Here is a 72,089-nt window from a genome sequence, read left to right on the forward strand (position 1 = left end):
GAGCCAACACATACACAGTACAAGTATGAAAGCAGTATCAAACTCAAACTACCTATATATAAGATAACTGTGCTATCTCAGGTCTAAAGATTATATGCATTGATATGATTTATGACAAAACATTGACAAGAGTAAACTCCATGTGCTTGTCATAAGTGTCACTGGTTCGGCCTACTTATCATTTATAAGTGCCTATCATATTTGTTATATGGCATGAGACTCACCATTCCATCTTATTTATATCTCATATAAATAACTTGGGAACAAGCATGAATACAATCTTTCTGGATAAGTCATGTCCTTATTACGAAGCATCCTCGATTGTGAACCTATTTATGATACTTCGTGCTAGAAATATTGTAACTCATATTCTTAACAACTTAAGAATAATATTTCTAACAAAATATCAATGGACCTTTTCTATTACACATAAATATATTATGTAAACAGAAAAGTGGAAATGCCTTTTATTAATAAAAATATGTACAAGATACATACTAAATGATATGCTCTAGGGCATACTACGTACCATATCCAATAGGGTACGATTTCTCCTTTCAGATACACTATTCAGCTGTGGCGTTCCTGGAGGAGTCAGCTGAGAAACAATGCCATGCTCTCTCAAGTATTCATCAAATTCAGTACTCAAATATTCACCTCCACGTTCTGATCGAAGAGCTTTAATATTCTTTCCTGTTTGATTTTCTACTTCAGATTTAAATTCTTTGAACTTTTCAAAAGATTCATGTTTGTATTTCATCAAATACAAATACCCAAACCTTGATTTATCATCAGTAAAGGTAATAAAATAATGAAAACCCCCTCTAGCCATTTCTTTAAATGGACCACATACATCACTATGTATTAGCTCCAAAATATTTTCAGCTCTTAGCCCTTGTCCAACAAAGGGTGATCTAGTCATTTTACCCTGAAGGCAAGATTCACAAGTTGGAGTAGGCTCAGAGCCCAATGAGGATAGAATCCCCATTTTCTCCAATTTTGCAATCCTATCTTCTGCAATATGACATAATCTTAAGTGCCAAATATATTTTGAACTTGAGTTGGTTTTCACCATGGCATTGCATTCTTTTAGATCACTTGCATTCAATTTGTGTTTGTCATTATTATCCAAATAATAAAGACCATCATTCATATAACCCGAACCAACATATTTATTTTCAAAATAAATATTGCAAACATCATCAGTGAACTGAAATTCATAGCCATTTCTAGTCAAACTAGATATAGAAATGATGTTCTTAAAAGCATCAGGTACATATAAAATATTATCCAAACACAAAACATGTCCAAACATGTAAAAAGATTTAGATCCTATGGCTAAAGCTTCAACAGTTGAGCCATTGCCAATCCGGACTCTAATATCTTGAGAACGCAAGTCGCCATCGCTTTGCTAGTTCCCGCATATCATTAGAAATGTGAGAACCGCACGATATCTAAAACCCAAGTCGTAGATGAACCATGAGTATCATCGAATCTAAATAACAAGATATGGACATACCTTCCGAAGGTGTATCCTTTTTGTCCTTCAGAGAAGCAAGATACTCGGGCGGTTCCTTTTCCAAAGGCCCATCCTTTTGTGGTGGAAACACTTTCCTTTGCCTCCATCAGCTTTAGTCTTCCTTTTCTGTTTAGCTATTTTCTTAGAAGGACCAGGAATCTGAGGTTTCTTTTTCTTATTACCCTTCTTCTTGTTGGACTTTCCAGCAGAAGAAGATGCAACCAAAGCTACCTCTTTCTCTTTATTGCCTGGCATATTCTTTTGGGCAATAACCAGTATATTGAGTAAACCAGCTAAGGTGCATTCCTGTTTAGTCATATGGAAATTTGTCACAAAATTCCCAAAAGACTGAGGAAGAGACTGAAGGATCAAATCCGTCTGTAGTTGGAAATCCATGTTGAAGTCAAGATGTTCCAACTGCTCAATCAGCCGAATCATCTTGTGGACATGATCCCCAACATTCTGTCCCTCAGACATCCTCATACGGAATAGCTGTCTAGATATCTCATACCTAGCATTCCTGCTGTGCTCACCATACAACTCTTGTAGGTGAAGGAGGATCTCACTCGCACTCTGCATGTTCTCATGTTGCTTCTGTAACTCATCACTCATGGAAGCAAGCATGTAACACTTAGCTCTCATATCATGCTCCTTCCACTTGTCCAAAGTATCATGTTCCTCTTGTGTGGCCTCTGGAGGTAAGGGACCAGGAACATTTGAATTTAGAACATATCCTATATGTTCAAGGTTCAGGAAAAGCTTCAAATTTCTTAGCCAATCGCATGATTTGGTCCTGTCAACCTATTGTGATCAAGTATGCTCGCAAGGATATTGGATGGTGGTGGTTGTTTTGTGCTCATTTTTATCAGAAAATTAACTGCAGAAAATAACCAGATTAATTAGTAAATGTATCATGTAATTAACCAAAGTGATTATGGTCTTTTAATCAAATTGGTCCTCCCACTAACTTAGCGAATCCTACACTTCCAAAGTAGGAAACGGAAATCCTAGTTGGATGGATTTCTAGTGGGTGATTGAATTCTTATAATTCTATTGATCATCCTCAGGTACATCCATTATTGGAATTACAATAAACTATAAGTGAGCAACTCCTTGCCCATCACATCTCATGTGAGGTTCAATCCTTTACCTAGCCCCTAATGCTCAAAATCTCAGGTACATCCATTATTGACTTATCTTGCATTAGTTAAGTTGATCCCATTGAGCCAGTAATTATGTAAATAATTTTAATGTCCTCAGGTACATCCAATATTGGCCATCAAACCATTTACATATTTACAACATCTCATGCTTAACAATTATTCTTAAGAAAATCTCTTAAATTAATTGCATCTCATGCAACTATTTAAAATTTTTTAAAATAATTGCCCCAATGGAGGGTCTATGTTATAATTACTTTAATTATAGCATATCCAACTTAATCATTTGTTTGGAAGATTTTATGGTCATTCTAATTACTATTAAGGTCTCACTTTGCACATTATCCATTTAGCATGCATATATCATATAATTGCATACATTTTCATACATCTTATGCATTCATGGATAAGCAGTAAATATGGTATGATCATGGACTTTCTAAGGGATTCAATTCTGAGCCACCAAGAATTGAATCAGGGCATTCCTAGGTGCATTTCATTCATTCATTTTACAAGAGTTGCTGAAGGAGTACATAATCAACAGTTGATCTTGAATTCCTCCCACTGGTCCCACCAATGCTCTTGACCTCCTTGAACTTCTTGCAATCCAATATTACATAGTAATCCTTGGCATACCAAGGCGAATTTACAAGAACTTAAATAAATGAAATTACAACCCAAAAATTATTAAAATAAATTAATTAATTTACAATCCCAAAGAAACATAAAAGAAATAAATTCAATCACATTGGTCTTTTATAGTCCATGATCATCCATCATGCATATCACTATTTAACAATTAAATAAAACATACATACTTAAATTAAATTGAATATCTCATATTCAACTTAAAAATCCAGATTTGAATATGATTCAAATAAATTTAAAAATTCAGATTTGAATCTCATTCAAACAAATTTAAAAATTCAGATTTGAATCACATTCAAACAACTTCAAAAATTCAGATTTGAATCACATTCAAACATTTTTAAAAAAAATCAGATTTGAATCACATTCAAACATTTTTTAAAAAATCAGATTTGAATTTTATTCAATCAATTTTAAAAAATCAGATTTAAATATGATTCAAACAACTTTAAAAATTCATATTTGAATCACATTCAAACAACTTTTAAAATTCAGATTTGAATCACATTCAAACAATTTTTAAAATTTTTGATTTGAATCATAATTTAATTGTGTGATTAAAAATCCTAATTAAACATTTTAATTAGTCATATGATGAACCTTTCATCATGCAACAATTGCAGAATTTAATAACAACCATGCGTACCATGATCTTCCAAAGTCATGTGCACCATGTTGGAGTTCATCAAGCATGCCGCCACACCTCTTGATCCAACCAGAAATGGATCAATCATCTCATGATCAAATCACACAATTAAATCATATAATAAACAATCTAAATGGCAAATATAGTGGCTCTGATACCAATTGAAGGAACGGAAGCGTGAAAAACACAAGTTTATACCATTGAATTCAAAAATTTTCACCTAGGGTCACATGCATCATGCAAGATTTATTTTTATCTATTTGATTTCAATGATAAACAACATATTAAAACTCTTTTAATATGTTTTTGGATCTGTATTTGCCATTTAAGATTTTAAAATTAATCAGATTAATTTTAGAACCCTAGATTAAATCAAGAACGATTACACTAACCTCTTGATGCACTGCAGCGTGTCTACGCCTTTGAGATTCGTCTTCAGGGCACCAGATGTTGTCCCTCTAGCTTGTCCACACCAAGAACACCTATGACAGCCCTTGAACAGCTTCTAAAGCCTTTTCTATTAATTAGAAATTTAAGTTCTGCCTTTTAAGAGATTAGAGATGTAAACAGGACACTAGAAATAATTTCTAGTGTTCTTAATTCAAGAGATTGATGGCTAATCTCTTTGAATTGATGAGAGATGAAGAAGAATAGAGGGAGGGCTGCAAAATGGCATGACCAAGGAGTGTGGCTGCTGGTTGTATTTTATTTTCTCATAACAACACTTAAATAGCTAGGTTAACACATTAAACCCTTGCCACATGTCACCCTTTGATTAGCTCTAGGTTTAAGTGACCCAATCACATTGTGCCAAGTGTCAAACCTATATGTAATCTTAATTTTAATCATCTTACATGATTAAAAAAAACATTTGGCAAGCTTATGTGTTATGCCATGTATCACTATCTCATGGTGCCACGTGTCACACTGCAAAATGACCAAAATGCCCCTGTGTCTTAATTTTGAGTTCTCAACCCAAAATAATTATTTTTCTTCTTCTAATTAATTTATATCAAATATAAATTAATTAATTAATCTCTATTAATTAATTTCTCATTAATTAAATTCATATTTAAACACTTTAAATATAAATTTAACTTATATTATACATCCAATAATCTAGATTTGGTTTCAAGTCATGCTAGGGACTTTGCAAACTAATTGCAAATCAAACATATTTAATTAATCAATTAAACTCTTTAATTAATTAATTAAATCATATTTAATTAGGTGATAACTTGTGTATGTGTGTGACTTACTAGGCTCATCACTAATTGACAATGAGACATGATATCAACTGTTAATATCATCAGAACTCTTTCTTACCATAAATGATTTCTCTAAATCATTTTATGAACCTCATGGACCATGGTTAACACCTAGCATAGCATGCCATGGCCACCCAATTAGTAATAAGGTTTACCTTAAATGAACCTATAATCATATATTACCATGCACTAGAATCTCTCTGTTACAAAATCCTAACTCAAGCTGGAGTCATGGTTTATGTCAAACTCTATTTGCTATGAATATTATGTTCTCTTTTAATTCCAGTTCTTGATTAAAAAGATTTTCTCATCAGAAACTCTTTTCTGAATAAATCTATCTGTCCTGACCAGGAACTTAAAACATCAAGAACAATTAAATAAATATAGGATTTTATCTCTATTTACTTAGAGGAACAGATTCCATCTTGATCAACACCTACCTCCATATATAACTAGTAGGAGCCAACACATGCCCATATACCCATACACAGTACAAGTATGAAAGCAGTATCAAACTCAAACTACCTATATATAAGATAACTGTGCTATCTCAGGTCTAAAGATTATATGCACTTGTCGCAATGGATTTTGCGGTCGCCTGGACGATCACTCACCGAAGTGGGAAAGAGTGAGGAGTCGCCACCTTAGTTTTGAGGGAAACTAAAGAAAACCATTTGAGAAGTTAAATTAAAAATGAAACCACTTCAAAACAGAGATTCTAAGTTCGGGGTCCATAAACGGGTGGGGAAGGTGTTAGGCACCCCACCTCGTCCCTTAATAAGGGTAAGTAGATTTAATTCTGCGTCCTTTATAAATTAGTTAGGAAGGCTTAGACGGCAATGTTAATCCTTTTGGTAGAAGGAATATTTGATTTTTCACTAAATTTGGATCACCCAGATACATAAGTAAATGAGACAACCTTAGTGAATGGGTGTGAGAATCGGATAAGAACTCTCCTCCGATCTCTTTTAAGTTGTTTATTAAAATTTTGAGGGGAGACCGGATAAGAACCCTCCTCCGATCTCTTTTAAGTTATTTATTAAAATTTTGAGGGGAGACCGGATAAGAACCCTCCTCCGATCTCCTTTAGAGTTATTTATTAATGTTGAGTTGAGACCGGATAAGAACTCTCCTCCGATCCCTATTTAATGTTTATTAAAATTTTGAAGGGAGACCGGATAAGAACTCTCCTCCGATCTCCTTTAGAGTTATTTATTAATGTTTTGAGTTGAGACCGGATAAGAACTCTCTTCCGATCTCTTTCAGATTATCAGGAGTCTGGAAGGGATTTCTCCGATCTCCCGGATTTTTAATTTCAACTATATGACATAAGAACCTAAAGCTAAGGATTCTGGCGTTCTAAGATGCTGGGGATAAGGCTTCTCGACACCTTTTGACTGGATAGGGAAAACTAGACTTGATTTACCGACCTTCCCTGCGTTCATTTTACCAATATCTATTAATGACCGATCTACTGCTTCGCTTTACTTTGGTCTTATTCCACTTTATGACATCTTTGTCGAATTGTCTTTACGTCGCCCAATAGTTTGGCTATCTTCCGATGTGTTATTCATGTTTTCTCTTTTAAAAGAGACCCTAAGTTCTGATTACCTACGTTTACTCCAACCATTTACATATTACTAGGAGTTAGAAAACTTGCTTTGAAATGACGGAGATCAATAAAATGAACTGATCACTAAAAGATGATTTGAGAGTGACTTTCTTTGGGGATTGCTTGTGCAGAAGTGATCTTGAAGAAAATAGTAGACGTAAGAAGAACAAGGAAAATGCGGAAAATAAACGTAGATACTTAATAAAACAAAGAGCATGAACTCTTACAATACCAATTTTCTTGGGTTCTCTTGTACAAAATAACCTTGAAGAAAGTTGCGGATGCATGAAGAACAAAGAAAGTGTGGAAAATAACGTAAACAGCAATATGGACTCTTACCTGTGAGGAACCGGATCTACTAAAATAGGTATGGGGTGGCAAACAGGATAAGACGATGGACCGATTAGCTTTGAGGGCGGTGTTCTTCGTGGAACTGAGAGTACTTACCTAAAATTCAATCAGATCAAAAGAAACGAGTGATATTGAGCTTGGACAGTGAAAACAGAGATAATAAAAGGCAGAAAGTGAGAGTATGACCAGATAATGAACAAACTGGAAATGTAGAATTCCAGTATTCAGAATCTCTTCAAGAAAACACTTCAGAAAACTAGTTTCAAAAGTCTTTTTGCTCGATACTTCTAAATAGCAGAGTAACAAACCTAATGAACTTTCAGAGTTCCTCTGCTATAATAACAACCTCTTGTCTATTTTTCCGTCCCTCCTTTGAACAATTTTTATGCAGGTATTTATAGGAATCGGGTTCTCTTCGTGAAGGGTCAGGATTGATTTTGAGGAAGATGGAGGGTCAAGATTTCGAAGGACATGATCGGAGGTTCAGGAATTAAAGAGAATCAAAATGAATGGTTGAGATCACTCTTCATAATATTTGTCCTTTTCTTCTTTCCATCCGACGGTCCCAAATTTCCTTGTCCGGAACGATCCGAGGGCTAAGAGCGAAAGACGCTGGTATTGTCGTCTTCTCTCTTGATCTAAGGGTTCCGGGTTTGTCCTTACAAGTAGGATCAACGGTGGAGATTGGAATGTACAAGACTGTCATGACATACCCTGGCACCTGTCAGTATTGCGGGCGATTCTTAGGCGTGCGGTGGAGATCTCGTCTGCAACGCCTTAACTACCTCTACCCGATTCGACGACGGTTATTGGAATTTGTCTTATTCTTTTTGCCTACCGATCCCTCCTCTTTCTGATCTCTTTCACATGTTCTTTCCGACCTTTCATGCTGGTCTCCCACCTTCCGATCTATTATTCCGATCTCTCCTCATCCCTTAAGAATTGGAAGAACCGGTTCTTCATTCTGAGGAGTAAAGATCCTAGCTGCTTTGAGGACTTTCCTCGTAGCTGGTGGTACCAGGGGCCCCTGCTTCCGAAGCACATTACCCTGAGTCAAGAGGAAAGCTTAATAGTGATGGATCTGAAGAGTCAGGCCGCCACTCTAAAATATTCCTGTCCAAATGCGGTGACTGCCGAACTGCACCATTGGACCATGCAGCTGATCACCGGCCAAGATCGCGAACTTGCGCTCTTTGACCTCGGCATTGGTATTTTCTATATCTCAGTTCTCAGGACCTTAGCGATCTCACTAACCTCTTTTCTATGCAGGTATGGCGGGCGGTGAGGGTTCTAAGAAGTGGAAGAAGGACAAAGAGATCTCCCGGAAGATAAAGGAGATGAAGCGTTCAGAACGACTTCAAACGCCCGGTCACGAACCTGGGGAGGTACAGAGAGACCCGCCTCAACCTTTGGATTTGCCGACCGCTGAAGCTGTCCGATCACCTCCTAGATCGGAAGAGCAGCCTCCACCTCACCCAATTGTTCCAAGTACAGAAAGGGGTCCTTCTCAATCTTCTGAGAGGACCTCTTCTCGTGGCGCTCAAATACTGATCGACTCCTTGAAGAATAACCGGACTGTTAGGGAGAACCCCGATTTTGCCAAAGTCCTGGGGTCTACCATCTTCTTTCAGGAGGATCGGACAGCTATCCGGAATGGTCTCGATGATATCTTGACTCGATCCATGAGCTTGAATGTGGAGTGTCCGTGAACCGCACCATGGTTCGGGAAAAGATTCGGCTGCAGGTAAGGAGATCGGGAAGAAAAATCGTGAATTGGCTTCCTCCGATCCCAACTCTCATCCGCCGGATTATATATCTCAAGTTGAGGGACGGGCGAAGTACCATGAAGACAAGCTGGCGAAAAGTCTCGTGACTGGCCGAAAGGGAACGCTCTCGAGAAGTCCGTGCACTTCGTGCCAACGGGCTGCCAGTCGCCCAACTCATCGAAGAGCTTAAGGAGAAAGACGAGGAGCTTAAGGCGAAGGATGTGGAGCTTAAGGAGAAAGACGAAGAGATGGTGACAGGGATAGCCGGAGCTTATGTGAATGCTCACAAGGACCTCTTGGCCGAACTCCAAAAGCGCTACCCTGAAGAGGACTTCTCCTGGATGGACGACCTGGCTCCCGAGGGCGACGGCGAAGATAGTGAGGAGGAAGCCGAACCAGAGGGAGAGAGAGTGAGTGAGCCAAATGTAGATCAGGCTGGGGGTGATCCCCCAGCCGAATAACTTGTACAAATTATGATATGAAACGAAATGCCTCTTTGTTCAATGAATGGTTGTGATCGGAAAATTTTAAACCATTGTTTGTCTGAGTATTTGATTGTATGAGCACAACAAATCGAAAACTAAATGCGATTATTATTCTAAGTATAAGAGATCGGAAAGTACTTTAAGCATGAGATCGGTAGGGAAGAAATGCTGAACGGAACTTGATTGAAAATTTAACTCGAACACTTAAGATCTGAATCCTCATTAAATCGAACCAAAACTTCAGCTCTTAAACTTTTGGAAAGGAGGTCGGTAATAAAACAGGTAGGAAAAGATCTATTGCCAGTTCATTTTATCAACAGAGATCAGGAATATACTCGACAGGTCCGGAAATTCGACAGCGGGTTTGAGAGTTCGGTAAATGTTTTGAGAGATCGGCGGAGCTTTGACGAATGTAAGGACTTAGCGTTGATTCAATTCCTTTTAAGGAGAGATCGGAATAATGACTACCTATCAAAGAAGGATCGGAAATGTAATTAACTGTCCAGAGGAGACTTAGTACCAGAGATCGGCTTCAAAGTTTTATTGATTTTGGGGATCGGCCAAAATATGGTGTCGACAGCACTGATATGATTTATGACAAAACATTGACAAGAGTAAACTCCATGTGCTTGTCATAAGTGTCACTAGTTCGGCCTACTTATCATTTATAAGTGCCTATCATATTTGTTATATGGCATGAGACTCACCATTCCATCTTATTTATATCTCATATAAATAACTTGGGAACAAGCATGAATACAATCTTTCTGGATAAGTCATGTCCTTATTATGAAGCATCCTCGATTGTGAATCTATTTATGATACTTCGTGCTAGAAATATTGTAACTCATATTCTTAACAACTTAAGAATAATATTTCTAACAAAATATAAATGGACCTTTTCTATTACACATAAATATATTATATAAACGGAAAAGTGGAAATGCCTTTTATTAATAAAAATATGTACAAGATACATACTAAATGATATGCTCTAGGGCATACTACTAACAACCTAAGTGACCATTTGACCCCATAACACTCATTTAGTCATATCTACCACTAAAAAACTCCAATTAGGATGAGCCATACTAATCTAGAACCCTAAGAAACAGGGATCCAACTTTGTTTTAGACATGGTCCTCAACTTATGAACATAAGAACCCTAAAATGGAGGTCAAAGCTACTGACCTGAACCTGGACCCTGAAGACACAGGGTACCTGAGTCCAGGCAAGTGATTTGGCTATAACTAATTCTACAAAATTTGAAAAATTGTAATTAAAATTTCTGAGTGACCATAAGACATAGGGTAATAACTTTTATAAAGAACATTAGGCCTAAAAATAACTGTAACAGGTCCAATTAATTAGACCAAGACAGACTCCAGAATCTGCCTAATTCTGGATCCAGAAAGAGATAGTGAACCAGTTATAGTTATTTGACCATAACTTAAGTTGTAAAATTTCAAATGACATGATTCAAAAAGGAAAATAAAGACAAGACATAAAGGAACAACTTCCATGAAGAAAGTATAGCCAAACAGTGGCCACATCTTGGCCAAGTGGTTAGATGAATTGAGAACACTAAATCTGGACCTTGAGAAAGGTCCATAAAATAACTGAGTATATGAGATGAAATGAATTAGAATAAATTGTTAAACATAAAAATAACATGAATTAATGAAATTATAAATACATAATAATATTATTCTGCCCAAAGTACACCTAGACTCATTTATATAGCTTGGATAAATTAGTATACCAATTAGGGACTACATATTGCAGTACTGCCCATAGGGATAATCATTGACAGACAACATATGTCTAAGATGATTGTTCTACTGGCTTTGTGTCTGCCCGATGGCCATAGTGCCAATTTTCATTATCATTGGCTTATGCCTGCCCGCTAGCCTTGTGCCTGATATGGCCGTTGTATACTGGGTAGACATACGGATGTCTAACTAGTATACTCTCGTGTATCCAGTCTTTATAGTCTATTATAGGTTACTTGGGCACAGTTATGAGAAATAAAATTTTAAATTCAAATCAGTACATGAGAGAACCATTAAAATAAATTATATAAGACCGAATATAATATACATGAATAAAAAGATCTCGATTAACTTAATTGCTTCCAAAGTTTTATAAACATGTAAAAGATTGTAAATTTATATAATTGTATATTTCTTTATAATATTATATGGAGGATAATTATTTCAATTATTTCGATATTTTTATTTCAATTTATGCACCACTAAGCAATATGCTTAGCAATTTAGTTTTTCCATTGCGTAGGTACTGGAGAGCAGCAGCAGCAGTAGTGCCAAGACCGGACTTGGACCAGATATGCTATAGTATGGGTTGTCACCTCATCAGTTATTTTGACAGGGCTCATGTACATATCAGATTTTGCATTTTGGTATTGTATGTAATTAAATGATGTAAATAATTTTGGATTGTATATAAATTGTAAATTATTGTATATATAAACTTTATATGAATGAAATGTAATTTATTTTCTTGAAATTGATATGATCATGAGAAATAATATGATGAATGAATAGATGAAAGGAATATAATTTGAATTTAACAGGTAAATAATGGAATCTACCATGTACTAATATAACAGAGGAGACTTTGTCTGGGTCTCCATAAAAATAAAATAGGATAAAAAAAAATTTTACAAGTGAGATAATAAAATTAAATGGATATTAAACTAATATTGTACACGATAAGACAGGATAGGGTGCTCCGACACTAAAATTAGCGTGCCTTACTCTACTACACTATAGATAGGAGAGGGGTGTTACATGTAGGTGCTTCGATAGCATTTTCCTTCTAGAAATAGGTACTCTCAAGGACTCATCAGCATCCTCTCCTGGCTTTTCTATCCTCCTATGGCTTCAAGAGTTTAAGAAGGTTCGGGATCTGTCTGTCTCCTTTATATTGATGGCCATAATCTCTATTTCTTTCAAAGATCTTTGGATTCCTAACTCAAGTTATTGGATGCTTGGAAAGATAACCTGTTTGGGGCTTATTTTGGATGAGGTGAGGGAAAGGTAAGTAATAGAAGGGTAATGAAGGGGAAGGGTAAGGAGAGTTACAATAAAAAAAAAAAATCTCATATTTGAGAACAAGTGAATTAATAGAAAGGTAAGAAAAGATAATGTATATTCTTTATGTTTGGAAAGAGGTGAATGAAGAGTAAATTTAAGAGATATAGAAATATAAATATTTATAACTATAAATTTAAGAGGTATAAGAATAAAAATATTTATAACTATCCTCTCTCCCTTCTTACCTTTCTTTACATCCCAATTTGGAGTGTAAAAAAAATTGAGATTTAAGAAGTAAGGGAGGGTAAGCCTTACCCTCTATTAACTCATCTATTTCCAAACAGGGGTAAAATAATTACTTACCCTTTCTTACTTTTATTTACTCCTCCCTCAGCCTCATCCAAACAGATCCTTAGTATGTGCAAGCTCCCTCAACAACTAGTTTAGCACTGCTTGTCTTACTAACCGGATCCAATTAAGAGTTGGGGTCATGCTCCATTTTTAGCCTAGGGCTTCTTTTGTTATAGGCTTTGCCCTTTCTGTTTGGTTGGGTTTGGGGCGTTAGCTAGGATCCTCTGTAATGTTCTTAGGCATTTGGTTCTATAGGTCTTGTAATCCTGTGATTGTTTGAATGAAATTCAATTTGCTTTTTAAAAAAATATATATATATATATATATATATATATATATATATATATATATATATATATATAAGTGATTATCTTTTTCACCCCACGACAAAATCTATTAAATTTTAGGCTCTATTTGTTTCAAAGAAAAAGATAGACTCTATTTATTAGCTAGGATCCTTTGTATTGTTCTTGGGCATTTGGTTATATGGGTGTTGTAATCCTATGATTATTTGAATGAAATTCATTAAGCCTTTTGAGAGAAAAAAAATTCTATAAGTGATTTCATTTTTCATCCCATAACAAAAATTTATTAAATTTTAGACTCTATTTATTTCAAGGAAAATAATCTATATATGAAAAATATTATCTAAAAAAAATACATTATTTTCTGTTTGATATAACATTAAAAATAATTAAATTCCAAAGTGAAAATAAAAAAAATTAAAAACACTAATTGATCACTAATCCTAGTGATCAAAAGCCTAAGTGTGACAAAAAAAAAAAAAGAATAATTGTCAAGTAAGCATTGGAAAAAAAATTTCTCAATCTTAAAATTAAAAGGAAGTAATTTTTTCAAATTTAAAGAGCATTTTCTCATGATCAGGGAAATGATTTTCCTATAATATTTTATTTTTTTCTTTAAACAACAAAAAAATATGAAAAATATTTTAAAAAAAATGTTTTCATAAAACAAAAGAAGTCTTAGTCATAAAATATTATGTAAATTATGTCAAATCCATATATAGTTTTGATTAATATAAATAATGAAAAAAAAAAAACAATATACACGTAATCTAATTTGAAATATTCATTTTACCTGAAAATGGTCAAGGATGATTATAAAACCATTGGCTGTTGCAGAAAATGTGGTTGATTAATGATTATTAAGTTATTAAGCATGGATTAATTAAGATGTTATATATTATACACTTAATGAAATTTCAAATGAAAATTATTACTATTATTTTAGATTACATGTATCGTTGGCTTGGCTTCACCCTCGTCCCATTTCCACCCCAAAGTTAAGGTGATGAAGTGATCATTCATTAATTTCGAATTAAAGTGCTAATCAAGATCTTCAAGTTTTGAACCAAATCTATGCAACTAGCCAAACTAGCTGACCTTTGCTTAATTCCAAACGGTCTAATCCCACAGTTCCCGGGCTTTTTCACCAATCACAGTACGCCACCTTCGTATTCTCTTCGTGGCTGCATTTCGGTGCAATAGAAGCAAGGCCCACAAATGCCAGCTCAGCCTTCCCCTATCGTGTAATTATACAACGCATCGCAGCCAATTATATGCAGACAAGTGGCCTCTAGAGGTTTGCTTATGACGGAGTGTGGTGGTGTGGTGTGGCCATGCGTCTCAGTTTCAAAATTTCCTCCATTTTTTTTTGTTTTTTCTTTTGGATGCTTACGTGGCAGATATAGACGTTGACTATTTTGTCAGACCTACCGATGTGATTGAAATGACTCATGGAAAAAAAATCGACACGTGTTAGTCTACAATTGGATTAGTTACAAAAAAAGGAAAGGCTAATTTTGTCATTACACTTGGTTGATGGGGAAGGGCATGCTCTATTCGGTTATTACAATAATTAAATGAGAGTGCAAATACCATTTTGCCCCTAGGCGGGTTTTTCAAGATATTGTCAAACTGATTGCTCTCACTCACAAGGCCTCTTTATTTTTCTTCCTTTTTTAATTATGCAGTCAAGAGGTACTATTTTAATTTGTTGAAACGTATTTTTCAATTGGATTATCAATTTATCATGGTCAAGGCACATTTTGATTTTTTTGGACTGATTTTAGTTTAGATTTTTAGATGGATAATTTGCCAAAAAAAAAAATTCATAAGACATCTTATAAATTACGAGAAATTATTAGATATACTCGGTACATATATATCATCTCTCATAATCACGTGAGACTCATTATATTATACAAAATGCTCATTTTTCTGTGATAGATGGAGTACTATATATTAGTGCTCTTGATATATCTAATAATTAATCATAAATTATTATAATCACAATTTAAATTTTATATATAAAATTAAGTGCCAATGAATTATTAAATATAAAGATGTTCATGTCCAATCTAACTTGATTTAATAGTTAAAGTATATTATTCGTTTAATAGATTTAAATTTAAAATTTCAATTCTCTAATGTTTTTATTTAAAAAAAAATAAAGACAGTCCTGTTTTATGACTGTATAATAACTTTATTTTGGTTATGGTTATTCAAACTACATTACCTTGAAAATCCTTCTTGTGTGGGGGAGACAAATTAGCTTCCAATGCACAATTGTCCAATGCTTTGAACTTTCTTTCACCTGACCAACTTAAATGCCTCTCCATTGCAAAGCACTTTCTCCTCTTGCACATCACCCCCATAAGAAACTGAGAAATCTTAATTAACTATGGAGGCCCCAAAAAAATGTATATGGTAAAAGAAGTGAATTTAATTATTTGAATCTGTTAAAAGTTTTGGTTAATGCTTAAATCATTCTAAATTTCTAACACAATGTTTCTGAAAATCCTTGAAGTGTCCTTAGCTCCTAAGGCATTATTTGTTTCTTTATTTATATTTTAATTTGTCACCTAAAAAATAAATCAATTTGATTTTGCTGTGGTATCACAATTGTGTCACTTTTGATGCTAAAAATGGCATAAAAAAATCTACGCAATGTTGGTTTTATTATTTAAGAAGATGACTAATTAATAAATATACCGTAGCATTAAAAAAAAAAAACCTTTAGAGATAAATTTTTAATTATTTTTGGTTACTGAGATGGGATATATATATATATATATATATATATATATATATATATATATATTTATTTATTTATTTATTTATTGAGTAGTATTTACTCTGGAGCACTCAATAATTTTCTCTAAAAAGAGAAGGTAAATAAGGAGGTCATAAAAGTCATTTGGACAAAAACAGAAACTTTAGCAAAAATTGTGAGAGCTTGAAACGGCTGCTTCTGTGATCTTCTCTGCATTCGCAAAACACAGCTGTTCTCATTTATCACCAATTGGGATAGAGATATCTTTTAGTTTTGGAAAACCCTTTTCTTTTTTTCTCCTAAGCATCTCAAATATATATAATTGGTTTGTCTTATCTTAATGATAATTATTTTTTTACATATAATAAATTGGGTGTTTATGAGATTTACATGCATGAAAGATGAAATTTAGATGAGTTGAGAAACTATAATTGCTACCCACTAAAAGTTAATTATAAATTGATAGACAGAAGCTAAAACAACCTACCAAAGTTGCCTTACGTGCCACTTTTATTGCTTGCCATGGACACCAGTATTTAGGGCCTTATGCTCCTCCGTAGTGCCTTTTCTCTTAATATCTCTCTAACTTTCAGGTTTACAACTTCTTCTTCTTCTTCTTTTTTCTTTTCTTTTTTTTTTTAATTTTTATTTTTAGTTTCATGGCTTTCCTTCCTTTTTTTCTCTCAATCTTTACTTTTCTTCTCAACTTTCCATAGCTTTATATTCGGCTTTTTCTGTTATCTCTTGGCAGTTCACTTCCCATTTGGAAGTTCTCATGACTTCTGTTTTCTTTATAAGGTTCCTTGAACATGGAGAATTAGAGGTATTTGGTTAATATCCATTTGATATATAGAGCTCATATAAGGGGTTGTCTTCGTCTTGAGATTTGAGCTTTTCAGCTTGGATTTGGGATTCTGTTGCCGTGAAATAAAAGTTTTCTACATTAGTAAACAATATGGTTTTAGCTTCTCAAGCAATGGAAAACATTTCTGAACTTGTTAAGGAACATGATCAGATGGATTTGCCCCCTGGATTCCGCTTCCACCCAACTGATGAAGAGCTTATTTTTCACTACCTGTACAAGAAGGTTCTTGATATCAACTTCTCGTCTAGAGCTATTGGAGATGTAGATTTGAACAAGTCTGAACCCTGGGAATTGCCATGTAAGTTCTTTAGAAGCATAATTTCTGCCAGTTCTTCTGTATTGTGTAAAGAGATGATAATGAATTGAATTACATTTAGTTGTGATGATTTGTTTATTTATTTATTTGATTTTGTTTGCATAAAGGGAAAGCGAAATTGGGAGAGAAAGAATGGTACTTTTTCTGTGTGAGGGACAGAAAGTACCCAACTGGTCTCAGGACGAATAGGGCAACTGAAGCTGGTTACTGGAAAGCCACAGGGAAAGATAAGGAGATCTACAGGGGAAAATCCCTGATTGGAATGAAAAAGACCCTTGTTTTCTATAAGGGTAGAGCCCCTAAAGGAGAGAAGAGCAACTGGGTCATGCATGAATACAGACTGGAGGGTAAATTCTCCGTCCACAATCTCCCTAAGACGGCTAAGGTGCACATATCTTCTCTTTTTCCTCTGTTTTTCACTTTTTTTTTTTCCTCTTTGTTAACTGTGTTTTCTCTCGTTTTTGTTCATGTGAAGATACTGAATTTTTTTCCTCTTGTTTTGTAGAATGAATGGGTGATTTGCAGGGTGTTTCAAAAGAGTTCAGCTGGGAAGAAAATCCATATTTCAGGACTAGTGAGATTAGGCTCTTTTGGCAATGAATTGGGTCCTGCGGGTCTACCACCACTGATGGATTCTTCACCTTACAGTGGCAAGACAAAACCTTTAGCAGAATCTTCCTACGTGCCCTGCTTCTCCAATCCCATTGATGTTCAAAGAAATCAACAAGAATCCATTGATAGTTTCAACAACGATCTTTTTGCAGTTTCTTCCAACCCTGCAGATGTTTTTCCACAGATTCCACTTGCAAATTCATTCTACTCTACTCATGCTGTCCCATTCTCAGCAAATTTACAGTACCCAGGTTCTGTTTTAATGCAAGACCACTCAATTTTAAGGGCTTTGTTTGAGAACCAAGGATCAAACTGGAAGCAGAGTTTCAAAACAGAGAGGGAGATGGCCAGTGCCTCACAAGAAACAGGCCTAACCACGGATAAGAACACTGAAATCTCTTCTGTCATTTCAAATATTGAAATAGGAAGGAGGGCATTTGATGATCATCAAGAGGCTCCTTCTACATTAGCTGGGTCAGTAGACCTTGCCTGTCTATGGAATTATTGAAACTGAGTGGGCAGGCATTAGAAAGCGATTGTCGAGTGGAAGAAAAAGAAGAAGAAGAATAGTTGGAATTACTAGTATTATATTGAAAAGAAGTGGTTGCTCTGTGTATAGATTTGTTGAAAGAAAGTGAAGCAAAATCATGATATTATATGTAGTATTTGTAAGAAATTACAATATGAACTCCTTTTTTTAACTGTTTTAATTTGAATCTAAATTTGTGTTAGGGTTGTTGTATTATTGTCAAATTGCTGATATAAATGCAGAACCCAGAAGTTTGTCACATATGAGATTCAGTTGGTGGCTAACTGATCTTATTTTTTGTACTTTTGTCTTAAAACTATTACAATTAGGCTAATTATGGATTAATTAATGCATACATCATTTAGATTATCAATTTTTGTTTCATTTTGGATTTTCAAATATCATATTGTGGGGACGCAATTGAACATGCAGTTATGAATTTCTTCTTGTGGGGACTTCAATTCTTTCACTTATCCGCAATTCTCTCTCTTACAATTTATGTGTATATATAATTATATAATGCGTATATTTATTTATTTGTTAAATAGCTTATACAAAAATTGAAAAAAATTATTAAAAAATAATTTTTAACAAATTCAATTTATAAAAAAAAAACATTAATCAACTTTTTTAATAATAATAATAATAATAATAATAATAATAATAATATTATTATTATTATTATTATTATTATTGATGTTGTTGTTGAATGCATGCATACACTTATTTAGAGTACCGAAATTATGTAGTTTTGTAATGATGTAACATTATTTTCTTGATAGTTTTCTTAGAAATAGTGAAATATTGACTCTTTCAGTATCCAACTGTGTGATGTTGCTATATTTTGCAACAATTCATAGTAATTTCTAATAATTAATGTATTAGGATAATTTGATATTAATTTATATAATCAATAAATTTTAATTCACTAATATTAAAGTAATTTTTAAAAATATAATATTTCATATTTAAATATCAATTAAAATCAGTTAAACCAAAAAAAAACTAATTAAAAATCCCTCCATCCCTCCATATTCCATACATTTAATTTACCCCAGAAATGATGGTTTTGGACAAGAAATTAATTGTGGTTAATGAGATGAGTTAAGTACAACATCCACTCATTTTTCATGGTTATTAATGAAATAATTAGATAATTTTATTCTTATAAAAATATACTAGTAAATGATTAAATTATTCTTTACCTCACCTATAAAATTTTTTAAATTTTTTTATATTTAATAGATATAAAGATAAAATTTTAAAAAAATTATTTCTCCTTAATTTTTTAAATGTAATAAATAATTTATATTTAATTTTCTAAATATAATTAATAATTAAAAAAAAATGAATGAGACAAATGAAAATAGTCTATATAATTTATTTTTATAAAAATATACTAATAATTAATTAAATTATCTTTTTATTTTACTTATGAGATTTTATAAATATTTTTTTATACTCAACTCAATTCAATTCAACTAAATTTTTATAACAAAAATTTATTTAGAGTCAATTATATAGATTATCTTTCTCCACTATAAATAATTTTGAGTTAAATTCTCAGATATGTGTAATACTTTTAGAATAAAGATAAAATAATTAATAATAAAAAAATATTATTAATTACAACATGATCTAAAATAATTTTTTAAATGAAATGAATAATTTAACAAAAAAAAGAATCTAAATGAAGCAGAAAAAAATAGTGCATAGATTTATACTATTGATAACGTGTGCTTACATGCCTTTGTGTTAATAATGAAGGTGAAAATTGAAATATCTACCATGAAATATACGTTCTTTGTTTATACATAATTTGAAAATAAAAAGAAGAAAAATAGAATGACAGAAGAAAGAGAATAATGATTCAAAGTAGTATACAGTCTTGGTTGGATACTATTATCTCATCATCCCAATATGAAAAATGCTCTTTTCTTTATATAATTTCTGTCTTTCTTTCTTTCATTTTGTCCATTCATTCATTTCTCGATGCACGCATTCCGTTCTCGAACTGCAACCATGCAAGAATATCTGTTGATTTCATTTTTTTTTTTAATTTTTTAATTTATTAAAATTTCAATTTTTGGCACATGATAAAATCTGCCAACCATTCATCAACAGTTTGAGTCCTGCACGACTTTATTCATAAATAAATATATATATATATATATATTTTTTTTTTTTTCCATTAGTTTTTGTTGTGTCAACAAGTTCTTATATAAATTTGTTGTGCATCAATAGCTTCTAATGCAGGTGATAATAAGTATTTGTGAGGGTATTTATGTCCAAAAAAAAAATCCACATACGAGCCTACGTAGCAGGGTCCCACTTGACTAACCTTAACGACGTTGTTTTTGTGGTTGGGTATCAGCTGATGAGGTCAGGTTCGTTCCGGAGAGAGTTAGGCCTATTTTAACGGTCGACACGTAATCAATTGGCCCCACAGTCGATTCCCGCGCTAATGAGGCACGCGGTTCAGGTTTTGCTGGCATCACATCTCTAGTCTCTAATAATCAACCCAAAAATAATTCTTGACTTTTGGCCAGCTACAGAATGACACGTAGATACTATCAGTTGTGGGCCTGAATTCCAGCTGGAACACGCTCACGTGGAATCGCCAGGAACGGTCTTAAACAGTTATTTCGAAGCCTTTCAAAACTCCAAAAAGATTCTTTGGTTTTGTCGTTTAACAAAAAGGCTATGGATTGGAGGGGAAAAAAAAACCATATTATTTTTCAATTTTGAGAAGAAAATATTCGGTGTGTCGCATGCATATCAATCTTTGACATGACTTCTATGTCCTTTGATCGTTGATTATGCGCGAGTTTCATTCAAATTTTATTTCTTTAATTTGCTTTTATTTTAAACAGTGACGCTGTTATATATTAAATTAATTAAAAATATTATGAAACTTTATTATGAGAAATTTTTATATAATTATTTTTTTAATTAATTAACTTTGTAATAATAAAATGAAAATAAGATATGTAAATGTAATAAATTTCAAAGTCAAGGAATAATTGAAAAAAATTAACTGTAAAAGTTATGAAAAATTCTCTTTTTTTTTTTTAAATATGGAAATGAATTTTGATTGATAAGGATATTAAATATAGCAATTTGGAGACTGTAGAATTTCTTTTGGGGGCAATGACAACATTAGCTACCTTAAGATAAGGTATGGTGGTAAGAGTTAGTGAAGCTTATCTTTACTAGTCAATAACGTACTAATTATATAAAAGTCTATTGTTTTGCTTCAATTCTTTGATGGACAATTAGTAAATTAGTGAGAATTAATTTAGACTTCCTCATCTTTTATTTTTTAAAAAGCATGAAATAATTTGGATTGATTTTATCTTTGCCAATTGCAACCCTTCCAAGACTGAATTTGGATGATCATTTATCCTTGCAAAGTTGGTGCAAAATCTAAAAAATCATGTCATCATCCAACACAATAAAAAGGGAAGGCAATTAATTTGGAATTCCTAAGACATATTGCACGTATTAATTAGTACGTTATTGACTAGTAAAGATATCCTTTCCTTTTTCTTTATCCTCTATTTTCTGTCAAAAATAATTAAAAAAAATTAATTTAGTCATCTTCTATGAATACTTTGACTAAACCTAACCAAAGCATGCATTTTCTTTCTCCTTAATCTCTTTATCTTTTCTTCCCACTAAGAAAATTCAACAAAACAAAGAGGATGGCATGCATTGTCACAATCACACTGTCTATAAAATAAAAAAAAAATTACAAATCATTATTTTAGTATCCCTACAAGATTTGATCAAATCCCATTAATTTTGCGAAATAATGTTAATGATAAAAAATATTTGATAAAATTCTTAATTCCATGAATATTAGAATTAATGTTAATGATGAATGATTAGATAAAAATATGTCAATTTCAAGGCTGTGATAATCAAGGGGATGTAAATTTGTAATGCAATCACACGTGTAATGATACTTATAGTTCCTTTTCATTTCCTTGCTAGTTGCTAGGATAAATTGGGCAAGCATTGCTATCCTTTTACAGTAGAATTGAAGAATCCCCTTCAGACCATCCCTAGAGCCTTCGTTTTCCCTTTTTTTTTTTTTTTTTTAATGATCCTTTTTACTTTTTTTGAGTGGTGATAAAGGTTTGAATCATTAATAGGAGAATTCGTGACTTTCACCTTTTGATTGATGTAAACATTTCCCCAACTAGCACATTGTTTTTGGTTTTCGCCAAATCTAATATATATATATAGGTTGAGAAAATTTTCTCTTTAAATTTATAAATGTTTTTTATTTTTTTATCTTTTTAAATAATAAAATCATGTAAAGTCTTATGTTATTCTTCTATATCTTATTTCAGATGGTGTATTAATTTTAAATTTTATCCGTATTTATGAAATTTATGAAATAATATTAATTAATTAATGATAAGTAAAAATATACAAATTTTTATATTCAAATGAAAATTTTAAATTTAAATTATGTTTATGCCAACTTGGTTTAATAATTAAATATATATTATTTACTTATTAGAATTTTCACTTTTTTTAATTGTTTACTCAAAAATAAAAAGAAAAATATTTAAACAATGAAGTTTAATTACAATGAATGTACTTAATTTTATTTCTGACAAAATTTTGAATTCAGTATTAATAATTTGGCTTTTTTTTTTTTGGTAGATTTAATAATTTGGCTTTCAACATAAGAGCAAATGGAAATGAACGGTATGTAGCAAGAGAAGGTTCTACATCGAACGTGTCAGTTATTGGTTGCAAAAGTCAGCTTTTGAGTGGGAAATATACTAATATATCCCCACCAGAGGGGGCAGTTCCTACCCTTTTATTTTCACTAAAAAGGATTGATTGATGCATAAGAAAAAAAATATCTATATTGATGTTTCATCAAGATCCGATTTGGTTAATTTACACACGACATGTCTATCATTCCCTTCAATATTCAGAGTCAAAATACTTACAGCTGCCTTTTTGTCCTCTCATTGATGTGATGACATATACATTTAACTTAACAACTCTAAATATTATACCTAGTAAATTTCTTTTTTTGATAAAAGCAAAATTCTCTGTTGATATGTAGGTTTGTGGACGAAGCCGCTGAATAGAAAGGAAGGCATTATTGAGAAATATTCGATATGGACACCAATTCTTGAGCTTTCAACAATACCACATAAAGGTTCTAAACACGCCCTGTGGAAAATTGTTTCTGGTGCAAATCCGACTCTTCGATAAAGGTGTTGCCTTGGATCATATTTGTAGTTTACAGGGAGCTCAAGTCTTGAAAACGTGGATATCACCTTTTTCTACTGTGCCCACTTGTGACGCACCTGTGGTGTATAAGTTGCTTGAGGTGATGGTTGATTTAGTATTTATTTTTTAAGATTATTGTATTTTAAATTTTAAGGAGTGGCCAAATTTTAATTAATAATTGAGATTTATATAGAATTTTTAGTTTATTTAATTAAATTTAAGTGTTATATAAATAGCATATTAATTAATATTGTAAATATAATTATATAAAAAGTTTCTTTCTATTCTTTATTTTTTTATTCTTTATTCTTTTTTTGATTTTTTTTTACTCAAATTAAATTAATTATGTTTGAATTAGATTTTAATATTCACTCCCTTAATTTAAATATAGATTTAAAATAATTTATTTATTATTTATTTTTTTTTATTGGAGCACTTCTCTTCATCTGGTATTTCTCTCCAATTGATAATTTTGATGCACTTATCACCAACAAAAATATATGCAAAGAAAAAACTCCATGCACAACTATATTAACAACATTAATTGATGTGTTGTTTATATAGTACTTAGATTTAACTAAATAAAATAAAAATTTCCTCTAAATCTCAACCATTAATTAAGATTTGATTACTATTTAAAATTTAAAATACAACAATCTTAAAAATAAAAACTAAATCAATCATATTTGAATTAAATTCTAATATTCTTTCTTTTAGTTCAAACATGGATTCAAAATAATTTATTTTTTAGTTTTATTTATTTTTTTTGTAATTGTAGCACTTCTCTCCGTCTGGCAATTTTGGGTGTTGGAGCACTTTTCTCTAATTAAAAATTTGTGTATTAGAGCATTTTTCTTCATCTAACAATTTTGGTGCACTTCTCATCAATTTCATATCGTTGATCATTTTGGAATAAGTTTAAAGCTTCACTTGCTGAATCTGTAACCTCTGTGGCTCAGAGACTGGAGAAACATAGGGTTCGATCAGCTTCAGGGGCCTTCAAGCTCAATGTTGATGCTGCGTTGCATAAGAATGGCTGTGTTAGGTTTGGGGTAGTCATGCGGAATGACAAGGGTTATGTAATGCTAGTTGCATCTAAGGGTTTCAGAGCATCTTGGATACCTGAAATCCAGGCCATATATTCTATCTGGGCTCCAAATCTCTCAAGATGCGGAGTTTCATTGTTTCACAGTGGAATTTGATAATTTTAATACGACGAGTTCTTTACAATGAGGAATTATTTTCTTTCCCCTGCATGAGTTATGTGTCTCTGATATTTTGCATGTGTTAGAGTCTCCACATATCTCTTTCCATTATGCCCCTCGTGCTGCTAATAGCTTAGCGCATCAGTTGGCACAAGAAGGAGTAGTTGCTCAGCATGAATGTGAGGATTTGCCAACAAATTTTGCTGCTATAGCTACTTCTGATGTTCTTGACTCTATGTAGTTTTAGTGCAATGAAATTCTATGCATTCATCTCAAAAAAAATTTAAAAAAAAAACGTAAGAATTGATATCAATCATGATATTTGGAAGCGGTAGAAAGATTTGGGACATGAAATTGGGTTTCACAGAGCATCAGCATGGGCCGCGGCCTAGGCCCGTTTTGTTGATTCCTTGATGTGTTGGATTAAGTGCTTGAATTTTTTTTTTTTTTGGGGTGCTTCCGACAGTTATTCGAGGTGGTCCTATAAATAGTATCGAATCGTCGATGTTTGCTCAGTTGTCCAACTTATTCTTTCACCAAATCATCTCCTCCATTTCAGCTCAAACATGAACATTGTATAATATTATTCAGGCAAAATTGTTACAAGTCTCATGTGATTTTAAGTATTTACATTTGAAGAACAATTTTTTTTTTCATCAAAATAGTACTATGAGGCCCATTAATTAATTTATTTTTTAACATGTGAGCCACACAACTTGATTTTTCTCTCTATTTTTAAAATTTATTTAATATTTTTTTTATTTATTTTCCATTAAAAAATATTATTTTAAATCAATTAAAAATTATTTTAAAATTAAAATTAATATATATATTTTTTAATTATAAATAAATAAATTAAAAAAATAAAATAAAATGCAATCTTAAATAGAGTCTTCATTTATTTTTTTGAATTGAAGTAAAAACCGGACAAAAATCATGTGATCGTTGTACCAAAGGACACTGCCATGGGGGACCATATGCAGAAGCAGCTGCTAGAATTGTCATCATCATGGTCGCCACGAATGATAGGTATCTGAGTGAGCTTTAATCCAAGTCAACAACGCGTCAAGCAACTAAATAGTTCCTGTTGGACTCCTTTATATCCACACATTCTCATAGTAATACCCTACCATTTCTCATTACCTTTCAAATCATTTATTGTACAACATATGTCACCAAACAAACCCGTTGTTGGTCCGTTTCTTCATCATCATCATCATATATATTCCATGAAGGGTAAAATAAATCAAATTGCCAAATCGGGGAAAAAAAAACTAATAATTTTGTACTAAATAAGTTCACGTGTTGAACATAAACACCATCAGTTACTGACATTTATCACAGAATAAACTCTTTAAGATATTTGGCGATTAATTTGTATGTATTTAGATAAATTTTAGTAATAATTAATGTATTTAATTTAATAATATTAAAATTATAAAATTTTAAATTTAAATCAGAATAAATTAAAAAAATATATTAATTTGCTTTAAGTATTCTAAGGTTATGAATTTTAATTTTGGTTAAAAATTAAAAAAAATAACTATCGATATTAATTATAATCATTTTATGCGTAAAAATTTATTGCTAACGGTGAATGATGATAGATTTTTCCTGTTGTCGCAGATAGCAGATGCTTCTCTCTGTTGGGAAGTCGTTTTTCTATCCTCTGATGTGGTCTTGCAGGTTTAGACTAGACTAATCTATTTCTTCAAATCTCACATCTCTCACTAACTATCATCTATAAATGAGTAATCGTTAAGATCCCACATTAGTTTAAGATAGGGGTAATGTATCCCTTATATGGTATTGGACACTCTTCTCTCCTTGAACTAGCTTTTGAGGTGAGTTAGGTCCGGCCCATTTTCTTAAAATAGTAACAAAGCAGACGATCATTTCTCTGTGACTATTTCTGATAATGCCCGCTGTTCGTTAAAATGGCTGGTTGCATTAAGGGCCAAAGATAAACTGAATTTTATCAATGGCAAATGTAAAAAGCCTAAAGATGATTCTGTTGAATTTGAGAAATGGTTAAAGATTGATAGTATGGTTACAACTTGGATTCTTAACTCTATTTCAAAAGAAATAGTTGAAGCATTTCTCTATGTAACTTCTGTTAAAAATCTCTTGAATGAGTTAGCTTTTGGGGTAAGTTAGGCTCGACCTATTTTTTTAAAATATTATCAAAGTTTCCCCAACTAATGTTTGAGCCTCTTATAAGTATTTCACGCTTCAGGTGTTTTGTTCTGGGCGTGAAAGGAGTATGTTAAGATCCTACATTAGTTTGAAATAGGGATAATGTGCCCTTTATATAGTCTTGAGCACTCCTCCCCTCTTGAACTAATTTTTGCGGCTGAATTAAGTTCAACTCATTTTCTTATAAGTAATTCACAGTTGATATCTAAACATTCATTTGGACTGATATATGAGTTTTATTAACGTATCCAATTAACCAGTTCAACTCCTTATATATATTGTAAAGCTCGGTGAAAAATTTTAATTTTTTTAATTGAAATTAATTAAATTAAATAACTGAATTGAAAAATCAAATATAATCGATCGAATTCAATTTAATTATTCAATATTGACTGAATTATTCTCTGCCTCAGCCTATATTGGTCTTCACAGGACAGGACAACTGCACAGCGGGGGCAACGAGACGCTTGCCCCACTTGCCTCCTTAAAATCCTCCTAGTATTATGCATGTAATTCTAAATTTTTCCCACTTTACATCTTAAAATTGCACCATTATAATTTATAATAATTAAATTGATAAAAATCAAACTTTCTTTTAATTTATTTTAATTTAAGGTTCATAAAAAAAAAATAAAAATTACTTTACAATTTTTTCTTCCCAATATTTTTTTCTCGCACTCTTTACTTTTACATTTTCAACTCTCCTCACCTTTTTAACTATTTCATTTTTGTTTCCCATTGAAAGCCCTAAAAATAAAATTCTTCTTCAATACTCAACGTCTTGCTCATATTGCTATATCATTCAATATTACTTCAAATCTGTTGAATATTATTTTTTTTGAATATTATTGAGACTTCATGTAAATGGAGAAATCTTCTTGATAAGAAAGAACTTAGTAAAACAAGACGGAATTCACATTATGGATCACTATTGAAAATTAATATGCGGATGATATGTTTATTGTAAATTATTAAATTATGTGAAAATTAATATATGATCAAATCTGTCTCTCTAGTTTTAGTGATAGAGTGCTTATTTTCTCTTTTCGAGCTTTTTTCTTTTTTTTTTTTTTTTTCATCTCCAGTTTAAGCTAGTGGCTTCCCCTACCCAAAGGGCAAGAAAAGGTCCTCCCCAACCGAAGGGCATTCTCTTACCTCTACCCTTTAGTTGTTTGTATTTATTGTATTTTGGTTTGTGTTGTTGGCATTCAGAAGTGATGGTGTGATCCATAGTTTGGGCACTGAGCTATAAAAGATTGAGACACCCAAATCTCAGCCATGTCTTTCCCAACTTGTCCGGCCTTGATTCCTAGCCTCCTATGTACAACTGCTTGCCGCATTTCCTCGGCCTTCACCTCTCGAGTTGAAGGATCTATTTAGGAAGCTCTCAAGTTATGAACGGGGGTGTTGTTCTTATCTTCTTTTTATAGTCTCCCATAGTTATGTGGTGCTTTGAGTTTCTGTTGTTACTCTTAGTAACTGAGTTTTCTGTTGGTGGTGATATTGTGCTTCAATCCCTTTGTCATAGTTGTTGGAAATACAAGTTCGGATTGTGTACCCATTACTTAGCTTAGAGCTCAAGTAATTTTCTGTGTTGGACTCTTATTTTTGAGCTTGGTTTGCAGCAATGCAACAAATACTAATGAGTTATGAGCTTTATTCTTATATTCTTTAATGAAATATCCTTTTGTAAAAAAAGAGAAAAAAATAATATAAGATCAAATCAAATTGTAGTGAAATAAATGTTGAGGCAGTGGGTGTAGAGTAGGCTTTCAAGCGTAATGAATTACTATATTTAAGGTATTAATTGCCCTACTAGATTGCTGCAAAGTTATGGCAATATACCTGCAGGATACAATAAAGCCTGAAATCTGCAAACAGCAACTCCTAAAGATTTCCCTTAAGAATTCTTTATACGAACCGAATTTAGAGACACTAGAAGAAAAGAAGAAGAAGTAAAAGTAGTATATATCTGGATTGAAAAACTCATCCATATTTATAAAGAATGAAAAGTCATGGCACATTTTCTAGATAAACACATCTGTTTATCTCTAATAGATACAACTACTTGTGTAATAGATAAACATGTCTTTTTATTAAAAGATACATATACAAATAGTTATGACTATTTGTATAGACATATCTATTTATTAATAGTCACTTATATAAATAGTTATGACTTTTTATATAGAATAGACATATCTGTTTATTAAAAGACACTTATACAAACAGTTATGACTGTGTGTATAGAATTGTCATGTCTGTTTATTAACAGACATATCTACTTGTTAATAAACACATCTGTTCGTAATTTATTTATAAAAATTATAATATGATAATTATTTTATTTCACACATATACGTGTCAAGTGCCATAATAGAATAATATATATATATATATATATATATATATATAATTCTATACATATTTTACTTTTGTCATTCCTTCACTTTCTTATATTTTAACAAAATAGGAATTCTTTCTCTCTATACTGTCTAACATACAAGCTATTTATAATAATCCCCCACGTAGCTTGTAGTGTTAGATCCCATTATTTCATGCATAATGAAAAGTATCTTTCGATTTAAACTTTTCCTTAGTGTAAATATTTCAAAGTTCTAAAGAAATCATGGTGGCCTTAGCTTAAACCTAGATTTTTATTAAATAGAACCGGAAATACTACACACATGAATCAATTAGTTCGACTTAAAAAGTTCACCAAAATTTTAGCACGAATATGGCCTTGTGCTACCTCCTGTTTTCATGAACATTTACAAAAATTATTCTCATTTTTGTTAAAGCGGCACCACTTCCTATATTCATATAGGTGAAGTTTCCTTTGTAATAATTTTAAACTTCATTAAAAATATAAATACTCATCCTCATTCCATTAACTTAGTCCACTAAGTACTTAATTACAACATTTACAAATGACATGTTGTTACCCTTTAAACTTTATTTGGTAATGATACTATAAAGTAGGGTTCCCATCATTAGTAAATTTAATAGAATATTTTTAATCCGAATCCAGCAAACGTATTTTTTATCATATCTCTCGAGAGCCTTTTTGTAAATGGATCTGCTAGATTATTATAAGACTTGACATAAGTAACAGTAATAATTCCATCAGAAATTAATTGTCTCACATACTCATGTCTTAAGCTAATATGTCTAGACTTTCCATTATAAATTTTATTATAAGCTCTAGACATTGTTGCTTAACTATCACAATGTAAGAAAACAGCAGGCATTGGTTGTGGCCACAACTTGATATCTAGTAAAAAATTTCTCAGCTATTCTGCCTCCTTACCAGCTGCTGTTAGAGCTAAAAATTCTGATTCCATTGTAGAATGGGTTATACAAGTTTGTTTCTTTGATGCTCAAGAAATTGCACATCCTCCTAAGGTAAAAACCCAATCGGAAGTTGATTGATTATCATTAATACTAGTTATTGAGCTAGCATCTGTATAACCTTCTAACACAATTAGAAATTTATTATAAAATAAACCAAAGTTTATAGTTCTTTTTAAATAACCAAGAACTCTTGAAATTGCTTTCCAATGTTCAATACTAGGCTTACTAGTGTATCTTGATAATTTACATACTGCAAAAGCAATATCAGGTCTAGTGCAATGCATAGCATACATTAAGGCACCAATTGCACTGGCATACTCAATTTGAGCAACTGCCCTGTCAGAATTTGTAGTTAATTTGGAAGAAACATTATATGGAGTTTTTGCTTCTTTGACTTTTAAATGATTAAATTTATTTAATATTTTCTCAATATAATGAGATTGGTAAAGAGCAAAACTCCCACTATGTTTTTTTACTTTGATACCTAAGATTGTATCTACCTCTTTTAAATCTTTCATTTTAAATTTTGAGGTTAGATACTTCTTTGTATCATTCACACCTTCCATATTTGTTCCAATTATAAGCATGTCATCAACATAAAGATAAATTATCAAACCAAAATGATCTGTAAACTTGGAATAAATACATTTATCAGCACTATTATGTTTAAAGCCATATTCCAAAATTGTAGAATCAAATTTCTCATGCCATTATTTCGGTGCTTGTTTTAAACCATATAAAGATTTAATTAATTTACAAACTTTTCTGGTAGAACAAATCCTTCTGGTTGCTCCATATATACTTATTCTTCTAAGTCACCATTTAGAAAGGCTATCTTAACATCCATTTGATGTACATATAAATTATATATTGATGCTAAAGATAAAAGTACTCTAATATATGTTATTCTAGCCACTGGTGCATATGTATCAAAGTAGTCAATTTCCTCTTTTTGTTTAAAACCCTTTACAACCAATCTAGCTTTAAAAGTTTGAATTGATTCATCTGTGTTATATTTTCTTCTGAAAACCCATTTACATCCTATTGGTTTGGAACCAGGTGGCAAATCAACTAGAACCCATGTATTATTAAATAATAATGAACATTTCATCATTGATTGCCTCTTTCCAAAAAGTCACATCCCTTGTAGACATTGCCTCTTAAAACGTTTTAGGATCATCTTCTACATTTAACAAAATTGGTATTTTGTTAAGTACAACTGACCTATTGCCTTTTACTAGAAAAACAATAGCCTGAGAAGATATAAAATCTGAATGTAAATTCTTTTCTTTTCTAATACGTTGACTTCTTCTAATTTTATTAGAAGAATCTAACTTTCTTATGTTGCTAGAAGTCGATTCAAAATTAATATCAATACTAGAACCATTGCTTTGACTTGAACTATTCATGGGCTCATGTATAGGGTCATTATCAAATTTATTTTCAATAAATTCAACATCCCTAGATTCTACAATTACATTTGAGTCTAAATTTAAAATTCTATAAGCTTTGGAATTTTCGGCATAACCAACAAAAACTCATTTCAAAGCTCTAAGACCTAATTTAGTCCATTTAGGATCTGGAACTCTATAATATGCTAAACAGCCCCATACTCTTAGATAGTTTAAGTTAGGTTTTTTATTTTTCCATAATTCATATGGAGAAATCTTAAATTTTCTAGAGGGAATTCTATTATGTAAGTGACAAGCAGTAAGTAAAGCTTCTCCCCATAAGTTTATTGGCAAATTAGATTTCACAAGCATAGAATTAAGCATATCCACTAACGTTCTATTCTTTCTTTCTGCCAATCCATTTTGTTGTGGTGTATAAGGTGCACTAATTTGATATATAATTCCGTTTTCTTCACAAAATGAAGAAAATTCGATGGAAAAATACTCACCACCTCTGTCACTTCTCAAAATTTTGATTTTTTTTTCTTTTTGATTATCAACTTCAGATTTGTAAATCTAAAATATTTGGAATGCTTGATCTTTATTTTTCATTAAATAAACATAAGTATATTTGGAGAAATCATCTATGAAAGTTATAAAATACCTATTTCCTCCTTTAGTCAATATTTCATTTAATTCACAACTATCAGAATGCACAAGTTCTAATAACTTAGAAGATCTTTCAACTTTTAGAAAAGATTTCTTAATCATTTTTGCTTGTATACAGATTTTACAAGATTTTTTATTGTCATCTATATATGAAATTAAACTATATTTAGCCATAAATTTTAAAGATCTAAAACTAATATGTGCTAAACGATTATGCCATACAGATAAAGATGACTCAACAGTATAAACAGAAATATTCATATTATTATTAATACTGAGTTTAAACATTCCATCACATGAGTAACCTTTTCTCACAAATAGTCCATTTATGGACACAATTATTTTATCAGACTCCATAATAGCCTTATAACCTTTCTTACACAATAGACTAGTAGACACAAGATTTTTCCTTATTTCTGGCACATACAACACATTTACTAATAATAGTTTCTTTCCAGAAGTGAAGTTTAATTCAACACTTCCTTTTCCCACCACTTTAGTGAAATCATGATTACCCATTAGAACTTTCTGCCCATTTACAACTTCTTCATAATTTTTAAATTGAGTCTTGTCATTGCAAACATGAACAGTAGCCCCAGAATCATACCACCAATCATTGGATTTGGTTGTTGTAGCCATATTGAGTTCTGTTACCATTCCAATATGCAAATCTGATATCATTGCAATCAATTCAGTAGTTTGTTCAACTATATTTGCTTTATTGGAATTCTGAGCACTATTATTCGTGTCTTCTTTCTTATGTTTCTTTAGAAACCTGCATTCACATTTGTAATGCCCTTTCTTGCCACAATTGTAACAAGTTCTTCCTTTCTTTGATTTGTTGTTGATGCCATAACTAGCACTGTTGCCTGCTGCTTCAGAAAACTTTCTCTTACTTCTAGAATTTTTCTTTTGAAAATTCTGACTTCCTTGCACAAAATTAACTTTTGTAGTAGATTCAGAAACAAATTTCTTATCACGATTTCTTGTCTCTTCTTCAATGCGCAAGTGTTTCTGAATCTGTTCAAGAGAAAAATCTTCTGTTGTATGCAATAATTTCTTCCTATAATCATTCCAACTAGGAGGAAGTTTTGTTATTATTCCTCCTACTTGCAATGATTCAGAAACTATCACTTTTAAATCTTTAAGTTTTGAAACAAGGACGTGTAACTCATGGACTTGATCCATAACAGATATATTATCAACCATTTGGAATTCTCATGATGAGAAATTTATCCATACCTTATTTTTCTGAGTTGTATTTGAACTCCAATGATTTCCAGATTTTCATTGGAGACTTGACAGAAGTAAATAGATCATATAGCCTATCTGACAAGTTGTTAAGAATATGACCTCTGCATAGCAATTCATCTTCTTCACGTTTGTCTCGATCTGCTTTCACTTGTTCAGAATCTTCTGGAGTTGGTGGTGAAATGGCAGGTAGACTTGGATCAAGTATATAAGAAATCTTCAATGTGGTTGCCTCCACTAGGTTGATGCAAGGTTATGACAATATACCTCCAGGATACAACAAAGCCTGAAATCTGTAGACAGCAACTCCTGAAGATTTTCCTTAAGAACTCTTTATACGAACCGAATTTAGAGAGACTAGAAGAAAAGAATAAGAAGTATAAGTAGTATATATCTGGATTGAAAAACTCATTCATATTTATAAAGAATGAAAAGTCATGGCATATTTTCTAGATAGACACATCTGTTTATCTCTAATAGATACAACTGTTTGTGTAATAGATATATCTGTTTATTAAAAGACATCTATACAAATAGTTGTGACTGTTTGTATAGACATATCTGTTTATTAATAGACACCTGTATAAATAGTTGTGACTGTTTGTATACAATAAATGTCTTTTTATTAAAAGATACCTATACAAATAGTTATGACTGTTTGTATAGACATATCTATTTATCAATAGACACCTATATAAATAGTTATGACTTTTTATATAGAATAGACATGTCTGTTTATTAACAGACACTTATACAAACAGTTATGACTATTTGTATATAATTGACATGTCTGTTTATTAACAAATACATCTACTTGTTAATAAACACATATGTTCGTAATTTATTTATAAAAATTATAATATGATAATTATTTTATTTCACACATATACGTGTTAAATGTCATAATAGAATAATATATATTAAATTATATATATATATATAATTTTTTATATATTTTACTTTTGATATTTTTTTACTTTTTTATATTTTAACAATATAAAAATTCTCTCTATATATTATATAACATAGAAGCAATTTATAACAATAAAAACATTTATTTCGAAATAAAGAAAATGTGTGGGGCTAGGACACTCTATAGAGCGATTAGTGGCTTTGGGGAAATGGACAAAGGTACCCTCCAACAATGGGAATCGGAAACTCGTGATTGTGAGGCCTCCCATTCCTACACCACTAATAATTGCCGCTATAGTTCGTGATTATCCGACCCCATGAGACTGGGACCACTCCGCTTGTACTACTCCGATAATAAATAATAAATACAAATATAAAATAAATAATTGCAATGATAAGCTGTCCCAGTACTGTGCTCCCAGCAGCTGGGACCATTTTCTCTGGGTCCTGCTCTCTTCATCTTCCAACTAATTCTACAGTACAAACAAAACTCAACAATTGAGCCTCCATTATTCTTAACGTTCTTGGATTTTGTGAACGCTTTGTTTCCATAAGATTATATGATGAGTGGTTTTATTTAATTTTTGGTGGTACGATCAGAATAACAATACCGTAAAATCGATACAATAATCATTAACTATAATGGGTATTATATAGATTTTAAAAAATTATTATATGAGGAATTGATAAAATGTAATATTTTTACTTTTACGTTTTTATTTATTACGTGGAAAATATTTTTTTAAAATATATTTTTTTAATTTTTTAATATTTAAGATACTTAAAAAATTAGTTAAAGAAAATACTTTCATTATAGAAAAAATTAAGTAATTTTAAAAAAATATTTTTTTTTTAAATTTTAATAATCTTATTAAAATGTAAAAATATTTATATATGAATAATATAAATATATATTATTAATTTAATATTATAACTAAATAATAAACTTATAAAATAATTTCTATTATAAGTTATTTTTCATAAAATTAAATGGAGCCTTAATTTACATTTATTTTATCACTGATTAACTAAATTTTTGTTAATTCTCATGACATTTTAATTAGTTTTGTATGAGCAAGGAGTTTCATGGATTTCATTGAGTTTTGATGAGAATAGTCACAATTTGAAGAAAAGTGCAGAATTTCAGAACAGAGTTTACACTGGGGGTAGTGTGCAGGGTGAAGTCTACGCTGGGGGGCAGTGTAGAAATCGAAAAGTTGCAGAATCAGTTACAAAAAGTGGAGCATAATTTCCAAAAGGGCCTTTTAAAGGTTTCTGGAGACCTGCTACGCATACATGCTCGTTTTGCATCTGTAGAGAGGACTTTTAACCCAATTTCCATCACTCTTATCATCTTTTGGAAGATCAAATGGAGAAACCTTGAAGATTTATGGAACTTGAAGAGGATTCATCATTTTCTGCATATATAACATAGTTTTTTTTATTTCTCTGGTTATTTTGATTTAGGTCAAATAATTTTCATTATTAGGATGACTTTTAATATGGATTATGAATCAAATAACTTTTGAGATTAATTTTTCTACCAGATTGAACTAAACTCTTTACTAGGGTTCTTGATGTAGCTTAGGTATTGACTTGATTTAATTTAATTGATTTGATTTTCTTTATCATTGCAAAGGTTTTTTTTTTTTTGTGATTAATGCCTTTAAATATCTTTAATGATATTTGATTGATTAGAATCATTAATCCACCCTAGAAAGAAAAGATCAGTGATTGGGTGAATAACTAGACCTCATAGGAATAGAATTGGATTGGGAATAAAATTTTTAACATGTGGGAATTCTGATTGAATGATTATACTTCTTAAATAATTTGATTAGGGTTTATTAAAACTTTTGAGAAATAGGTAATAATTCCTAATTGATATTTTCAACTTAACCTTTGAAAGGAAATTGATTAATAAAAAATAATTCATTCCTTATAATTGGTAATTAAATCTGGATTATCCAACAATATGAATTAAATTGAATCAGCCCAAGTGAAGTCAAGATACCCTGATTGATTAGATTCATTGGCTTTTGATTTAAGAGTAATAGAAGATTAACTTTAGATTTTCTTTATTTTATTTTCAATTAAATTAAATTCCATTGATTTTGATTGTCTAGATATTAGTAAGATTAATGCATATTTTTATACTTAAACTCAATCCCTATGAGACAATATTAGTTTGTCTTATTACTATATTATTTATATGATTCCATTTACTTGCAGAATATGAATATATATATTATAAAAAGACTCAGATTAAAATTTTATGGATGTCATATTCAATGAAAGAAAGTGTTGTGCTACTATGTATGAACTGGTGAGTTGATGATAATTAAATGAGAGGAGAAATTAATAATGTAAGTCGTCATGTGAATTGCTACATAAAATATTACAAAGAAATTATATTTAATTTCCATCCATGCATGCATAAGAAAATTTAGAAATGAAAATGAGTAGGTGTGTGATTAACTGACATGTGAAGTGGAATGAGAGGTCCATCGATCATCGTAGGCATAATGTCTGAATTCGAAACTCACTTGTGTAGATTGCTGCTTCAGCTTCACCATACCAACTGATGGGCTCTAGCTAACACAAGTAAGTGCAATAGCCGTTCAAGTAATAAAGTGATGAGAAAGAGTATCGTAAGAGAATTAAAATCTTTATTTGCAATTAAGCTAATATTATCCTAATATTATTTGAAAAATTAATAATTTTAAATAAAAACTAACAATAAAAGTAAAATAAATAATTAAATTAATTAAAGAAACTTTATATGATGAAAGTGTCAAGGTCAGATTTCACCTTCATCTATGTATGACAACTAATCTAATGTAAGTTTTATATAATGAGATGGTAGATTTCACTAAGACCAATTTTTCTTTTCAGATAGAATATTCATCTAAACCAATGGTCCCTATTCGGGTATCAAGAATTTAGATGCATGGAGAACAGGAATCCCTTACAATTAATTGATCCTATTCGGTTAGAAATTAAATAGATCATACACTATTTATATAGGGTCCTTCCTCAAGTAGCCTAGTCTTAATGTGATATACAATACTCTTTTTAAAAATCAATTATGCATTCAAAAGAGAAATTAATTCTAGCTTCTCTGTTTAAACATCACTAGAACAATCAAGCAATCAAATATGCGCATAGTATTGAGATCAATTATTGCATAACCTTATTAAAATAAAATTAATGCATTGAATTAAAAAGAAATCATAACACAGGTTCAAGATCCATCAATCCCTAACAAAAGGGTCTACCTCATCCTAGAGATGGTAGAACATGAGAAAAGAAGAAAATACATAATGAAAACTTAAAGAACAATAATAAAGATCAAACTCTGGTTGTAGGTGCATAATCTAGCTTCAATCTATAGAAATCTTATCCATTTTGCTCCCAATTGTGTGGCTAGAGTGGCTAGAGACCTCTTCTTAGACTCTCCCTTCAAAGTCTTTCCCCCATTGATTTTCCTCTTCTTTCCTCCTTAAATAAGGTAGTCTCTGCCTTTGTCTGTGATCGAACTCTTGGACAGATTTTGATCTATGAAAATATACTTCCAAATCCAATAGATTTGCTATTTCTTTCCAACCCAAATAGGAGTCTTTCTCACCAAAAATAATCCTACAAGGTAAAAGTTTTAAAATAATTAAAAGACAAACACTAAAAAATAAAAATTAAACAAATAACAAAAACTAACTAAAAATAAATAAAATTAATTAAAAATAAATGAAATAAACAAGTAAAAACACATAAATTTATCTATTAAAATAAGACTTCTCACCAATCATCCTGTTCTTTCACTTTCTTTCTCAACCAAAAGGGACTTACACTTTAGTATACTAGCAATTCGTACATATCAATTGGCTCCATTCATCATTATTAGTTCCTTCTTTATTTCAAAAATATTTTTTGCAAAAAAATATAGTCGTTAACATTTAAATCCTTATAACCTAAAAGGCTTGATTCCATGATGAAAGTGTCCCTCCAGTTCATAGAAGGTCAGGGGGCTTCTCTTTCTTATTGTTTATTGATAAAAATTCATATACTGCTTATAAAAAAAAGTTGCCCATCTTTAAAAAAGAGGGGAATTTTATCAGTGGATAAATAAATTAAAGAGGATGTAGCATGCCTTGACATCGTGTTTATATGTAACATGCCTTGATATCGTGTTCATACATTTTATTGAATTTTTTTTTTCTATTTATCAAATCTGGAAATAAATCCAATATAATTTCAATTATCTTCGTTTTGTTCTAGTAGCTAGTAATAGAGATTAGAGACAAACAAGGACCCAATTAATTTGAATCCAGATGGCCCGAAAAAAGGAAAAAAAATTGTGGCGTCCCTCCACTCGAAACGACATCGAAAGCCCACACCGGCCACAGCCACAGTGTGCTGACATAATTAATAAGATGAAATATCACCATCAAGCCGTAAGAATATAACATTGCATGCTTGCCAGAAATATTAAGTATACATAAAAATCAGGCGCGTTGTCTCTCTCAAGCCAATGTTTGCATCGCCGGCAAATCTCACTGAAAAGTTATTATTTTGTAAAAGATGTCAAGAAACTAGAAATAATTAGGGTTGATAGCTTAATAAGTGTTTGTTGAAAATTAGCCTGCATTTATATAAATGAGAGGTGTAATTTTTTTTTTTTATTTATTAGAATATTTTTTACATCAATTTTATAATTTATAAAAAATTAATTCTTTCAAAATTCATAATCATCTTTTTTTAAAAATGTCTCAGTAAAAATTCGAACTTGAATTTTCTCCTTACAAACACTATCACTGCACGAGGTGTATCATTTTTCTATACACGAGAATTACTACTCGATAATAATTCGAGTGTTTTAATTGGTCATGCCTTAATAAATTAATTGGTGAATAAAGAAGATTGTCAATTTGCAATATTTACATGTACCAACGCACCATATTGAAGTTCTAATTTAATTTAAGTCAGGGTACCATACGACTTTCTCAATCTTGTCCTTATCTACGTGATGTGTGCCCAATTATAGCTATATTCCTGCTGTATAGAAAAAAATAAAAGCAGTGCCAATGAAGATATAGACATATTATAATATTTTAATTTTATTTTTATAAATTTTTATTTGAATTAGCTTTATTCTCTAAATGTACATAAATGATTATTAAATTTAATGTGCTAAGTTCAAGCATTATTTTGATGTCTTTTAAAATCTAAATGTGATTTAATGCTATTCAGATTAAGAAACCGTAAACCCTAGTTGATTTCTATATAAATATATAGATTATGTCCTTTGTTTTTTATTCTACTTGAATTGAGTTTTTCCACCGATCAAAAGCAATTGGACCTAAAAAGTAATATCCATAATCATTTCACGGTCATTTGTACGTTGGTAGCAGATGACTTCATTTATTGTAGATTCAGATATTAAACAATCATAAAGGCCAAACACACTACAGCTATATATGGAGAATAACAAAAGAATTTATAAATTATTTAATTATTATAATTTTAATTTTGTATATATAAATTTAGTGATTTAATCCTTTTAACATATATATACACACACCGACATTGAGAGTATAGTTGGGATTTGAGATTTTCTTGGAAGCTCTTTTTTTTATTATTTTTTATTTTTCAGCATACAATTATTAAATATACTGTTATCAGAGTTTACACGATTAATTAATCAGTGTTATAAAAAAGTTTCATTGAAAAAATTTGTGGATCTATTACAAAAAATAAAATACTCAAATACAGGGTGAATTTTGTTGTTTTATTCTAATTTAGGTGTTTTTGGTGCTAATTTAGAAGCGAGAGTTGCGTATGGATGCAAAATTTTAAGGAAAGGAGCAAATGAGTGCAAAATTGGTGAAAAATACACATAGGTAACTTATCATGAATTCTTATATTTGTCCTTGCTAGTAGATTTAAATCTATGATTTTTTTTTTTTTCCTTTAATCAAGTTGCGTGAGTCTGCAGCAAAAAAACCGAGGCAGGCTTATTTGCCTATGGGCGGATCCTTTAAAATTCTACATTGATTGTAGAGTTTATACGAGTGTGAATTATATTAAAACAAAGACACCGTTAAAATTAATATAGTTTTAATGGTTTCTCCTTTAATTAAGTTGTGTGAGTCTATAACAAAAAAACTGAGGCAGGCTCATTTGCCAGTGGACCAATCCTTCGGAATCTCACATCGATTGTAGAAAATGCGTGGGTATGGATTATATGGAAACAAAGATTCCATTAAAATTGAAATAATTTTAATAGTGATCCATTCCCATCACTAACTCTGTTTACAATTGTTTTATCTTTGAAAAAAAGAAGTTGCTATGTGTTTTTATTTATGAGTTACTAATTTAGTTTTTTAGAGAAGTATTGTGAATTGATCAAAATTTAAAACTTATCCGAAGGGAGGTCGTAAAAAGATAATAGAGTCAAAAGAATAGAGTGCACAACTCACTTTATTGCTCAATCTATATTCTTTATCAACATTATTAGATCTCCTAAAATCTTTATTTTTTTTTATAAATGATTAATTTCATTTTGATATAAATATAATATATTGATTGTATTTCACTTTTATATTCTATTTTTAATTAATAAAATATCTTTCCGATTCTATAAAAGAAAAATTAAAAATGATGTCACATTTAAATATTTAATTATTTAAGTTCTATATCTATTAAAAAACAAATTAAAATTTTATACAATTAATTTATACAAAACGCTCATAAGATAAAAAATTTACAACTACATAGGAATCGAGAAGCCGGTTGTCTCTGAGTGTAGGGTCCAGCATAATTATATTTGGATTCTTTCAATTAAGTTTACTTAAAAATTTTTCAAAATATTTTCCATGAATGGAAAGTTTTAATATTTATTTAAAATAAATCAAATTAATTTTTAATATTATTTTAAATAATATATACTCTTCAATTAATATATTTAAAAAGTGTTTTTATCACCGTAAACTTTAACACGCTATAGTTTCAAAAGTGCCATTTCGACTCAATATAAATGAGCAAGCTATCACTTCTATAGCCAATATACCGTAGCTAGCCATTACAAAAACTCGAAAAAAAAAAAGCTACCCACTTGCCACCACCTGGTATTCTTGAAAAAAATATTGCTTTCATGGGTTATCATGGAATGATGTTGCTGCTTCAAATCATTCTTGTTTTTTCTTATCAGAATTCCATGGGTTTGAAATATTTTATCTAAACAATAGAAGCTTCAATTCTTATCTTATCTTTGGCCCTCTTCCAGTTTTAGCACCAGAATTATGGGAAGGACGCCAGGCTGCAATACAGATGGTCTAAAGAAAGGTGCATGGACAGCTGATGAGGACCAAAAACTCATCGCTTATATTCAAGAACACGGCGAAGGAGGCTGGCGAACCTTGCCTCAGAAAGCTGGTATCAGATCCATTTTTTTTTTCTTGGAGCTAGGCACAATGTGATCTACACAGAAAATATTCTTCAGGATCTGTCACTCAATGTGAGATCCCTGTGATTCTGTTCTAACTTGTACTGTTGGTTTGTTGTTTTATATGAATAGGTCTCCAGAGATGTGGAAAGAGCTGCAGACTGAGGTGGGCTAATTATCTTAGGCCTGATATCAAGAGAGGAGAGTTCAGCACAGAAGAGGAGCAAAAGATCATTCAACTTCATGCCTCTCTGGGGAACAGGTGAATGAATAAATAACAATGATGTTAATGTGGAAAAAATTGTTGCATTGGAAAAATTCATCTTCAGCCTTCCTTTTTCTTCACCACCTTTGATTACATAACCCTTCAATAATTGACTTTTTAAAAAGTTAAGAAGGCCCATCCCTATCAGCTTTAATTTCCTTTCCAACTCCCTATTCAGATTGATTTTCTTGAAAAAAAATATTATGAAAATTAACACCCAGTGGATTATTAACTATAGCAACACAATAATAGTTAAAATAAAAGTTTTTTTGGGCTTATGCTTTTTTGTTTATTTATTTTAAATCAGTCACCTGCATTCATTTTCCAGTAAAATCAGATTTTATCTTAAAAAAAAAAAGATTTGATTTTCCATGAAAATTTTTAAAATTTTCCTCATGCTAACTATGTAGGTCAACTTTACATGAACTTCTCTATTTTAAATTAGGTCTAAATCTCATCGTCGTTAAAAAAAAATCATAATAATATTTTAGGAGAATTACAAATATTTATTTTGTTTCCTTTAAAAATTTAACATATATTAAAGAATCTATGGATTTTCAAAGCATGTTGTTTTTTATTCATAGTCAAACTTTCTTAGATATTTAACGAAATGGTTATTTTAAATAGTAAACTCAATATTAATTAATATATAAGAATAGATGGAATTTATTATTATTTTTTTTTAAAAGATGGAACTATAATTTCTTTTAAATACAATTTTGATATTTAACAGGTAAATTGCCAAAGACTGTACTTTACATAAAAAATAAAATACAATATTTACCGGTTTGCCGTCACTATTTACTCTCAGTTAAAAAAAATAAAAAATAAAAAATAAAAACCAATAGCAACAACATATGCTTCACATAATGTTATCCTATCGGCAGGTGGTCAGCCATAGCCAGGAATCTCCCCAAGCGAACCGACAACGAGATCAAGAATTATTGGAACACACATCTGAAGAAGCGACAAGCCGAGGAGGGCACTGCTCTTGTGAGTCGCAAGCCATTTGGTCCCTCTTCCGCTCCCCCGGACGCCATCCACGAGTCTTCTGAATGTGAACCTGCTCAGCCGCAACCTACATCTTTAAGGCCTGCTTCGGCTTCAGCCCAGCTGCTCAACAAAATAGCGGCTAAGCTTGCGCCATCAACATGTCTCGAGACATTAAAAACAAGCCAAAGTCTTCAGACCCTTTCAACAGAAGCTGATAAAGAGGTTGTGGACGTGCATATAATTAGCAACACGTGTCAGTCGGAGCCTCCACCTTCCCTGGCTGTGAGGTCCCCGGATATGCCCAGGCCTGTTTCCACTTCTGCTAGAATCCTAAATAAAATGGCCGGTAGACTTACCACCCATTTACACTGCCTCGACACGTTAAAATCTATCCTGTCAGGTTCTTCAGATAATCATAACTTTATGCATCGTTCTCCATCTGCTTCAAGCCTTTCAGAGACTGCCTCTGATATGTCAAGATCCATTTCCACTTCCAATGGAGGGATAAACGATCAAATGCCTACCCATAATCATCTTTCACCATTAATCGACTCTTTTGATCTTGACCTGCTTGAAGATTGGAATGGGGTAAGTGACTGCGGCGTTTCGAGTAGTAGCCTGGGTGACACCTACAACGGCTGGGAATCTCCAGTGTCTCCTCTCAATAATAATAATAATAATAATAATAATGCACTTACATTTTCTGGTTGTGAATCAATGGGGACATGTAGTGGTGAAGTTAAGGATGCAATGACGACAGAAACAACCTATGAGAGTGAGATGACATTTGGGTACCAGGATGCCTCCGATCAGTATGCGCAATATTTCACGGATGGATTCTCCAATTTTTTTATTGGCGATTCACATGTGGTATCTGCTTGCAGTGGAGATTCGCATGAAGGCAAGGTTTTTGAAGAAGATACGTACTCTTGGAATAATGGCCATCTTTTTGAGAATTATCAACCGCTGGATTCTCATATCTTTTGAGTTTATGTAATTCTATAAAAATTAATATATAAAATCTTAATTATTCGGGAACAATGTGTCTTCAATATATTAATACTCATGGCTAAAATAACAATTAATACAAGTTATTGATACCTCTCAGTCAAAGGAGGAATGTCATTTTCATGTCAGGAGAACGCAATAGGAAAAAAAAAATTGAAAAAGGTAATGTTCCAATTGGATTTGTGAATTTTCTCAGACAAAATTATGATTCTGGATTCTCATCAATTCCAAAATGTTATCAAGTAAAATTAATTCGTCAGAGAAAATAATATAATTTAATAAAATGTGATGATTCATCTCATTAAATTTTTAAAAAATAATTGTTTTTATAAAATAATTAATTATAAAAATTTATTAACTTAAATAAAAAATTTTTCAAAATTTTAAATTATTATATTTTATGCAAAATTTATTTGAAGTTATTTATAATTAATATTTTTTAATATATATATGTAAAAATTTTATTTTTTTGTTAAATTAATAAAAATTATTTTATTAAAAAAATCATTTTAAAAAAATTTAATGAGATAAATTATATATATATAAAATAAATCAACTTATTTTTTTATAACAAAATAATTTTATTTTATATTAAGCAAGAAGACACCATAAATTAAATACATTTTTAGGATTTTTTTTTTCCTCCTTTTTCCTATCACTGTCAGCTGCTTGTCACAGTTTCCTTATAAATATATATATATATCAAAGTTTGATAAAAACTAAAAGGAGAATGGGCACTATATGTGAATTTGATTAGAATTATTATGATTAGAAAGGTTGCTGTGTGGCTTTGGCAGAATTCACATGGTTTCTTTTTCTTCCGTCTTTTGTTCTCAGTCGACGAAACACGCACTCATGCCATCCTTTTCCCACTTTTTCGCGATTTTACCTTTTTTTTTTTTTTTTCCACTCCCGTTTGCAACGACTACAGTAATTTTTACATTACTAAATGAGAGGAGAGAATCAACATTTTCAATTAATCCCTAATAAAATTATTTAAATTATTTTGAGATGATTATTTTAGAATCAAATTGAAATCAATTCAATCCAATTCGAAATTTAGAATTGATCAACGGTTCACGATTCTAAAGTCGACAATTCTTATATTACTTCCAGGCAATCTCAAACCTTTTTCCTAAACTACAGCATGGGTCAAATTAGGCCAATCATTTGTTTCACTGTTAAATTGTGGCATGTCGTTTCACTGTGATGTAAACCTCTCATCTTTCACTTCGATCTCAATACAAAATAAACGATCAATGTTTTCTTTCCCGTCATCTTTCACTCGTCTTCGAATCTCATAATATTCCTCATTTGCAATTTTTTTTTTCTTTTTTTTTTTTTTGTTTTCTTTCAAAGAAAAAACAAAAGCTCATCATTTCTTATAGAAAATTAGCACATGTTGTGTCGCTTTCTAGCTCTCTTTATTTATTTATTTATTTTTAAAATAAAAAAAATTTCATAAAAATGCAAAATATAAGTAAAAGATCAAAATTAAATAATATAAATAAAATCTACATAAAAAGTGCAAAGGCTAAGAAAAATATAAAAAACATTGAGGTAAACAGTAATTTTAAAAAATATATATACTAAAATTTATAGCCAAAACTTTAATTTTAAAATTTTTAGAGAAGGAAAACAGTAATTTTTTGAAAAATATATCAAATTTTATGGGTGAAATTTTAATTTTAAAAAAATCTTAGGGGAGCCATGGCCTCTCTACTCTTTGAGTAGCACCGCCTCTAAATTTTACTCTATAATTTAAATGGAATTAATTAATATTACTCCACATTTAGGGAATTTGAGTTTTGAATTCAATATTTTCATTCAAAATCACTTTTTTAAAAGCAATTTTATCAAGAATTTTATTTTAGAAATATAATATTATATTTTATGATTATAATTATAATTCTTCTATTTAATTACATTATAAAAAAGTAAAATCAAAGTAATTAAATTAAACAGATTACTATAAAATAACTCTAATTTAAGTATATCTTATAGAAATATATATTATTTTTTTAAAAAAAAATTATTATAATAGCTACACTAGTATTCAAAAAAATATTAAACAAATATCATATATATTTTAGAATATAGGATTAAAATTAAAATAAAAAAGTTTTAAAAAATGAAATTAACTTTTAAAAATTAATGAAAAGAATGAAAAAGTCTTATGCCTAATCATTTAGATAGGGTTTGTAAATAAGATTTATATAGTTAATTAAAAAAAATTATAAATGAGGATATTAATATTAATTTCTCACACTTGTGAGAAAAAAGCTGTTTTAATTACCCTTTTTGAGTTGAGAAAAGTACTTTAATGTACATAGAGAAGTAGAGGTGTGATTTATAGGTTTAGGGATTGAGCTTTTGTAATATCTCAAAATTTTTCAAAGTGCATAGAAAAATCGGTTAAGATCAACCTAACTGCCCCATAATGCATTTGTGAATATCCTTCTCGCTTATGAATTTTTTTAATTTCTAAAAAATAAGCTAAAAATTGTATTAAACTAAAAATTTTTGTTTTAACCTGATAATACCCATCTCTAAACCCATGGCTCCTGGTCTTTATGGATTGTTGTGGATCCGAGCTTGTCCACGTATTTACCGTGGACGGTTTGTTTGGGTCTCTCTAGCTTGCTTCAGTTCACAGTGATTTGGTTTTCCCCTGATTTTTAAGTTTTCCAGTGATGGCCTATGGAACAACAATGGCGACAGCAACATAGAGGAACTATTTTCTTCTGTTATTGATTCTACACTAGCTAGGGTTAGAGATGAGTTTTTGGGAAGTTGGGTCCTTATTATTTTTTGAATCTTTAGACGAGTGTTTAGTATGAGCTTCAGTTACTAATGTAATGTCTTTTTTCAACATGCTGGATTAAATTTTGTATATGGATTTAAATTTTTTTTTTAATAATAATATCTTTATCTATCTTTCGATAAAAAAATAATATAATAATTCACTTTTAATGCTTATATATGAAATAAAACTCAATTTACCTATTGAACTTATAAGGGATATCCAATTTAGCTCATTTGATCCTATTTAATTTGTAAGTTTTAATTTATGTCTAATTTTATCCAAAATTAAGAAATGTATAACTCACTCACCATTTTAGTTCGTGAATTGCTTTTATATTTAATTTTTAAATATTTTTAAAGTTAATTACTTTATTAATTATTTTTTAAAGTTAATTACTTTTAATGTTACTTAAATAATTGTAATTAGTTAATTTTTAATATTTTACTTGTTTTAATATTAATTAATAATATGAAAATAAATTTATTTTTAGATTTATTTAATTATAATTTTCTTATTTTAAATTAAAAAATGAAAATAAAAAATAAAATTTCTAATTTGAATAATTAAAATTAATAATAATGATTTTAATTTTAATTAATTACATGAAAATAAAAAAATATATTTTTATTATTTTCAATTTAAATAAGTATAATTATTATAATTTTTATTTTTAATTAATTATATGAAAATATAAAAATAATATTTTTTATATTTTCAGTTTAATTAATAATATTGAATAATAAAAAAATAATATTTATATATTTTTATTTAATTAATTATACAATATAAAATTAACATTTAAAAATAAAAAAATAAAAAAATTAAATATTAACTAATAACTAATAAGAAAGGGGTTTACTAACGTATTTCCCAGAGGTAAAAAGTGATAAAGCTCTTCATCAAGTACATAATTAGATTTAATATATTGGCCACGTTGCACCCGTCAATAGTAAAATAATAAATTTTAAAAGGTAATTAATTATATATATATATTTCTTAGATCACCAGAGTGACAAAAACCACTAATTAACTAAAAGTAATTAGATGATTCGACATATTAATTTTTATTATGTAAGTCAAGGAGGTCAGCTTACAAAATCCATTATGCTTTATAATGTAGTAATTAATAAAAAAAAAATGCCAATTAGGATTCATTAATTTTTCTTTCATTAGTATAGAATAAGAAAGCTTTAAAAATGTGCAGCACGAGAAGCTTTAAAAGTGTGCAGCACGAGAGAAGACTTTAATGATGATAATTTATATTTGGCGACTGTTTATTTGGCGACTAAAGCCTTTTTCACGAGCATCTGCATGGCACTCTTTTTAATTTTTTTTGTTATAATCAATGTCTTGCTTTTATACTTTTGTTGCAAACCCCATGCATAATAAATTATTATTTTTTATTAAATAGATATTAATTAATTAATTATTAAATTTATGAATGAAATTGAAATCGAAATCATAGTTTTTGTTATTGAGTGAATGGATCAATAATGTTCACTGTACGTCAATATGCTATGACCAATATTTTTATGAAATGATAGAGAGCATATATTCTGTGAAATTTGTCTAAGCTTGAAAACTATTCATATGATTTAATTCTTTGAGTTTTAGATTATTTTTATTAAAATTGCTTGAGTCAATTTGGCTAAGCTTCTTTTTGTTATATATTTATTTTTAGTTTTTTTATTATTTTTCAATATAAGACTTCAATACATTCAAATAGCTTGAATTAAAAAAAAATAATAAATTAAAAATATCAAGAAAATAGTCAGAAATGAAGAATTTATTTAAGTATTGTGAATTACATAGGTCGAGATTAATTTTGATTAAATTGATAAAGGGTAATATATAAATTTTAAATAAATAATAAATGGATATATATGGTCATTTAATTAAAACCCAGCCTATATATTTATCCATTTTCTGCATAATTATTTTTTATCTTACCATATCTATCCTATCTCATTATATATACTTATTAATACAATATTTTATTTCGTATGTAAGAAAATATTAATTAATTATAATTCTATTTTGTTTAGATGAAATAAATATTTTTATCATATATGTAAAATATGATAAAAATATGATGGGTTGTATTATAAAATATGATGATCTTATTACAAAACATAATAACAATAAAATAATTTATATACCATGACCTTTTAATGTTGCAGGGAACTCATAATGAAGGAACAATGGCTCGAAAAGAGCAAGATATATCCTTTCATGCGAGTCTGCAGCCTCACTGCCACCATAGCTATGATATGGTTCCATAACAGATGGATCTGCTTTAGTCATCGAACACAATGCATACCGCATACGTCCAAAAACAAAAATATTATAACAAAATCATCTTTTCAACAAAGTTAGTTTCTGCTACCCAAAAAAGAAGGAAAAAAAAAAAAAAAAAAAAACAAAGCTTCTTGGTGAATTATGACAACCCACCCTCTTTTATGGATCTCCTTCAATGTTCACACCTACATCTCATGAAGAGCACACAGAAAATACAAACTCCATTTTTTTTTAAAATTATAATAATGCAAAAAATAAAGTTTAATTAAAAATTAAACTATATAATTAACAATTTCAATAAGAAAAATATTTTTAAAAAAATTTGAAATAGTATTTTTAAAGAAATCTAGAAAATATAAAAATATATTTGTTATTTTAATGAATTTTAATATTACATTTATTTTGTAAAAAATAATTTATATATAAAAAATATTTTTTATTATTTAATTATAATATTAAATTAATAATATATATTTATGTTATGTATATATAAGTGTTTTTATATTTTAATAAAATTATTAACCTTCGAAAAATAAATTTCTTAAAAATGTCTTTTAAAATCAGCAAGTCATTTTTTTTAAAAGAAGATATAATTTTTTTAATTAAAAAAATATTTTTTATTAACATATTTCTCTAAATATCCAAATACTAGAAAATGCTTACACGTGCACTTTTAACATGTATTGTGTAATTTAAAGTAAATCGATTAATTTTATTAATTTTAAATTTTTATTAATCTATGTTGTCCTTGTGTTAACATAAGATTTTGATAAATTTACTCATTTCAAATTAGCTTTTGAGATGAAGTTAAGTTATATCTATTTATTTAATATAATATCAGAGTTTATCTGATTAATTTAGGATAAGTATTTTGTACTTTAAATTTAATTAATTTTTTTTAAAGTTTAACTATATTTTAAGAAATTTAATATAAAATTAATAAAAAGTAATTATTATTTTTATAATTTTTTATTTTCATAAATTTATTTAAATATTTGAAAATATTAATTAAAATTTTTTTTATTAATTTTTATATTTTTTAGTGATTAAATTAATAATTATTTTTTTAATTAAAATTATAAAGATAACAAATTTATCTTTCATATCCACCAATATATAATTATATATAGACCTATAGAAACATCAGACGTGCTCTGGGCGTGGATTTTGTACCTATGTTTTGTCAGTGGACAGTAAACGGGGTTCCACACGTGGTGCAAGGACCCACAGCAAGGGAGTGCACCCCTGCACCACTGAAACATCTGGTTGTGTAAAGTCTCCTACATGTGCCAGAATCTTTTTGTGATTTGTTGAGCACTGAATTATTTATCATTAGGTGCCCACCGTATATGTCATAGAATATTCCCTCACTCGTGAAGTTAGGGGTGGCCATAATAATGGTTTTGAATCAGAATCAGAATCCAATTGAAATTAATTTGATCAAAATTAAATTAAAATTAGTTACCTTGAATTAAATTAAAATTTTTTTTCTGTGATTTGATTCAAATTTATATTTTTTCAAGAACCTTCAATCAATAATTTTAAATTAAATTAAATTGATAATTTTAAAATCATACTAAATTAGTATTTTAAATATAAAAAAATTTAATAAATATTTTATCATATTTTTAATTCATTTATATAATTATTCTCTACACTTTTTTTTAATTTTTAATACTCTTTTAATTCCTCTCATATTCTCTAAATAATTATTTTTTACGCTTATTTTAATTTTCAATACTCTCTCAATTTCTCTACTTTATTATTTTATACACTCACTATAAATTTTAATACTATTTCAATTACTCTGTTATTATTTTATATCTCAATAAAATTTATAATACCCTCTATTTTATTTTTTTTTTCTCTTTTATACTTTTTAAATTATTAATTATCATATAATTTTTAGAAAAAGGGCAAGCAATAAAATTGAAAATTTTGATTCTTCTAAATCCTTTAAGAATACATAGTTAAAATTAAAATTCTGCGCCTTTTTTTAATTTATTTAAAAAATTAATTTCATCTCTAAATTTTTTTTTAATCAAGTTCAAGTCTTTACTTATTAAATTTTTTCTTAAAGATAATTTTTTTTATTATATTTTTTCTTATTTTATTTTGACTGAAAGATTAAAAAAAAAAATAAAATATTTATATATATATAAAATTTAAATTTTAAATCAATAAAATTTTTCTTTATTTTTTTTTGTCTAAATTACGCTTAAATCGCTCCTAAATCGCTCTTAAATCATATTCCAAATCGTCTTGAACCATCCTAAACCGCTCCCAAATCATGTTCTAAACCGTTTTGAGCCATTATTTTTCAAATCATCCTTTAAACCGTTTTAAATTAAAACTCAAACCGAAATTAGCAGTTCAAGAATCATCTTCCAAATCGTCCTATGATGATTTAGTTCAGATTCATGATTTTATTTAATCTGAACAGATAATTTGAAAACTGTAACCGGTGATTTTTGAATTATGACCACTCTAAATGAAATAGTTCACTTTTTACCTTTGTAAAAAATTCACATTTATAAATAATATTGCGTACATCAAAGTATATTGAGCAATTTATAAATATGTCTCTTATTTACATATTAATTTATTTTTAATAATAATAACTTGTCTTTTCAAACAAGTAGGTATGTAAGTACATGTTTAAATCAAAATTTAGGAAACTTTTTAAAATGTTTCTATGTATATAAAAAAGAAAATCCAATAATTGAAACGCTTATTATAGTTAGTGCACTCCATTCATGTTCAAAACAAAGGAGCAGTGGTAGACCCGTATTTGTCTTGAATCTCTTCATGGGGCCTGGATGGATTTTCCAAACTTTTTCATGCACTAGGATTTAAAAATTATTATTAAAGAAAAATAAGGATTGAACCAAAAGTTTCCATCGTTTAATAATGGATCCTCCTGCCTGTAATTCAACACCCTTTACTTCACTCCAATCATCGCAAAAAGATTAAAAAAAAAAGAAGTGAAAATTAAATGTTATATAATTTTTTTTAACAATAATATTAATTTAATAAATAAATTAAATGGTGGTAGTTTTTGAAAATTAAATAAATATAAAGATAAAAGGACCACTTTTTGATCTCTTTTCTATTTATGTTATCATTAAAATTTCATGGCAGTACAGATGTGAATGTCGTGTGCTTCTATTTAAAGCTAATGATATATGCTTTTACTGTTTTTGCTTTATTTTTTCGAACTCTTATCAATTTTACTTTACTATCAATTGGAAAAGTATATAACTAAAATGACGTGGTAGAAAGTGACATCAAAATATTTATAAAATTTAAATATTTATATAAAATTAATTTTAAATATAATAAAATAATAAAAAATAAATATATAATTAATTTTAACTAATTTAAGAGATTTAACTATTATTATTGATATATATTTTTTAATCAATTATATATAATTTTTATAGTAAATATTTTTTTAAAAAATTATGTTTTAGTCATGAGATTATATTAGGGATGATAATGTATAAAGTATCTTAAAAAATGATTATATTCAAATCTGATTAATATTTGAAATACTCAAACAGTCTCAAATTCTATCATATTATCTAAATAATTAATATTTGAACACGTTTAAATTTACATATTGTAAATAATAATTTAAATAAGATATATTTATAATTAATAATTTACATTTTAAAATTTAATAATTTTAAAAGAAAATGCCAAAAAATTAAAAACTTTGTATTTTTTTTTCCAATTATACCTTATGCTAATTAAATTATCAATTAAACTCTATGCTTTTCAATTTTTAATGACTATACCTATCGTTGGCGTATACATTTAATGTGGCAATTGATGTGATTTTTTATTAGTAAATTAACAGCTCATTTAACAGTCGATTAAAACTGATATGAGTGAAAAAGTAAATTAAATCCAATACTTTTCAACTTTTACCGACTAAATCTTATCGTTGGTGTAATGTAATAGTTGATGTGACTTTTCTGTTAGTAGATTAATAGCTCTTATAACCATAGATTAAATAATTAATAAAATATAAAAGTACATTTTTTTTTTAATTTTCTCTTCTTAAGTTAATGAAATATGCATATTTGAGAGACAAGCACTGGAAAATTGAGGCAAAATATAAGTATCTTTTATATTTTGTTATATTTTAAATATAATTTTTTAATCTCTAACGCTAATCTTGTAATGCGTATTAAAACAATTAGCATGCACTAAAAAATTATATTGACACATAGAAATTAATAAAAATATGATGCTAAAAATTTGTTATTAATGAAAGATAAATAAGTAAATCTTTTATCTTCTACGATATGTATTAGTTTAACTTGATGTGTGTGCTATGAATTTCATGTAATTTTAAAAATTAATATTCATATGATAAGGTTTAAATATCAACTTTATTTCACGTGTTTCCCTTTGTTATTAAATGTAATTTAAATATTAATAACTATTAAATGATAACTCATCACATAATAACATATTAATGTTATATGTTTGTAACATAAGCACTACATCTATAATGTGATGTTATGTTAATATTATATGTTTGTTATATCAATAATATTTAACGATAATTAATAATTTAGATTATATTTTATTAATAAATAAAAATATAAAATATTAAATTAATAAAAATTAAATAATAATTTATTTTTTATTTTTCTCCAATATTTCTTGGAATGCGTGGCACTTAACAAAGATTTGATTCCTCTGCTCTAGGACAAGAATGCCTGCGGCTGCAGATATGTGACGAAACTCTGTTGATTGTAATGATAAACCTTTGTTTTAGTGAAGTTAACTATATATGTAAAAAAAAAAAAAGGGTTTGGAAGAGGATCTTTGCAGAGAATATTGAGGACTTAATTGGATTGTTCAATGTTCTTCGTCTTTCCATGTTCTCTAAGATCTTTGGCATGCCTTATCGTTTTTCTTTGAACTGAAAATCTTATAAATATAATGCATGATTTCCAGAGGCGGAGACAAATCGCTAGTTTTGGAGAAGCCAAACTAAAACTCTTTTATTATTATGAATAATAAATTTAAAAAATTATAATAAAATAATTCATTAATTACCAATACATAAAAATAATTATATTAAAAATATACAAAATATTTAAAAATTTTGATTTTTACAAAAAGAAATGAAAAAAAATTATGTAACGTAAAAATTCCTAAATTTTCAAGACATTATGTTTTTCTTTGAATTCTTTGTATCGAAGATTATGGATTTTAAAAGCAACGAGAATATATATTTCTGCCATAGGAAGCCCTTGTCAGAAAGTTGGCACAGTCGAGTTGAAGATTTGTATAGAGAAAGGAATATATGGAGCATTAATTGATTTCATGGTTTAATTAACTATGGAGCAACTTTGCATCTGGGTGAAGTTTCGACAATCCCCAATTCTTGTTGCTGCACAGGGAGAGAATTTTTACTTATTTATTTACTTATTTTTTTCGTTAAATGCACCAAAAGTACTTAGAAAGTCCCTCGTGCTCTTTCTTTTGGAGTATATGACGTGTAAGCAGGGGTTAAAAAAAAATTTGCAATCGATTTTTTTTTTTTTTTTGTAGTCGATTGAATTAATTATTATTATTAATTAATTTTTATAATTAATTTGTGATTTATTATTTTTTTAATAAAATTATATAGAGCAAAAATTTTAGAAATTGATTAATTATTGCTATTAACAATCAAAATATAAGCAATTGTTAAATTGATTGTAAATAAACATTATGAAAACCTTTAATATGTAATTAATAATCAATTTAAACATCAAGTATAAATTAAATTAACAATCAATTTTATTACAATCAACTGAATTAGTTGTTAAAAATAGTCATTAAAATGATTAACAATCGATTTTAATGAATTAATAATCAATATGGTTTGGTTGTTAATTTTTTTAGTGATATAGTTTAGTTTAATTGAAAAATTGATTGAATTGTTTTAATTTAAAATTTTAGTTTTTTTCAATAAATTGATTTTGTTTAATTTTTAATTTTAAAAAATTTGATGTATTTAGCTTAGTTTTTTTTTTGAAGTTAATATAATCAATCTAAATAGAATAATTTGTTTTTTAATTAATTGTAATTAAATATAAAATTAGAGTTAAAAATAAAAATATAACTAAAATATAGTTTAAAATAAGCTAAAAAGCTCAAAATAAAGTTGAAACAAAAAAATGAATTAAATTGAATCAAATTAATTTAACTCATTTAACTCGATTTTTCTCGTAACTTAATTTAGTTTGATTTAATTTGATATAAATTTTAATTTATTTAATGTTTTAATTTTTCATATTAAACTAAATCAATGAATATGTTCATCTTATACGTAAAGAAATTTTGGATTAAATAGGTTCGTAATAATTTCGTACTAATAAGAGTATATTTTACTAAAAATTATTGTTAAAGAATATATTTTTTAATATGTTAATAAAAAATTTAATTTAATATATTTTAATCATAAAATTTTTAAACAATTATATAATTTTTTCAATATCATTAATTTTTTTAAATATTTTTTTTTTAATTTGCCGACCTGAATTCTAAACGTGGTCTAAGCAATAAAATATAAAATTGTACGTTCACGATTAAAGTATTTAAAAAAAAAGAAAGAAAGAAAATGTGTGTACAAGCGACGTGGCGGGTAGAGAGAGTAAAAGTTGTACACAGTTGCACGTGTCTGCGCAGCCCATGGCTCTGGATATAGCAAAACATGGAACGAAATGTGGCGGTTTGATTTGTCAAAACATGGCACGGAATTAGGTAGAATAGAATGGGACTCACGTGATATCCCATATCCATTATACCACTTTCATTTGGAAATCACATTTTCTTTTTTTATTATTTTTTTATTACTAACTTATTATATTTCTATACTAAAATATTTATTTTCAATGTGTATTACGTACACCCTTTAATGAATATGATAATTTTTAATATTATTTATTATTGTGATACTGAATATTTATCTTAATATTTATACTTTTTTATTCTTATCTTGTAAATATGTTATAACTTAATATTTATTTTCATCTAATATAACTGGACTGATTTGTTCATATTTATATAAAATTCACCTTTCACATCATTACGTATCCTATGATCACATAATATGTAACAACCCAAAAATTTAAAACAATAATTAAATTTTCTTAGACTATATTTATTTTTATCATTATTAGAATTTTATCAAATTTTAACAAAAAAATATATTTTGGACCTAATTGTAAACCCCTGAAAAGTTGGGGGACTAATAGTGTAATTAGAAGTTAAAAAAAAAAAAAAAAAAACTCAGAATTTGAAAAACGCAGCAGACCCCCCCCCCCCCCCAACTCTCCTTCTCTTTCTCCCCGACTCTCTTCCTCCCTCCCGTTTTCTTCTTGCCGGCAAGGGACCCACTGCCGGTGACCGCCTGGGCAACGTCAGCGTGACCGGGCGACCACCAGGGACAAGGAACGGCGACGGAAGATGGCGGCGGCGACGAGAATAGAAGAGAGAGAGAGCGCGACGGCGAGATCACCCAAGGCCGTTTTCGGCCATCTCCGACGACGGGAAGGCACGGGACGCCGGCAGCAAGCGTCTGGCAGCACTGGGTCCCTCTTCCGACCAAGACTCGCCGGTTTTAATGGAGTTTTCCGGCAAGAAACGAAGAGAGAGAAAGAGGAGAGAGAAAATGATGGCAGTGGCTTTCCGGCCACTTTTCCGGCGATCCGACCGTCGGATCGGAAATCCGAGGCCACCGATGGACTCAGGACGACGAGATCTTCGAGATAGGACTGGTCCCGCTCCGATCGGACACTGTTTGAAAAAGGCGATAATCGAACGGTCCAGATCGCTTGGTGAGATTTTCGAACTTTTTCGATTTCTAAAATTTAAAAATAATTTTATGATAATTATTAACAAAATTTGGACTTAATTTAGGTGCGATTGGATCGAGGATAGCTCACCGGCGTCGGGACTGCATTTTCAGCCAGATCCGGCTGCCCGACGGCCAATCTCAGAACGTGGTCAATATTACAGTCAATCCTAGCATTTTCAGACGTTCTGGACGCGTTCCAGGTGTCAGAATTGGCATAGGTAAACCCGAACTCCAAGTTGCTCATTTTCGGCTAATATCGATTTAGAATAAAATTCATAAAATATTCGTGGATTATCGAAAAATTATAATTCCTTTTGCAATAGTCATATAATATTATTAGGGACCGCGGGGCGAAATTTTAGAATTTTTGGAGCTTGTTTGAGTGGATTTTTGCAAAAATATCAATTATAAGGACTAAAACGTAATTTTTAAGATTTTGAGTATTGTCTGATTTGGAGGGCTCAGGAGGGGCCATGTGATATTGATGAGATGTGATTGTGGGAATTGAGAAATTAGAAGTGTTATTTAAGCCTTTTTGCAGGTTGGGTAGGTCCCAGGTATAGGGGAAACTCTGCCGAATTTCCGGCATGAATTAGGCTGTCTATTGTCTCTTTAGAGTTTTATTCTAACTTAGTACTAATAAATTTATAATTTAATTATTAGGTGATCGAGATCAGCTATTTTTCTGCATCCAGCAGCCACAATAGTCATCGATTGTCTTCGTGAGTAGAATATTAATTTTAATTGTAATTTCGATATTATTATATGTTCAAGCATGCCCATGCATCACTTATATGCATATATTTATGTAGTTAAACTCTAGGCACGATTTATGTTGCATTCATAACTGTTGATGTGCCATGGATGTTGTTGTGGTAATTTGGAGCAGCAGCGTGGCGTGCGTTGGCGTGCGTGTGATGTGGTGTGGACTATGGATAGGACGGGTAGTCACGGCTTGAGTAATTCATTGGGACCCGATCCTTCGAGGGGTAGTCACGGCTTGAGTAATTCGCTGGGACCCTCGATTTGGTTATTAAGTGGAAGTCCGAGCTTGAGTAATTCGCTGGCACCAGGTTGGATTTAAGAGAGCTGTATAGGGGGATCAGCTCCCATATGTTATGATTGATACTACAGGGTGTGTGAGTGCTCCAAATTACCTTTTTGATGTTATGATGTGAAAATGTTGTTGCTGTTGCATTTCACTCCACAGGTTGCATTAGTACTAGATAGTTATAGAGATTATGGTTAAAATTGATATTTTACTCTCTGAGTCGAACGCTCACTCCTGTTCAATATTTTTCCAGGCTACAGGAGGAGTTATTTTACAGAGCAACCTGTTTTATTCCTTGCAGGTTTAACGTCAATTATTTAATTGTTTTACTATCTTTTCTAAATTAAAAATCTAGAACTCCGCATGTGTTAGAAATAGTGTGGGCCTTGGTAGAGGTTGTGTGAACTTAAATTTTTAAGATTAATAAATGAAGATTTGTATGGTATTTAAACAGTTTGTAAATGAGGTAACAGGGTTGAGCTGGGCTCCCCTGATTTTAGTTTCTGAAAATTTCTGGGCTAAGTTGGCCCGAAATGAAATTATAACAGCTTGATTTAAATTATTTTATATGCATATTGGGCCTAAATTGTGGGCCTGGTTATGGATTTGAGGAATAGTTAGGCTTACTACGGGCCTCGGGGGCTTTAAGCTGGCCCAGGTCCTAGTGCCGGTCCGGCCCATAGGTTGGGTCGTGACAGATGTGGTATCAGAGCTTAGGCTCCAGATTCATAGGGAAAAATTATCTAAGTGTTGGGAAGAGTCTACTAGGAGTCACATGCGGAGTATAGGATTCTGTTTCGTCTTTTCCTGTAATTCTTTGTTTCTAGATTCTACGTTATATCTCGGGAAATATAAGATTACCTCAGTTAGTGTCTTGATTTTCGTGGAATACACAGAAATGTGAAATAGAGTTAGTAGACATGTGAGGTCTATCATGAGGATACGTACTCCAAGAAATGTTATATTTTTGTCTGTATGGGTTTAAATGGTGTGCCCATTTCGTGCAAGGCACGAGTACATAAAGGTGAGTCTTGAAAGTACAGTTGCCCTAGATAAGGATGAGGATACCACTGCTAGCAGTCATCAGTGGATGACCCAGTCAGAATGAGTTTATGATAATAGAAGATTCGAGAGAGATAAGAAATTAGGAGGCCTAATCGGTCCGGACGTATCGTAGTAACTATACAATGTTCTCGATGTCTGCTCTGTAAGCTGCAGATTACAGTACCGACATAAGGTTATTGTGTAGAGCTACGTGCACCCCCGTGGTGCTCCATAATGAGGGTGTTTGCGGATGGCTTCTGTTTTGGTACAGTTATGCCAGAATAGAGTTCTATATCTGCAGAGGAGTTGGGAACTCCTGGTTAGGGGTCTAGAGTTAGAATATTGAAAGGTTACAGTTGGGTGATAACTAGAGTCAGTGACTCAGTTACCCTAGCATGAGCTAGAGTTGCTTCAAGAGTTGCCATCAAACCAGAGGTTTCATATTAGATGCAAAGTAAATGTGACACTTATAGGGGGAGATCATCTAGTCTTCAGTATGGAATTTTGGATCGTTTTTGTAGTACGACAGACGTTTTGCTTAGAACTTAGTGAGAATAGTGTACCTTGTGTGTATCAGTATGGAATAAAGTACAACCCTACTACCTAGAGAAGGTCGAAACTATGAATTGATGATTTTTAGAGCTATGATATGATAAAAGAGTCATTAAGTTGACATGATTCTGGCAATGTGGTAAATGTAGTACCTTTGTTGCTGCAAGTTAGGGTATAGTCCTATCTTTTCAGAAGGGATCGAAGGTTATTATTGATAATGATGACTTATGGAATAGTGTTCTAGATGGGACTGTAGAGTGTGGTAGAGAGTAGTTGGCTCGGGTATCCTGCAGAGGATACAAGTTCCATGATAGGAATCATATGTAATCAGATCACGATGGATGTAAATCCTTTGAATTTGATGACGGGTTTGGATGCCCGAAATCTTAAGTTTTGGCTAATTGAGTAAACATGAAAAATAATAATAATAACAAATAAATAAAATTACTGCAGAATCAGTTCTCGAGGTAGTAAGGGTATTATGTAAGCTAAAGGATAAGAATAGACATCATACGATAAAAGTATGACTGCAATTTCCTGAGCTCCTTTCTAACTTCATATTGTTCAAAACAATAGTATAATCTAATTATAATAGTGTTAAGAGAAATAAATTAGCAAAGATAAATTATAGAAGGCCAATGGACAGAGAAAGTGCAGGATGAAGGTTTGGACAATTGATTGCAGATGCAATATAATCTAAATGCCAGTGGAAGTACTAGCTAGAGTGGTCAAAGGACCAAATCTGAATAGCATAGATATGTGATAATGTGGTATAGACTCTGAAAGATATAGTTAGCAGGTACAGCTATCATGTTAGGAAGAAGAATGGAACCAGGGATAAAATAGTCAAGTTCTATTTTGGGTAAGACAAAGGAAATAAATGAAAGGACAACCTGAAGGACGCGTAATAAAAGGAACAAGTTAAGATATAGAGTAGGCTAAGTGTTATTATTGGCAAGGTGAATGACAATAATGGAGAACCCAAAATGGGACCACATTAGTGAGAACAGTGATGGAGGTATGGAATACAATAATAATGAGTAAATGCTTGAAGGTGTGCGATGGTATTGCGGACTACCTAATTAGGTAGAGAAAAAGAAGTTAGTAAATAGTAAGTTGAATAAAAGTTAATCTAAGGGATCAAATAGGTATGATGAGAGGAAAAGAATGATAGATAATGACACATAGGTTTTAGGTTAGACTTTTGAGATAGTGAGAAGGTAATTAGAGGTTCGTTATGAATGTCAGGCAAACATTTTTAGTGTGATCAACATAATCACTTTGCAGTGAAGCAATAACGACAGGACAACAGTAGGGGTAGAAAAAAAAAATGACAAGTCTGGGTGGTTATAAATCACTAGAAAGTTCAAGGATCAAATTAATGACCATAGATAAGGGTGAAATTAGTGTTGGAAGAATTTATTAGTGAGAGAAATCTTTCAGGAATCAACAAAAGTTAAGGGCACAATATAAACGATGATAGATATGAATCATTGGTCGAGTATAAGTAAAGTTAATAAATTATAAAATATTATGTCAGGAAGGACAATGGTACGGTAAAGAAAAGATGCAGATGATATCTTATAGGTAGAGCACAATTGTGCTAAGAGATGATGAAATTTGAAGAGAAAGACCAAGAAACATAGATTAAACATTATTATATGGACAATTGGCGTAGTTGAATATAAGAGAATATTTTTCTTTCTTTTCAAGTTTAGCTCGTGTTTTTGATTCTAGAGCATCATATAAGGAACAGAGACTGAGTCAAGGAGACCTAGTTATTTGAGAGTTTGGTAGGCATCAATTCATACATAATTTCCTGATATGAGAATGACAGTAAGTACGTACATAGTGTTAAGTATGAAAAGACGATCAGAATAGTGACAGGAGTCAAATGGAGTTAGCTACCAAGGTTTGCAATCGTTTTAAACTATGAGCTAGAGGAAATACTATTTATGGATGAGTTTCAATAGATGAAATTGTTGCTGATGGATAATTTGAGGTTGAAGTTTAGAAAGTTGTGGGCAGTATATGTGATTATATTAAGGAGAATAAACACGTGAAGTATTTTGTTTAGAATTAAGGCATGGCACCCATTTCCCACAGCCGTGTTAGTTCAGATGGAACTTATAGTTTCAAGGGCTCATATCCATCCAGGATAAACAATTTCCTACTAAGGCTGGTAGGGAATGATAATGTTCTGATAGTTAAGTTGGGAAAAGGGGGATACAAGGAAAATTTTCTATGGTTAATTACAAGTGATACATAAGGTGAAGAATGTGCTGGTAGGAGTAAATCGTAAGGTTAGAATTCCTGAAGCAATAGAACTAGTAATCAAGATAAGACTAAGAAACAAAATGAAAGTTAAAGTTGATGATGGGATAGACATCTTTGAAGGAAAAGGTGTAAGGATGAGATAGGACTAAAATTAAGGAATAAGTACAGCAGGTTGAAAAGATATCAACAATACCAAAAAAAAAAATAGGAAAAGGGAAGTGGATAAGATGTAAAAGACAGAAAAAGAGCTCGAGAGAGCCAGTTATAATGATTAGGATAAGGAGGAATAGGTATGCTAGGAACACACTAAGAGATGTTTAAAGTAAGTTATTATAAGATAATAGATTAAGGGAGTAGTGGAGCCTCGATCTGAGTGCCAATGTGTCAGAAGTAGGCCACATACTAAGAAGCTAAAGGAAGAAGTCTAGATATTTCCATTCCAGAGAAGGAGTGAGAATCGATAAAGTCGCATGGATTGAGTTGTCAGGGAATATAAACACTTTTGTTACCTAGAAGGAGAGACCCAGTTTACTTTCCAATGTTGATAAATGATACACTTGGCCCTTGGAGGAGACTCTACCTGACTAGTTACATAAGATCGATAGAGGTTGGTCTAAGTAACTTAGTAATGACACAAAAGAGATTAAAAAATTTGAAGTATCATGGGAGGAGAAGATTTATAGGTATTGACCACTGAAGTCATAGGAAGAGTAAAGATCTCGAACAAGATGCCTAGATTAGATGCTACAGGAAAGCTACTCATAGGATACCATGGAATAAGGAACATAAGTTATGTCATTGGGGAAAACAGAGATTATCGAAACAAAGGAATGAGAACTAAAGTCACCAAGAGACACGTTAGGACGTAATAAAAGTGAGATAAGCGCCAAAGTCGATTAAAGTTATTAGATATCAAGTTGAGAGCAGTGGAGTTATAATGAATACTTGAGATGTCAGAAAAAATAGTCAATGAATAGCCAAGAGATAGGAGCATCTCTAGAAAGAGATGATGACAAATAGGACACTATAGTAGAATCAGAGAGCGGTAGAATGTCATATAAAATATACGAAGAGTTTGAAGAATAAATGTTTTATCAATTTCTACATAGCTGGAGGAGTAATGATTGTGCTCGTTCTAATAATCTTCTTTTCCTAATCTCTTGTTTATTCGAAAATTCGAGGACGAATTTTTCTTAAGGGGGGAAGAATGTAACAACCCAAAAATTTAAAACAATAATTAAATTTTCTTAGACTATATTTATTTTTATCATTATTAGAATTTTATCAAATTTTAACAAAAAAATATATTTTGGACCTAATTGTAAACCCCTGAAAAGTTGGGGGACTAATAGTGTAATTAGAAGTTAAAAAAAAAAAAAAAAAAAACTCAGAATTTGAAAAACGCAGCAGACCCCCCCCCCCCAACTCTCCTTCTCTTTCTCCCCGACTCTCTTCCTCCCTCCCGTTTTCTTCTTGCCGGCAAGGGACCCACTGCCGGTGACCGCCTGGGCAACGTCAGCGTGACCGGGCGACCACCAGGGACAAGGAACGGCGACGGAAGATGGCGGCGGCGACGAGAATAGAAGAGAGAGAGAGCGCGACGGCGAGATCACCCAAGGCCGTTTCCGGCCATCTCCGACGACGGGAAGGCACGGGACGCCGGCAGCAAGCGTCTGGCAGCACTGGGTCCCTCTTCCGACCAAGACTCACCGGTTTTAATGGAGTTTTCCGGCAAGAAACGAAGAGAGAGAAAGAGGAGAGAGAAAATGATGGCAGTGGCTTTCCGGCCACTTTTCCGGCGATCCGACCGTCGGATCGGAAATCCGAGGCCACCGATGGACTCAGGACGACGAGATCTTCGAGATAGGACTGGTCCCGCTCCGATCGGACACTGTTTGAAAAAGGCGATAATCGGACGGTCCAGATCGCTTGGTGAGATTTTTGAACTTTTTCGATTTCTAAAATTTAAAAATAATTTTATGATAATTATTAACAAAATTTGGACTTAATTTAGGTGCGATTGGATCGAGGATAGCTCACCGGCGTCAGGACTGCATTTTCAGCCAGATCCGGCTGCCCGACGGCCAATCTCAGAACGTGGTCAATATTACAGTCAATCCTAGCATTTTCAGACGTTCTGGACGCGTTCCAGGTGTCAGAATTGGCATAGGTAAACCCGAACTCCAAGTTGCTCATTTTCGGCTAATATCGATTTAGAATAAAATTCATAAAATATTCGTGGATTATCGAAAAATTATAATTCCTTTTGCAATAGTCATATAATATTATTAGGGACCGCGGGGCGAAATTTTAGAATTTTTGGAGCTTGTTTGAGTGGATTTTTGCAAAAATATCAATTATAAGGACTAAAACGTAATTTTTAAGATTTTGAGTATTGTCTGATTTGGAGGGCTCAGGAGGGGCCATGTGATATTGATGAGATGTGATTGTGGGAATTGAGAAATTAGAAGTGTTGTTTAAGCCTTTTTGCAGGTTGGGTAGGTCCCAGGTATAGGGGAAACTCTGCCGAATTTCCGGCATGAATTAGGCTGTCTATTGTCTCTTTAGAGTTTTATTCTAACTTAGTACTAATAAATTTATAATTTAATTATTAGGTGATCGAGATCAGCTGTTTTTCTGCATCCAGCAGCCACAATAGTCATCGGTGTACTGTGAGTAGAATATTAATTTTAATTGTAATTTCGATATTATTATATGTTCAAGCATGCCCATGCATCACTTATATGCATATATTTATGTAGTTAAACTCTAGGCACGATTTATGTTGCATTCATAACTGTTGATGTGCCATGGATGTTGTTGTGGTAATTTGGAGTAGTGTGCGTGCGTGTGATGTGGTGTGGACTATGGATAGGACGGGGTAGTCATGGCTTGAGTAATTCGCTGGGACCCGATCCTTCGAGGGGTAGTCACGGCTTGAGTAATTCGCTGGGACCCTCGATTTGGTTATTAAGTGGAAGTTCGAGCTTGAGTAATTACCGGCACCAAGTTGGATTTAAGAGAGTCAGATAGGGGATCACCCATATGTTATGATTGATACTACAGGTGTGTGAGTGCTCCAAATTACCTTTTGATGTTATGATGTGAAAATGTTGTTCTTTGTTGCATTTCACTCCACAGTTGCATTAGTACTAGATAGTTATAGAGATTATGGTTAAAATTGATATTTTACTCTCTCGAGTCGAACGCTCACTCTGCTTCAATATTTTTCAAAGCAGGAGGAGTTATTTTACAGAGCAACCTGTTTTATTCCTTGCAGGTTTAACGTCAATTATTTAATTGTTTTACTATCTTTTCTAAATTAAAAATCTAGAACTCCGCATGTGTTAGAAATAGTGTGGGCCTTGGTAGAGGTTGTGTGAACTTAAATTTTTAAGATTAATAAATGAAGATTTGTATGGTATTTAAACAGTTTGTAAATGAGGTAACAGGGTTGAGCTGGCTCCCGATTTTAGTTTCAAAATTTACAGGCTAAGTTGGCCCGAAATGAAATTATAACAGCTTGATTTAAATTATTTTATATGCATATTGGGCCTAAATTGTGGGTCTGGTTATGGATTTGAGGAATAGTTAGGCTTACTACGGGCCTCGGGGGCTTTAAGCTGGCCCAGGTCCTAGTGCCGGTCCGGCCCATAGGTTGGGTCGTGACATAATACATCGTTGCACTCCTCCAATTTATTTATCATGCTTTAATTCTATGAATTACATTTTTATAAATTATTTTGTTCAATGATATCTAGAAAATTTTTTTTCTGAGATTAATATATAGAAAAATTATATAATATATTCATTGTACTAAAATTTAGTGCACTGAATACTCATATGAAAACAGCTAATTCTTAAGTTTAGAAAAATGAAACTCACATTTTTATGAGTGAATGTGCACATATATCACGAGCACGTAATAAATTATTTAATATATAAGGATCAATTGATTTCTTATTAATAAAATACATTCTACATTAAAAAAGAAAGTTTAATACTTAAATTTTTGAAAGGTCAATTTTAATAAATATATAAATATATAAGACTAATTTAAGAAAAAAGAGGGCCAATTGACTTTTTTCCTAGAGTACATCTGCCCCTAATTTCATTTCTAGATAATAATAATAATTAAATAATTGAATTAGTTGATTTTTGTCACTAGAATTTCATCCAATTGAATCTCACTTCCATTTTTTATACGAGAGTTAAATTCGCAATAAATAATATATTTTGTCTTACTTTTGCTTAGTCCAAAATCTTTACTCTCAAAGTCATTCCAATGCGTACAAACTCTAGTTAACTCATTCACTAATTTTATTTATTAATATAATGTTCATGAACCATGAAATAAGATTTTGAATACAATTGATTAGCTTATTCATAATTAAGACAAACAGGCAGAAAATTAAAGCTTACACTTAATGATTACGGCGAAAAAAAAAGAAATTAATGAGCTTTATATATGAAGTTATAATTAAGTTAATGTGCCAAAATCAATAATTGAGGTCTTTTGAAACTATATGAATATAATATATACCCAGAAGATTTCCTTATGTTAGTGTAAAGAAAAGGGAGATGATGGTGATTAAAAGAGAAAAATAATAAAAAAATAAAAAATAAAGAAGAAGAGGACACCGGGAAGGTGGTGATTGATGTGACCTCATCTCCTTGGAATATTTATATGCAGTTTGGTGTCTCTTTCAGTAATGAAATGAGCGAAATCATCATATCTCTGTCAATGTAAACGGGATTCGTCTTCTGCTCGAATAAGAATTGTTGATTCAAAAATCGTCTTCTTCAGGTTTCGCTGTGACCAATATCAGCACCACTGTTCAGATTTTGTTTCAAATTCCACCCTTACAAGTATGGGAAGAACTCCATGCTGCAACGAAGCTGGGTTAAAGAGAGGTGCATGGACAGCTGATGAAGACCAGAAACTCATCGCTTATATTCAAGAACACGGCGGAGGAGGGTGGCGTACCATGCCTCAGAAAGCTGGTTAGATTCTTTACTCATCATTAATCGTTATTCTAGAATTGTTTATAGATATATATCTTCTGGGAAATGTAATTTGACCTGCGGAGGCAGAATTCTTCAGGGATGTGGAACTCACAATGTGAGATCTCAAAAGTGACTGCTTTCTAATTTCTTGAGTTGATTTCTTGATGATGTGCAATAATAGGTCTCCAGCGATGTGGGAAGAGCTGCAGATTGAGATGGGCTAATTATCTTAGACCTGATATTAAAAGGGGAGAGTTCAGTACGGAGGAGGAGAAAATGATCATTCGACTTCATGCTACTCTAGGCAACAGGTAAAAAAGGTTAATTCCTGTTAGAACCCTCATAGCGTAGGATTACTTATCATAATCCAATTTCTAAGTAGAATTTTAAAATTTCAATTTGAACCCTGGTATAGTTTTCTTTCTTTAAATTCTCCATAATCTCATTTTGTGCAAGTAATGTGCAAATTATAATTAAATCCAATAAGTTAATTAACGCTAGAATATACATATATATATATAAAATAAAGAATACTTGGTTTCTTAAAAGCATATTTCGTAGTCTGGTTTCACACCCACATGGGCATAGTGTTCCTCTTCCATTAGATATCTGGTGCGAATTTTTTAATGGTTGATCATAAATGCAAGTCTAAAATCCTGAGGTTTATCTTGATTGACAAATGAGTTATTCTCTATTTTATTGATCATGATCGAAATTCTGATTTTAGATCGCATATATATAAATATTTTTTCAATTTTTTTAGTTCTGACGCGGATGATTTGCCTTTAATTAGACTAAAAAAATAAATTGCATGAAAATTGACGCATGATAATATTTTATGGTAATATCAATAAATAAATGTAAGTCTCATTTAATATAATGGTAAGAGCTTACGTCCACATTGGACAAAAAGACGCAAGGTCTTCTGCTTTTAACATTGGTACTTGAAATATGTGGGAAAAGATTTGCTGTGACGCCAAGTAATTTGATTTTTTTGTTATTTTTGTTTAGGTGGTCTGCAATTGCGAGGCATTTGCCAAAAAGAACGGACAATGAGATCAAGAATTATTGGAACACACATCTCAAGAAACGACTAGTTGATAGGGGCATTGATCCTGTGACTCATAGGCTGATTACCTCATCATCCATGGATAATCCCTGCAACATGGTTGAGGAAAGAAGTGACTCTGAAATCAGGCCAATCCAAAGGTCTATCTCAACTTCAGCTAAGTTGATCAACCAAGTATCTGCAAAGTTTGCTCAAATGCAGCGTAAAGAAATGACCACCACAGTCTCAACACCTCCAACTTGCCTTGATGCAATCAAGGCAGTTTTGCTTAACTCAACTAAAGATACCATTACTTATAGTGGCAGCAGCGGCGGAGGAGGTGGCGACAATGGTGATGATAGTGATGTTGAAATGATACCATCTAGGCCTATTTCACGTTCAAGTCGGATATTAAATAAAATGGCTACTAAACTAGCACCATCAAAGAGTCTCGACTTGCTTAAGAATAGGCTTAGCGTTCCATCAAAGCAATCAATGGCAAGTAGGAGTGTTTCTGATACTAGTACTACTGGTGGTACTTACAATAACATTGAGTCTCCCATTTCTATATCAGACCTTTTGGAGAGCATGCCAACTTCATCTTCTGCATGCGAATCATCTGAACTTACAGGAAATTTAAGCATGGGTGAAGATCAAGTTAACGAAGCATTCGCAGTTCTTCATCAAGCAATGGAGTTGGAGACCACCGCCACCCCAGAATCTCCTATGTACACAACCAATGAATTAGAAGAGCTTTTAGGAAATTATGGAGGTGATCAAGATGGGGCAACTATTACCAATGATGTGACCAAGAGCAAGGCATGTGATTCCCAAGTTGCCACATCTATGGAACCCGCTACTGACTTCATTGAAAAATTCACAAATATGCCTTTCGGTTGCAGACCTAATGAGTACTCCACCACCAAAGATAATTTCTATGGTGAGGAGGAAAGCAATGGTGGAGCACTGGAAGTGAATATGAATTATTGGAATGAGGATTTTGATTGGTTAATTACGGATTGCAATAATTGATGTAGGGAGCACACTTTTTGATTGATTACTTTCTTCCTACATCGAAATCAAGTTTTGTTAGTCAAGACTGTGCTTGTCACCACCTAGTTAAGTATCTTATTTCTAGTCCAATTTCAGAGATCAATTTCTTGAAATTCTCTTAACTAGCTCTCTCTCTCTCATACTTATTCACAAGGCTTTAGTGTCTTCTAATTCAGATGGAAGGCAAACGTAAGAATTTAAACTTTTAATTCAATTCTTAGCATGCAAGAAATGTTTCACCATTTAAAATACCACTGGTGTAATCGCCATCCTTTACTTGAGGGTTAAAATCTAATATCGTTTTGATGTTTCCTGCAGCAAAGGCAACATGGATTAGACAAGTCACATGCTCTGAGTGATACTAAACTTCCATATTTGCAATTGCAGGCCATGAGCAAAAATGCTATTTTAATTTATTTTTTTCATTCAAAAAGACAATGTGTACAATAATGATAATGTTTTAGAAGCAGTACAACTCCAGCTAGCAGACCCAAATTACGATTACAATTTTTTCAATGGGTTTCTCACAGATTTTTCAGTTCATTTGTCTCTAAACAGAATTCGGACTCTGGGCATACTGAATCTATTTTGGAGTGGGACTCATCAAAATGAGTTTGAGCTTAAAGTTTAAATTATATTCAAGCTGGCCTCATGAAAAATGGGACAACCCAAGTTAACGGTTGATCAAAACCAATCGGGCTGCAAGTTCTCTAGGCCATATCCAATCCCATAATATATAAGACAGTACCTGAAACATTGGATAAATGTACACAGGAAAAGAAAATTTTTACTATAATTGCAACAAAAGTTGTACCTTTGCGCACTACCGAGCAACTTAACAAGGAAAACCCATCTCTGTTTCTCAGTCCACTTTCGTCTAGCGTGACCGGTGGTCATCCCCAACCACGAAGGGTTGGGGAAGCCTCTTTACCAGTCGTAGGGAGGTTTCCTCCCTCTCCTTCTCCCAGATCTAGGTGTGGATTGTTTTCAGTGTTTATGTAGATGGCGCTTATCAAGTGAGGGAGTTTGAGAAGATCTGCATGTTGTAGTTGTTGTGGTTCTCTCTTAGGGTTATCCCGTTTGGCTGACACTCTCAAGGATGTGGAGGTGTTCTCTATCTTCCGTTCGGGCTATAGGAGACTAAAATGCCAAGCTCTTCCACGCCCATTCCCGAATTCGTCCCGCTTCTTCATGGCTCCTAGCTCTCCTGGCTGGAGTGGCTGCTACCAAGCTTACATGCATATGTTTCTCCATTTGGGATCTGTTCTTCAAGGCTGGATCTGTTTTGTGTAGATTCCCAGCGTTTGTGCTTTGATGAATGATTTGCGGCCTGGTTGGTAGCTAGAGGTCTCACGTGTACCCGTTGGCGTTGTTGCTGGGTCTTCCAGGTCTTGGGTCAGATCCTTCAGATGGTTTTTAGGTCTAGGATTGCTATGTATGTTGAGGCCATGGGCCTTCTATTTTTCTGGGCCTGAGTTAGGTAGGGTTTTAAGAGTGCTAATGATTCAAACCAAATAAATCAAATCAAATCACTTTAATTCGATAATTTAATTTAATTTTTAAAATAATTCAATTTGATTTAATTTTATATTATAAAAATTTTAATTATTTCTATTCGATTGGATTTTAAAAGAAAAAAATTAATTAAACCAAATCCAATCAAATAATAATTTTATATATTCAAAATGAACCAAATCAAATCGAATCAAATTTTAAATTAATTTATTTTTATAAAAAATTTATGAATTATATATAATTTTATATATTTAAATTATTTAATTTCATTGATTAATGATTATTAAGTTCAAATTAAAATCACAATTAGATCAAATAACTTAAAAATCAAGTCTAAATTAAAAAAATTAATAAAAAACCGATCGATTTAAATTGAATCGAACTGAAATAGAGCGATTCGATTTGATTCAATTTTTTATCCATTTCGATTCGATTCAATTTTTAAAATATATAATTTAATTTTCATGATTCAATTCAGTTCGGTTCGATTTAAACCGAATGCTCACCCCTATTCACTTGTGAGCTCTAAGCCTAGAGTGTTTGTTCCTTTGGCATACTTCCTTTTCGGTTAAAAAAAAAAAAAGGTGCTGGATAATAAAAGTCTTCAATATATATATATATATATATATATATATATGTGTGTGTGTGTGTGAGATTCTTAAATTTCCATCAATGAAATCAACAACAATGGTATCATCAGTAATTCTTGGTGATGATATCATTGACAAAGTTCACTTCAGCAGTGAGGAATAATCAATCCTATTCAGCTTGCTGTTTTTGTCTTGTTTGTGCTCTCTAAAAAAAAAAAGGGAAGGAAAAAACACCTATTTAAACTATTCAACCTAGCTTCATTGCTAACAATATCAATTTTTCAATTTTTATAACGGCTATTTGTCGCCAATTCAAGCTTCAGAACTACCTGATTTCGCAAAATCAATCCAGCACCGACTAATCAGAATCTGAATCTGACATCGGCATCTGGTAAGCATCTTTTGGTTCCATATCTGTTATGGAAGGAGGCATATCCCCATTGGATGCATTCCTTCTCCTCTCTCTACGTTTTTGCATAATTTCATCCTGTAAGAAGACAGGTCACTAGAATTACCTTGAAAGTACTTTACAAACAAGGATGCAGAGAATCAGATGTAGGAACTAAAAATTGAAGGCAAAGCACATACAATTAACAATTAGATGCGTATGAAAAGCTGAAGCATCTAAACATGCAGCTAATGCATGACAAAGAGAGATAAAAGATATAACAGCATCTGTAAAGTTGATCTAAAATATCGGAAACAATTAGAATTATGCAGATAATGACGACTTTTGCAAGCGTGAAGAACGAACTATGCAGATAATGATGACTTC

At 31.0% G+C, this 72,089-nt stretch overlaps 5 protein-coding genes across 5 annotated transcripts in view; 4 read left to right on the forward strand and 1 right to left on the reverse strand.

The window, feature by feature from the left end:
- The first annotated feature begins 16,391 nt into the window (after window positions 1–16,391).
- On the forward strand, window positions 16,392–18,461 carry LOC110637284 (NAC domain-containing protein 100). Its single transcript, XM_021787322.2, has 4 exons — window positions 16,392–16,530; window positions 16,736–17,100; window positions 17,226–17,503; window positions 17,624–18,461. Exons 2-4 carry the CDS (start codon window positions 16,893–16,895, stop codon window positions 18,236–18,238), a joined length of 1,101 nt encoding a protein of 366 aa, XP_021643014.2. The 5' UTR covers window positions 16,392–16,530; window positions 16,736–16,892; the 3' UTR covers window positions 18,239–18,461.
- A 23,092-nt stretch (window positions 18,462–41,553) lies between these two features.
- Window positions 41,554–44,239, forward strand: LOC110637267 (transcription factor MYB28). The gene is made up of 3 exons (XM_021787301.2): window positions 41,554–41,930; window positions 42,073–42,202; window positions 43,093–44,239. The coding sequence occupies exons 1-3, from the start codon at window positions 41,798–41,800 to the stop codon at window positions 44,183–44,185; spliced, it is 1,356 nt and encodes a 451-aa protein (XP_021642993.2). The 5' UTR covers window positions 41,554–41,797; the 3' UTR covers window positions 44,186–44,239.
- A 12,689-nt stretch (window positions 44,240–56,928) lies between these two features.
- On the forward strand, window positions 56,929–57,569 carry LOC131175396 (uncharacterized). The gene is made up of 2 exons (XM_058139574.1): window positions 56,929–57,157; window positions 57,240–57,569. Exons 1-2 carry the CDS (start codon window positions 56,944–56,946, stop codon window positions 57,440–57,442), a joined length of 417 nt encoding a protein of 138 aa, XP_057995557.1. The 5' UTR covers window positions 56,929–56,943; the 3' UTR covers window positions 57,443–57,569.
- A 9,132-nt stretch (window positions 57,570–66,701) lies between these two features.
- LOC110656995 (transcription factor MYB29) lies at window positions 66,702–69,322 on the forward strand. The gene is made up of 3 exons (XM_021814021.2): window positions 66,702–67,105; window positions 67,290–67,419; window positions 68,120–69,322. The coding sequence occupies exons 1-3, from the start codon at window positions 66,973–66,975 to the stop codon at window positions 69,186–69,188; spliced, it is 1,332 nt and encodes a 443-aa protein (XP_021669713.2). The 5' UTR covers window positions 66,702–66,972; the 3' UTR covers window positions 69,189–69,322.
- A 2,095-nt stretch (window positions 69,323–71,417) lies between these two features.
- Window positions 71,418–72,089, reverse strand: part of LOC110656993 (uncharacterized) — an 11,124-nt gene continuing 10,452 nt past the window's right edge. Inside the window, exon 20 of the mRNA XM_021814017.2 lies at window positions 71,418–71,801. Within this exon, the coding sequence (XP_021669709.2) occupies window positions 71,673–71,801 (129 nt within the window). The 3' untranslated portion in view covers window positions 71,418–71,672. The remainder of the gene's footprint in view (window positions 71,802–72,089) is intronic.

Source organism: Hevea brasiliensis, chromosome 17, assembly GCF_030052815.1.
Source record: "Hevea brasiliensis isolate MT/VB/25A 57/8 chromosome 17, ASM3005281v1, whole genome shotgun sequence".
NCBI classification, from domain to species: domain Eukaryota; kingdom Viridiplantae; phylum Streptophyta; class Magnoliopsida; order Malpighiales; family Euphorbiaceae; genus Hevea; species Hevea brasiliensis.

Coding starts and splice junctions, on each gene's coding strand:
- LOC110637284 (XM_021787322.2), top strand. CDS start 16,893: ATGGTTTTAGCTTCTCAAGCAATGGAAAACATTTCTGAACTTGTTAAG. Junction 17,101..17,225: donor TGAACCCTGGGAATTGCCAT/GTAAGTTCTTTA, acceptor GTTTGCATAAAG/GGAAAGCGAAATTGGGAGAG. Junction 17,504..17,623: donor ATCTCCCTAAGACGGCTAAG/GTGCACATATCT, acceptor CTTGTTTTGTAG/AATGAATGGGTGATTTGCAG.
- LOC110637267 (XM_021787301.2), top strand. CDS start 41,798: ATGGGAAGGACGCCAGGCTGCAATACAGATGGTCTAAAGAAAGGTGCA. Junction 41,931..42,072: donor AACCTTGCCTCAGAAAGCTG/GTATCAGATCCA, acceptor TTATATGAATAG/GTCTCCAGAGATGTGGAAAG. Junction 42,203..43,092: donor CATGCCTCTCTGGGGAACAG/GTGAATGAATAA, acceptor TCCTATCGGCAG/GTGGTCAGCCATAGCCAGGA.
- LOC131175396 (XM_058139574.1), top strand. CDS start 56,944: ATGGAGTTTTCCGGCAAGAAACGAAGAGAGAGAAAGAGGAGAGAGAAA. Junction 57,158..57,239: donor CGAACGGTCCAGATCGCTTG/GTGAGATTTTCG, acceptor GACTTAATTTAG/GTGCGATTGGATCGAGGATA.
- LOC110656995 (XM_021814021.2), top strand. CDS start 66,973: ATGGGAAGAACTCCATGCTGCAACGAAGCTGGGTTAAAGAGAGGTGCA. Junction 67,106..67,289: donor TACCATGCCTCAGAAAGCTG/GTTAGATTCTTT, acceptor GTGCAATAATAG/GTCTCCAGCGATGTGGGAAG. Junction 67,420..68,119: donor CATGCTACTCTAGGCAACAG/GTAAAAAAGGTT, acceptor ATTTTTGTTTAG/GTGGTCTGCAATTGCGAGGC.